The 64,394-nt window shown below is 46.7% G+C and overlaps 1 protein-coding gene across 1 annotated transcript; it reads left to right on the forward strand.

Moving 5' to 3' along the window:
* The first annotated feature begins 31,623 nt into the window (after positions 1-31,623).
* On the forward strand, positions 31,624-40,484 carry S100A11 (S100 calcium binding protein A11). Its single transcript, XM_028710226.2, has 3 exons — positions 31,624-31,781; positions 38,133-38,291; positions 40,144-40,484. The coding sequence occupies exons 1-3, from the start codon at positions 31,779-31,781 to the stop codon at positions 40,309-40,311; spliced, it is 330 nt and encodes a 109-aa protein (XP_028566059.1). The 5' UTR covers positions 31,624-31,778; the 3' UTR covers positions 40,312-40,484.
* The last annotated feature ends 23,910 nt before the right edge of the window (positions 40,485-64,394 follow it).

The following is a 64,394-nucleotide window of genomic DNA, read 5'->3' on the forward strand; positions in this document are numbered from 1 at the left end:
TTAGAGAAGCCGTCCCAGTTTCTGATTTGATCCCGGAATGTTCCACTTTTCCTTAGGACGTCCCTATTTCCCTTGGAGAAATATTGGAGGGTTTGGAGTTTCCCATCCCCCAAGCTGTCTGAAGGCAATCCTGCATAGGGAAGGCTTTAAAAAAATGTTTAATATTTCATTATGTTTTTATATATATTGGGAGCCTCCCAGTGTGGCTGGGGCAACCCAGTAAGACATGGGGTAGGCAAACTAAGGCCCGGGGGCCGGATCTGGCCCAATCGCCTTCTAAATCTGGCTTGCGGACAGTTCAGGAGTCAGTGTGTTTTTACACGAGCAGAATGTGTCCTTTTATTTAAAATGCATCTCTGGGTTATTTGTGGGGCATAGGAATTCGTTCATTATTTTCCCCCAAATATAGTCTGGCCCCCCACAAGGTCTGAGGGACAGTGGACCGGCCCTCTGCTGAAAAAGTTTGCTGACCCCTGCAGTAAGATGCGTGGGGTATACATATTAAAATTATCATTATGGAATGGGGTGTCTCTATTTTCATGTTGGAGGGCATGTAGTTTGCTAAGAAAACGGAGATTTGTTAGGAGACGTCTCCTTCCTCTCTCAGAGCTACAATTCCCAGAGTTTCTTGGAAAGAGGGATTGACAGACAAACCACCATGGGAATCCTAGTTCTTGTGAGGGCAATAGGGTGTCTCCTAACAAGTCTCAGCCCCCGTCACAAACTACAGCTCCCAGAATTCTTTGGGGGGAAACCTTCCCCCCCCCCAACTTTTTTTTATTAAATTTTCCACAATTATAACAAATATAACATAGAAAAAAGAAAATATTCCTCTTCTTTCTGGTCGCAGATCAGAAAGACCTTCCAGTCAGGTCTGCCAACTCCAAAAAGTCCAACATCTTCACGTGCCATTCTTCCACCGTTGGGAATTCTTGAGATTTCCAATTTTTAGCTAACAGCAGTCTTGCCACTGTAGTGGCATACAAAAATAATTTAACATCTTTTGGGGGCAATTTCATTCCTATTATTCCAAGTAGAAAGGCCTCTGGTTTCTTAATAAATGTTTTTTTCAACATTTTTTTCCAATTCATTATATATTTTCCCCCAGAAGTCTTTCACCTTGGGACACGTCCACCACATGTGAAAAAAGTACCTTCTTTCCCTCTACATTTTCAACATGTTATCATTCATGTGGTAGATCTTTGCCAATTTTACTGGGGTTAAGTACCATCGAGACATCATTTTCAGGATGTTTTCTTTTAATACCGTACATGCAGTAAACTTAACCCCTTTCTTCCATAACCTTTCCCAATCTTCCAACATTATATTATGTCCAACATCTCTTGCCCAGGGAAGCTTTGACTGCTTAGAGTGGTACAGGGGAACTTCAAATGTATGGGGCTTCAGTCTTGATGTTGCCTCATGGCTTCCGAAGGAACAAACGATGATTGCCTCAGGTGTTGCAATACTCAAACTGGATCCCTCCAGGTGCCTTGGATTGGCTGAGGACAAAGCGCTGTTACTAATATCCCTTCTTTTGTTTTGAATCAAATCTTGCCTTGGAGATAAATGATCCTATGTGCAAATTACACCCCACGCCCCTAGACTAATGATACCTCTCCTGGGGCAGTAATTTCATGTTAGGGACAAAAGACGTCCGATAGTGGCGGCTTCTGGGGTGGGGGGGTGGGGAACTCTGGAAAAACCTCTTCTGTGGCGGGGCAAAGACGCCATCTGTGGAGCCGCCCTACACAGCCCTGTGGTTAGGAATATAGGCAAGCTCCTTTTAAAAAAAATAAAATAAAAATTTATTAAGTACAAATTAGAAAACATACATATTCACAACAAAAGAGGATACAAAAGAAAAAGAAAATACATCTAACCAAGGGGAAAAAATTAGAGGATGTTTTGTCTCTTTTCATATTTACAGTTATTTATACCTCTATAAAATGCTATTCACAATAAAGCAGTGAAATGAAAGATAAGATATCAGAAAAAAAGAAAAATAGAGCATATCCCAAATCATGCTCCCATTTTAAAATGCTCTCCCCTTTCGTCTCTTGTTCTAAGGTGGTTTTCATTAATAATCTATACATTTTTGCAAGTATTTTTTGATCGCTTTGCAATATTTCCTTTTCTAATTTTGAAGTTTTATTTTCAAATCCCCCCCCTTTTTATGTCTTTTTCATATGTTGCTTTTAATTGATAATATTGCAACCAATTTATTCCATTTATTATTGAGGGACGCGGGTGGCGCTGTGCGTAAAACCTCAGCCCCTAGGACTTGCCGATCGCATGGTCGGCGGTTCGAATCCCCACGGCGGGGTGCGCTCCCGTCGTTCGGTCCCAGCGCCTGCCAACCTAGCAGTTCAAAAGCACCTTTGGGTGCAAGTAGATAAATAGGGACCGCTTACTAGCGGGAAGGTAAACGGCGTTTCCGTGTGCTGCGCTGGCTCGCCAGATGCAGCTTGTCATGCTGGCCACGTGACCCGGAAGTGTCTCCGGACAGCGCTGGCTCCCGGCCTCTAGAGTGAGATGAGCGCACAACCCTAGAGTCTGTCAAGACTGGCCCGTACGGGCAGGGGTACCTTTACCTTTACCTTTTTAATTTATTCCAAATGTTTGTAATTGTTCGTAAGTTTTTAATATAGGAATATAGCAAGGCTCCTTATGTAGAGTCAGGCGGACGGGAAACGGCTGCGTACTTGGCTAGACCCTGGGTCCATCTAGTTCAGCATTGCGTGCACTGACTGGCAGCAGCTGATCTCTGCCAATCCTACCTGGAGATCCAGGCTTTACCCCTGAGTCACCGGATTCTGCACAAGTGCCGCTTCTGAGCCACAATGTTTCCTGTTGACTCTGCTCTGAACAAGCAGATTCCATTCCAGCTACGCTTGCCTTGACTCGGTGCCCAGCCTCACCGCTCTAAATGGCTGATTTGCCCATGGAGGTGCACCCTCTCCAGCATTTTTGGTGAGGATCCTGGGTGTATTAGCGCTAGATTCCTTGTTGGCACTGTAGGTTAAACCACAGAGCCTAGGACTTGCCGATCAGAAGGTCGGCGGTTCGAATCCACACGACGGGGTGAGCTCCCGTTGCTCGGTCCCTGCTCCTGCCAACTCCTGCCAGTAAAGCGAGATGAGAGCCGCAACCCTAGAGTCGGCCATGACTGGACCTAATGGTCAGGGGTCCCTTTACCTTTAATGTGTCCTATATGGTGGATGGAGAACATTCAGTGGAGAAGTGCAATTTTCACAGTTTTCGGCGTGACTTAGCGATCTCTCCCTGTTCACAGGCAGCACCAGATTTAGGGCGGTGCAAGCAGTTCATATGCTTCTAGACTACAGTCCCATCTGCCTGGCAATATCTGACTGTGGATGATGGGAGTTGGAGTCTAACAGTGTCCATATGGCCACAGGTTCCCCATCCCGGTTCTAGGGAACAGATTCTTTGCAAAATGTTTGAAATCTGTGTTTCAGTCTTGGTGTTGCTTTTATTTTTTCGCTCAGTGCTGGGTCTTTCCCATTGATGTTTGGCATTGGACAGTCCTTGCTACTTGACATGCAATGGTTTTATTCTGTCACCAAGAACTAACATGCAGTGGTGCTGAGCATCTGACACCTACGTCTCCTGGGATTTCATGTAAGTCTATGGAATTTGGCATTCAACGCACATCTGAATTTTCAAATTAAGACATCTGAATAATTAAACTGGAAATCTGGGCAGATGTGACTCGTTTGCAAATTTCAACTTGACTTTTTTTGTTCCTTTGGTTTTCTATGTCACCCTTGCAGAAAGGCCACACACAGTTAAAAGCCAATGGCCTGATGAAACAGGATTGTTTTTCCCTGGTGTCTGAAGGTATGTAATTATGGCATTAGGGGAGACTCCCAGGCAGAACATCCCACAAATGGGGAGCCTCCACCGAAAAGGCCCTGTTCTTGTGTTGCTGTCCCACAGACCTCCCATGGAGGGGGCACACAGAAGAGACCCTCTGATGGAAGGACTTAAATCTTACCTACTATTGAAGAATGGTTATAGACATTGATGGATCTGGCTGTTCTGGCCAAGCTGACATGTTTAATTAGAGAAAAATCTCCTTAATGATTGCAAATCCCTTATGGACTTTTTGCGCCTAAAGGAAAATGAACTTGTGATATCTGGGTTTGAAGAATGGGAAAATGTTGATTTATGGATAGAAGAGTTGGTTGCTATTCTGGAGTAAGGGTTTTGCATAAGTCTATGCAGCAGATGGAGAATCAGAAGTCGTCTTCTTTTTCCTTTATTTTCTCTCTTTTAGTTTTCATGTTAAAAATGCCTGGTATTTGATGTTAACTTTTATATATATATATATATATATATATATATATATATATATATATATGCAGGTTTTGGTGTCCTCGGGTATCTTCCCGTGTAAAAGTTGGGGTGTCTAGGCGACGTTTCGACGAGGTCTCACTCATCATCTTCAGGCTGGTGCTTTCGGCTTCTTGTTGCTGGAACAGAGCAGGATCTCAGTGTTTGAGTTCCTATAAATACTGTTGAGGAGGTGTGGCCTCCAATGTTCTAGGCAGAGAGGAAGTTCCCAGGCTAGTGTGCCTTTTCTTCTTTTGTTCCTTAATTGCTTGAGGGATATCTTGAGTGATTTCTTGAGTGATATCCTGAGTACCACTTAGGTGGGTCATTAGGTGTGGATTAGTTACTAAAGCCTTTGTGTCTTGACCTCTTGAACTTTGTGAAGAGTTTTTCTGAGAAGATGGGTGTACTACATTTAGTTGTGCTCTGGCTTGGCTTCGTGTATAGGGGCGAGCTGTGGTTTTGTGGCCTGTGCCAGCCAGATCTGTGTAGGGATTGCAGGGGGGTGCAGCATCCGGAGGTGCCACCATGGTTTGGCTACTGGATGGTGTCTGTAATTTATCTGTGGAGAGGGTCTGGGTTTGGGTCTGGTGTGGTTGATTGGTGATGGCGTTCTGTGTGCCTCTGGATCTGGTGTCAGTTTTTGTGGGGAGGGCTAATTTCCAGATGTCTGGCAAGCGGGATGTGTCGTCACGCTTGTTCATGTTGTGAGGGTGTTTCTCTATCTCGATGGCTTCCATGATTATTCTCTTGTGGTGATGTTCCATGTTAGAGAGCAATTTGGAATCTGCAAAATTAATTTCGTGTCCTGTTTCTTTCATGTGTTGGAAGAGAGAGGAAGTTTTTTCTTCTTTTTTGACGGCATTCTTGTGTTCTGCGATACGTGCATTTATTCGTCTGTTTGTTTGTCCAATGTACGTGGCTGGGCAGACTTTGCAGGGTATTTCATAGACCCCTTGGTTTTCCAACTGGATTTTATCCTTGGGGTTTCTGAGGATATTGGCTATTTTTTGGTTGGCGCAAAAGGCTGTTTTGATATTGTGTTTATGGAGGATTTTGCTAATTTTATCTGTAGTGCCCTTGATATAAGGAAGGAGGGCCATGCCATTGTTTTCTTCTGTGTCTTGGTTTTTGGGGGGTGTTTCTTTTTGGATTAGCTTCGTAACCCTGTTTTGCTGGTATCCATTGGCAATTAACACATTTGAGAGATTCTGTAACTCAGTTGTCAAGTGGTCTTTGTCAGCCAGGCGTTTGGTTCTGGAGATGAGAGTCTTGGCTACGGAGTTTATTTGTGCAGGGTGGTGGTGTGATTGTGCATGTAAGTAGCGGTTGGTGTGTGTTTTTTTCCGGTAGATAGTGTGTCCTAGGGAGCCATCAGGTTTTTTGTAGATTAGGACGTCAAGAAAGGGAAGTTGGTTGTTGGCTTCTATTTCCATAGTGAATTGTATTTTGGGGTGTAGGCTGTTGAGATGTGTGAGGAAGCTGTCCAGTTTTTCCTTCCCGTGTGGCCAAATTACAAAGGTGTCGTCAACATATCTGAGCCAAAGTTTGGGTTTGTGTTCTGACTTGTCTAAAGCATTGGTTTCAAAGTGTTCCATGTACAGGTTTGCGATGACCGGTGAGAGGGGTGATCCCATAGGTGCTCCTTCTATCTGTTTGTATCTTTGTCCATTGTGGATGAAGTACGTGTTGGTTAGGCAGTGGTTGGTCAGGTCCAAGATGTATTCGGGGGGATTGTATTTGTTTTGAATGGCTGTCAAGGCTTCATTAATGGGCACTTGTGTGAAGAGAGATACAACATCGAAGCTCACAAGTAGGTCATTGGGATGTAGGTTTTGCTTCTTAATTGTTTCTATGAACTGGAAGGAGTTTGGAACGTGTGAAGAGATGGATTCTGCATAGGGCTGGAGTTGCTTGGCGAGAAATTTAGCGAGATTTTGTAGAGGTGAGCCTATGGAGCTGACTATTGGTCTGAGGGGTGTTCCTTCTTTGTGTATCTTGGGGAGGCCGTAGAGTTTGGGGCATCTGGATGATTTTTCTCTGGGGATGATTCTTAGCTGGATTTCTTCACTGATAGGAGAGGCTTTTATTTTGGATTTGGTGGTTTTTTCCAGGTAGGTGGTGGGATCTGTTTTTATAGGTTGGTAGGTAGGGTCTTGGAGTAGATTTGATAGTTTTGCTTGGTAGTCCGATGTGTTCATCACAACAGTGGCATTACCTTTGTCTGCTGGGAGAATGATTATGTTGTTGTCTTTCCTCAGGTTGGTGAGTGCTTTCTGTTCTTCTTTGTGTAAATTGCTTCTGGGTGGTTTGCTGGAGCAGAGGATGTTGGTGACTTCAAGTCTGATTTTATTGGCTTCATCTGGGTTGATTTTGGTTAGGCTATCTACCGGAAAAAAAACACACACCAACCGCTACTTACATGCACAATCACACCACCACCCTGCACAAATAAACTCCGTAGCCAAGACTCTCATCTCCAGAACCAAACGCCTGGCTGACAAAGACCACTTGACAACTGAGTTACAGAATCTCTCAAATGTGTTAATTGCCAATGGATACCAGCAAAACAGGGTTACGAAGCTAATCCAAAAAAGAAACACCCCCCAAAAACCAAGACACAGAAGAAAACAATGGCATGGCCCTCCTTCCTTATATCAAGGGCACTACAGATAAAATTAGCAAAATCCTCCATAAACACAATATCAAAACAGCCTTTTGCGCCAACCAAAAAAATAGCCAATATCCTCAGAAACCCCAAGGATAAAATCCAGTTGGAAAACCAAGGGGTCTATGAAATACCCTGCAAAGTCTGCCCAGCCACGTACATTGGACAAACAAACAGACGAATAAATGCACGTATCGCAGAACACAAGAATGCCGTCAAAAAAGAAGAAAAAAACTTCCTCTCTCTTCCAACACATGAAAGAAACAGGACACGAAATTAATTTTGCAGATTCCAAATTGCTCTCTAACATGGAACATCACCACAAGAGAATAATCATGGAAGCCATCGAGATAGAGAAACACCCTCACAACATGAACAAGCGTGACGACACATCCCGCTTGCCAGACATCTGGAAATTAGCCCTCCCCACAAAAACTGACACCAGATCCAGAGGCACACAGAACGCCATCACCAATCAACCACACCAGACCCAAACCCAGACCCTCTCCACAGATAAATTACAGACACCATCCAGTAGCCAAACCATGGTGGCACCTCCGGATGCTGCACCCCCCTGCAATCCCTACACAGATCTGGCTGGCACAGGCCACAAAACCACAGCTCGCCCCTATACACGAAGCCAAGCCAGAGCACAACTAAATGTAGTACACCCATCTTCTCAGAAAAACTCTTCACAAAGTTCAAGAGGTCAAGACACAAAGGCTTTAGTAACTAATCCACACCTAATGACCCACCTAAGTGGTACTCAGGATATCACTCAAGAAATCACTCAAGATATCCCTCAAGCAATTAAGGAACAAAAGAAGAAAAGGCACACTAGCCTGGGAACTTCCTCTCTGCCTAGAACATTGGAGGCCACACCTCCTCAACAGTATTTATAGGAACTCAAACACTGAGATCCTGCTCTGTTCCAGCAACAAGAAGCCGAAAGCACCAGCCTGAAGATGATGAGTGAGACCTCGTCGAAACGTCGCCTAGACACCCCAACTTTTACACGGGAAGATACCCGAGGACACCAAAACCTGCATTCCTGTACCCGTGAAAATCTACGAAAGCATATATATATATATATATATATATATATATATATATATATATATATATCTTTCTTTTTTAAAAAGCTTAAATAAATAAACAAACAAACAAATAAATAAGAGCCTCAGAGGACAGTTGCAGGATCCGAGTCGGTTCATGTGGGGAGAGGCGGTCCTTGTGATGTTGGGGTCCTGAGCCGCATAAGACTTTATAGGTCAAATCCAGCGCTTTGAATTGGGCCTGGATTATTAATGCATGTTGACAGACGCACAGAGAGAGAGAGAACTCTGAGGGAGACTGGAACCCACCACCGGGAACTAGGCATGTCAGAGAATTCCAACCAAAACAGGGGCAGAAATCACTGGTGTTTGATTAGTCGTCTCGCGTCCGGAATGGAAATTAATTCAGCAAATACATTCAGTATCCACTGCTGGTGGTCCTTTGTGTCTGCAAGTGATACGGGGAACGGCCATCGTTCAGTGGTAGAGCATCTTCTTTGCGTGCAGAAGGGCCCAGGTTCAATCTTTGGTGGCATCTCAAGGTAGGACTGGGAGTGAGTTGTGGCTGAAACTCTGGAGAAGCCACTGCTAGGCGGTGTTGAAAATGCTGAGCGGGACTTCATGTAGAATCACAGAACTGTAGGGTTGGTAGGGATCCTGAGCATCATTGTGTTTCACACACACACGCACACACACACACACACACACACACACTGCAATGTTTGCTTCATGATACATTTTTTCAGGTTGCGTCCTGTTGCGACCCAGAAGTACCGGAAAGGGTTACTTCCGGGTTTCGCCGCTCTTCACAGCTCGCGCAGTCACAGGTGCGCAAATTGACATTGCGCACATGCGCAGAAGCAGCAAATCACAACCCACGCGTGCACAGACGTGCTGCTGCAGGTTGCATTCTCCTCATGTTGCGAACGGGCCTCCGGAATGGATCCCGTTCGCAACCAGAGGTACCACTGTATGCAGTTGTCTCATATGGGGATCAAATCTGTGACCTTGATCTTATCAGCACCATGCTCTAACCAACTGAGCTATCCATGTAAGGCAACTTCCTTACATGTTCCTGCGTTAAGTGGTGGCGATTCCACACACACCCCCATTTGCATTGTGTTTCTGTTGCACCGAAATGAATGTGGTGGAATAAGATATGACAATGTAACATACAGGATTTCTGTAACTCATCACACAAAAGTTACGAAATTTCATTTTTGTGGAAGACGAACTGCAGCAGAGCAGAAACTGTGTTGTGTGCGATGCACACAGGACAGAGGGGAAAACGATGCATTTTTACTCTGAACCGATCACAGTGGTTGAAGTTTAACATGGTTTTGTCTTGTAAAATCTGGGCTCTTAAGAGAGAAGATTTGCTGCGGTTCCTTCAACACGGCCCCAAATAGCAACTGCTGATCTGCAACAGCCATGACAAGCGTATGAAAGACCCACCTTGATTGGTTTGTTACGGAGCTCAATTTGGCATAGTATCCCCTCCCCGTGATGGAAACAAAATGCATATCAAAGTAGACAGACTCGATCAGCAAGACTTGGGAAAAACATATCCAAACCTGGCTACAGCAATCCTGGGGAGGATAGAGAAATTACAGGGCAAGATTCTGCCCCCAATTGTTAGGGAGGGGAGAATGCAGAGCCTCAGAACTTCAGAAGAGCCTTCTGGATCTGACCCAAAGACCCATATAGTCCAGCACCCTGTTTTCACAGTGGCCAACCAGAGTCCTTCAGGAAACCCCCAGGTAGGGGATGAAGGCAAGAAGCCCTCCCTCTGTGTACCTAATAACTTATATGGGTAAAAGTAAAGGGACCCTTGACCATTAGGTCCAGTCATGACTGACTCTGGGGTTGCGGTGCTCATCTCGCTTTATTGGCCGAGGGAGCTGGCGTACAGCTTCCGGGTCATGTGGCCAGCATGACTAAGCCGCTTCTGGTGAACCAGAGCAGTGCACGGAAACACCATTTACCTTCCCGCCAGAGCGGTACCTATTTATCTACTTGCACTTTCGAACTGCTAGGTTGGCAGGAGCAGGGACTGAGCAATGGGAGCTCACCCCATCGCGGGGATTCGAACCACCGACCTTCTGATCAGCAAGTCCTAGGCTCTGTGGTTTAACCCACAGCGCCACCCGCATCCCAACATATATGGGTACCTAAGACCAAAGGCCCCTCAAGTCCAGCATCCTGTTCTCATGGAAGCCAACTAGATGCCCCAGTGGGAAACCTGAAAGCATGAATTCTAGAACTTCCTTATCATGAAACAGCAGTGTTGTCACTGTCTAGTTTTCATGGCTTTCAATGCCGATTGGACCAAATTGATGGAAGAGGATGGAGCTATCAGTGGTTCTTATTATGACTACAACTCTGTGTTCAGAGGAACTATTCCTTCATGTTATGCTGGAACCTCAAGAGGTATCTCCAGATGGTTGCAATTGGAGATGGGATGGCAACCCAGATTGACGTTTGGTCTGATTTGTAAGGTCACTTCCTAGCTTAGATGGTTTCTCTGGAAGATAAGTTTATCAATGGCTACAAGTCATGACGTTCTCCTTCTACTGAGGTAGTATATCTCTAGTTGCCGGTTGCTCAGATTCTGCTTGTGGTCGTACCACAGGCAATTGGTCGTCCAGGATGCTGGACTTTGGCCTGATCCAACAGACATAATGTTTTTATGTTCCACCCCATCCTTCTTCACCCAAACCTACGCTGTGAAGGTGAGTGGGGGTATGTCAAGTCCAATAGCTCACTGAGGAAGGTGGGTGTCCATTGCTCCCTGGTTGTTGCCACAGAACAGATGATGCTATTTTAGGTTTTTTTAATATATATATATATATATATATATATATATATATGACGGATTGGTTTTAGAAGAGCCAGAAAACATAGAAATATATATAAAGCTAAACAACCCGTTTGGAGGCGACAAAGGTGTAACTGGCTGGGCTGGGCTGGGCTGGAGATGAATCAGACCGTCATCCCAGGAGGGTGTCGCCACCCTTCTGCCGGCACAATTAAGAACCGTATAAAAAGGGACCTGCTCCACAGGGCAACGAAAGCGACTTCCCCAAAGCCTCTGAACCATTCGATTTTACAGAGCCAGGTGAGTAGCCTTGTCGTAGCCTGAAGGGTGGAGGGGGAAATCAGTGGACAGCAGGGACATTGGAGAGAACTTTCCGCTGCATGGAACGTAGGAAGGTGCCTTCTACTGTGTTGCGCTGTTGGTCCATCTAACTCAGTGTTGTCTACACTGACTGCTAGTGGCTCTTGGGGCGGGGTGGGGGTGTTAAGGAAGCAGTGACATTCCCAAGCCCAGCTGGAGATGCATTCTTTCTCTCACTTGGAGGTTGTTGTTGCTTAGTCGTTTAGTCATGTCCGACTCTTTGTGACCCCCTGGACCAGAGCACGCCAGGCCCTCCTGTCTTCCACTGCCTCCCGCAGTTTGGTCAAACTCATGCTGGTAGCTTCGAGAACACTGTCCAACCATCTCGTCCTCTGTCATCCCCTTCTCCTTGTGCCCTCCATCTTTCCCAACATCAGGGTCTTTTCCAGGGAGTCTTCTCTTCTCATGAGGTGGCCAAATTCTTGGAGCCTCAGCTTCAGGATCTGTCCTTCCAGTGAGCCCTCAGGGCTGATTTCCTTCAGAATGGATGCGTTCGATCTTCTTGCAGTCCATGGGACTCTCAAGAGTCTCCTCCAGCACCAAAATTCAAAAGCATCCATTCTTCGGCGATCAGCCTTCTTTATGGTCCAGCTCTCACTTCCACACATCACTACTGGGAAAACTACCCCTCCTATTCCCCTGTGTGAACTACAACTCCCAGAGCTCCCTGTGAAGAGGGGTTGGTTGTTAGACCACTCTGGGAACTGTAGCCCAGAGAGGGAAGTGCAGGGGGTCTTCCAGCAACTCCTAGCACCCTTAACAGATGACAGCTCCCTGGGTTTTTTGGGGGAAGCCGTGACTGTTTACAGTGGTGTCATAACAATTTAAATGTATGGTGCAAATGTGGCCTTTGTTGGATATTACTCAGTGTTTTCTAATTCTATGCAACTGTTTCTAAACAATTTTTAATAATAATAATAATAATAATAATAATAGGCACTCCATTTCAGAAAAGGTTTTAGAATGTTAGGAATTCAGGAAGCTGCATTATACTGACCACTTGTCCGTCTTGCTCAGTACAGTGGTACCTCGGAAGTCAAACGGAATCCGTTCCAGAAGTCCATTCAACTTCCAAAACATTTGCTAACCAAGGCACGGCTTCCGATTGGCTGCAGGAAGTTCCTGCATCCAATCGGAAGCTGCAGAAGTCACGTCAGACGTTCGGGTTCCAAAGAATGTGTGCAAACCGGAACACTCACTTTCGGGTTTGCGGCGTTCAGGAGCCAAAGCGTTCAACACGCAAAGCATTCAAGAGCCAAGGTACGACTGTACTGTCAACACTGGCTGGCAGCATCTCTCTGGCAGGGTCCTAGGGTGGTAGCCAACAAAGATCTACTCCGTGTAGCCCTATTGAACACGATGGACCTAAATCAGCCGTGTGCATTCATTCTGATACATCTGCTCTGAGTAGAACTTAAGCTGGCTACAACCTTTAATTAGTGTTATTAAACGTATGTTTATCCTGCTTAGTAACAGAACAGCCTCTCAGCTTGATTCATCTGCCGTTGCTGGGTGACAAACTGGGCAGGATGCAAAAGGTCCTCTGCCTCACAGGAGCGGAAGCAGCCCATTCACTCCTATTGCATGCGTGGATTAGCCTAAATTCATCTCATCTAAGTTCATCCCAGTTCATTGGGAAATGCTTAAATCTTTCACAAACAAATCTGACCTGATCAAGAACCAATGCTCTATTTATTTTCTTATGTTTGGATGTTTTTGTGGGTAATGATGTTGATAGTGAGACATCCATAGTTGCTGTGTATGTGGGGGGGGGGGTTCGGGGGGAGGGGTTGTTCAGAGCCTTTATTTTTGCCTCCCATGCCTATTCATGCAGATTTAATGTGCTAATGAACTGTTTTGAAGCAGGGGAACTAATACAATTCAGATTGCATGCACTTGGTGGGGTAACACTCCCTCTGAAGGAGTGTGTATGTATCTTGGGAGTACAGTAGTACCTTGTTTTGTTTGTTTGCTTTTATATAAATTTTTATTAGTTTTTTAACATATCATTTTCAACAGTAAACAAACGTACTTTTACATCTTATTCAAATTCTTTGACTTCCATCAGTCCTGTCTGAAAATTTTCCAATCTAATCTCTTAGTATGCATTTCGTATTTTCCCTATTACATTTCAAACTCATAACCAATATCTCTATCTTTTTCTACTTTGTAACACTTCATATATTTCTCCTTACAAAACTTCTTGTAGTCCTACTAGCGTAATTTGTTGATTACAGTTGCTCTTCAAATAATTCATATACTTCTTCCAATCTTCTGTAAATCTCTGGTCCCACAGGTTTCGAAGCCTTCCTGTCATTTTGTCCAATTTCTGCATAGTCCATTAATTTCGTCTGCCATTCTTCTTTCATCAGAATTTCTTCTTGCTCCCATTTCTGGGCTAACAATACTCTTGCTGCTGTTGTTGCATATAAGAACAGTTTGACATCTTGTCTATTAATGTCTTGGCCTATAATACCAAGTAAAAATGCTTCCGGTTTTTTTAAGAATGTCTATTTCAACATCTTTTTCATCTTGTTATATATCATTTCCTAGAAGTTCTTTACTTTCTTACATTCCCACCACATGTGATAAAATGTTCCTTCTTTTTCTTTACATTTCCAACATTTATTATTTGTCTTATACATTTTAGCTAATTTCACTGGTGTAATATACCATCTGTACATCAATGGTACTTTGTTTTGAGTCCAGGATCCGTTCTGGAGACCTGGACGCTCAACAAAGCGCCTCTCTGTGCACGCACGTGGAGCAGTTTGCGCTCATGCGCATGCGCGAGCGGCAAACCCGGAAGTAACCTGTTCCGGTACTTCTGTACTGTCCCACCATCTCGTCCTCTGTGATCCCCTTCTCCTTGTGCCCTCCATCTTTCCCAACATCAGGGTCTTTTCCAGGGAGTCTTCTCTTCCCATGAGGTGGCCAAAGTCTTGGAGCCTCAGCTTCAGGATCTGTCCTTCCAGTGAGCACTCAGGGCTGATTTCCTTCAGAATGGAGAGGTTGGATCTTCTTGCAGTCCATGGGACTCTCAAGAGTCTCCTGCAGCAGGCAGACTTGAAGGACCACAATTGCCTGACCACACACAACCCCCACATGCTTGTTCTAACCCTTTTCTGAATTGGGGAGGAATGGGATGGGATTCCTAGTAAATTAGCCAGACATATCTCCCATGCCAACCAAAAGTTGAAGTTTTACAACAATAAGAAAAGAAAAGAAACTTACAGAGGAAAATAAGAATGAGAAGGGGGGTTGGGTGATGCCAGAAGAATATCACTAAGTAGCATCAATGCAGACATGGAACATGAAGGCAGCATATATTTTATTTTATTTTATTTTATTTTATTTCATTATTTTATTTTATTTTATAAGCAAGAATGTTATACAAATAAGTATACCAAGTTTTCTCATGTCATTTGTATATCACAAAAATAGCATAATAAATGTTGAAAAATATCTACAACGTATGTTTCATTATTAGTGGTCAAATATTCTTGTGATTTAACAAGTATTTGGGAAAGAAAACGCAGAGGCCTTTACCGATATGTTGAACACATGGTGGATCAAACAAAAATGTTTGTCCTAATTCTCTTGCCTTCTTATTATGTGTACACCATCTAGACAGAGATATGGTAAGAATGAACTATGATAAAATAAGATAAAATAAAATAATAGTGCATGAGTGTATTGTATCTTATCGATTGCCTTTTCATGTAGCCCATTCTATAGCATAAACTGAACTAACCCTCGGTCCGTATGCATAAATGATATTAAAGCAAAGCAAACTCCTAGTGGTGCAGCAATAAAACTGCTAGCACATTTGCAAAGCTAAGTAGTATGCTTTCATTGTGCCTAAAACCTGTCATTTGCACTGGACCGAACAGAGATTTTCAGTTTATGGAATATTTTTCCCCAATACAGTAAGTCTATCTCAGTAAAAAGGTTTTCCGTTTTTATTTTTTATTAAATTTTCTGTTTTACATTTTAGAATATTCATTTAAACAACCTTAGAATATCAATGACTTCCCTTCCTCTCTTTCCATGGTTCATACCCCCTCCTTTGGCAATCCTCACAGAACTCTAGCCCAATGGTTGCCATTAATCTGATTTGAACTGATTTTATAATGAAATGATTTTAGAATGTTGTATTATTTTACTCTTGTTAGCTGCTCTGAGCCCGGCTTTGGCTGGGGAGGGCGTGATATAAATAAAAGGTTTATTATTATTATTATTATTATTATTATTATTATTATTATTATTTTGCATAACATGTCCCTGCATATTTTACATAAACTAAATGATTCAGTATTCCGTGATTACATCCACCAAAACTCATTTGCACTGTTGAAATTATTTATTTAATTCTATAAAAAAGGTTGTTGTTTTTTAATTAAGCCATCTGTTTCAGCCCTCAGGGGCGCTGGGGGGGGGGAGTATCCTGTGCTAATGGTGACGCTTTCTCTGACTAGTCCCAGCAGAACTGTCGTGAAGATGCCTTACCTCTTGGGCAGCATTTGCACTATCATTGGGGTCTTCTACAAGTATGCAAAGCGGCATGGCGACTGCTCCACCCTGAACAGGAGGGAGATGAAGCGACTCATCTTGAAGGAGTTTGGTGAGGTCATCAAGGTGAGCTGGAGTTCTGATGGAGAAAGAAGCACCAATTGGCGGGGGGGGGGAGTATTGGCCAGTCTGCCAGGGACAAGGATAGAGCAATCAGGACTGTTCCTCTTATTTAAAAAACGAATAAACCTTTATTGCACTCTGTTGAAGGTGCAAATTCCAAATTAACCTGGTTTTAGTCTATAGTTATTTCATTTTTCTGGAAAAACTTAAATGGCTATTGCCGTATTTTTCACTCTACAAGACGCACCAGACCACAAGACGCACCTAGTTTTTGGAGGAGGAAAACAAGAAAATAAATATTCCGAATCACAGAAGCCAGAACAGCAAGAGGGATCGCTGCGCAGTGAAAGCAGCAACCTCTCTTGCTGTTGTGGCTTCTGGGATAGCTGCGCAGCCTGCATTCACTCCATAAGACGCACACACATTTCCCCTTACTTTTAAGGAGGGAAAAAGTGAGGTTTATAGAGCAAAAAATTCGGTAATTCTTCTTATTGATGAATCTATTGTTTTACCTTTTTTGTGACCTGCTTTGAGGGTCTGGGGGGTTACAGTCAAGCTGTGTGTAATTTTATTGAAAAAATAAATAAATTAAACAAACGAAACAGATGGAACGGGCTCAAGGCAGTTCAATATGCACGGATCATCGTAATACTTTCCATCATGTGTATATTTTCTTTATGGAGTTTCGAGGTGCAGAAGGTAACTCAGAAGGTCCCTGGAGGAATTAACCTTTTAACTTGTATAGTCAATAAGCCCTTTCCATACTTTCTCAAATGGGTCCTTTATCTGTTGTCCGCTTTTGTGTTGCTTGATCTAAAAGAGCATTTTGCCTAGCGAGAGAAGACCAGAAAATATTCCTCTATGCCACAGGAGCGGCAAGGATCCTAACTGCTAAAAACTGGAAAAAAGAAATTGTGCCAACAAAAAAGGAACGGCAAGGCAAAACTGTTAGAGTATACAGTGGTGCCCCGCAAGACGAACGCCTCGCAAGACGGAAAACCCGCTAGACGAAAGGGTTTTCCGTTTCTGAGTTGCTTCGCAAGACGATTTTCCCTATGGGCTTGCTTCGCAAGACGAAACGTCTTGCTAGTCTTGCGATTTTTTTTTCGCTCCCCCCCCCCTTTTTTCTAAGCCGCTAAGCCGCTAATAGCCTTTTAGCAGCTTAGCCGCTAATCCTTTAATAGCCGCTAAGCCGCTAAACCGCTAATAGCGCTAAGCCGCTAAGCCGCTAATAGGGTTGCTTCGCAAGACGAAAAATCCGCTAGACGAAGAGAATCGCGGAACGGATTCTTTTCGTCTTGCGAGGCACCACTGTATCGAACTGGCTAGATTAACAGAGGCAGTTAGAGATCACACTAGACAAGAGTTTCAAAAAGCATGGGGGAAATGCGGAGAATACTTCACAAAACAGTGCCCTAAAATACACACCTGGACTTCTTTCGATTAATGTCTGCAGGAGACTTTGTGGATATTTAAGTTATAATTAGAAAAATCTTAATTATTATTCATAAAGGAAACAGCTTATAAGAAGTAAATAAGGAGGCCAGATACAGGATAAAGGAAGTCTTTTATTTGGTTGCTTGTATTGTTGTATGTTATGCTTATTGTAGGTTATGTTCACGTTTAATGAGGGTGGATTTCTGTATTGGGGGGTAGGGGTTTATGTTATGTTGTAAATAAAATTTCCAATAAAAATAAAAAAGATAAAAGAGCATTTTGCCAACGTTTTCCATGCCACTGCTCAGGATGCAAATTCTGCAAGGTATCCCAGTTCTAAGCTACTACGGCTCAACAGCTGTTTAAGTTTTGAGATCTACCATATTTTTCGCTCTATAACACGCACCCGACCATAACACGCACATAGTTTTTAGAGGTGGAAAACAAGAAAAAAAATATTCTAAACGAAATAGTGGATATATGATTTTTGTGGTTCATGCTGTGGCCACAGACATGTGAGCTGACAGTGAGTTTGGAGTAGCCCAATGCAAAAATCCTGAGGATCCATGTGGATCCATGCTTTGTAACCACGGAGGAGGGAAGGAAGGGGAACCATGGATCCTCTGCTCACGACTGCAGCAGATCCCCCCGCCACCCGCAGGCATTCGCTCCATAACACGCACAGACATTTCCCCTTACTTTCTAGGAGGAAAAAAGTGAGTGTTATGGTGCAAAAAATACGGTAATTCTCCAAAAACATATCTAACACAACCAAGGTTAGGGATATCAGGACTTTTGCTGAGGAACAGGATTTCAACAGAGCTAAAGGGTAACGCCCTCTGCCTTCTCCATCTTTCAGAACCCTTCTGATCCTGAGACGGTTGAGATGACCTTCCAGCTGCTGGACATCAATGGGGACGGCTTGGTGGACTTCAACGAGTACCTGCTGCTCATCTTCAGAGTGGCCAAGGCCTGCTACAGCCACCTGCAGCCCAGAGAATGCCTCCTTCAGCAGGGAGAAGCCCGTAGAGCCTTACGTGAAAGGGAAGCTCGAGGGGAAGGACGAGACGATCGCCATCTAAGGGAGGATGAAAGGGAAGGAAGCTATGATCGCGAGAGGCGGGACTCTGACCGCACACGACTTCGTCAGCTGGAAGCTGTCGCTAGAGACGAGGGGAGAAGAGATTCCTTTCCACGGGAGGCTGTTGCCCGAGGAGTTGAGAGGAGCCGTCATGCTCGTGATCAGGAGTTGAGGGATGATCGTGGGAGGGACCATCCATCCCGTGAGCCTCAGGATTCAGAAAATGAGCATGAGGACTGGCCACGTAAGTCCGAAGAGCAGGCAGATGTGGGGACTCGTCAGCAGCCTCTTGGAGATGAGCCACGTAGGAGTGACGCTGGCCGTCGTCAACTAAGACGTAGAGAACCAGAGATGGAAGAGGACCATCGGCGCCAATCGCGGGAGCGTGTCCAGAGAGAAGATGGTGAAAGACGTCCTCTGCTACGTGATCCTCGGCTACGGGAAGGGGGTGAAAGTGAGCGATATTCCCAAGAGGCCACACAAAGAGACGAAGATGAGAGGCGACATCAAGCACGAGAGACTGAGCGTCAACTGGAGGAGGAAGAGGACCTGAGAAGGCCACATGTGTCTGGACCACGGATAGATGAAGAAAGCCACAACCGTCGACGTGCAGTACAGGAAATCAGATCTGACTATGGAAGAACTCGCCCATCCCGTGAACCCCGCGAACGGGAAGATGCAAGGAGGGACGATTACGTACGTGAAGCTGAGCGGAGGTCTAACAGACGTGACCAGCGTGTATCTGATGCGCGCAGGGATCAAAGATCTGACCGTGAACCAGTAGACTATGATGATGAACGCCACTCATTTCCTAGAGAGGGTGAGAGGAGATCTTGGTCCCGTGATGCAGAACAAGAGCAGAGAAGGTCTCAGATGCCTGAGGAAGAATACAGAGAGAGACCCAGGTCTAGTGATCCTGACTACAGAGTGGATGAGCAGAGAAGACGATACACAGCTCAGTCTAGAGAGGCTGAGCTCCATGAGCCTGATGTAAGAGAATCTGAATGGAGGAGGCGCCAGCCTGTGGATCAAGACGAGTGGAACAGACCTTATCCACGGGAGTCAACCACAAGAGAAGAGCTTGAAGACCAGCGAGGGTCTCGTGATCCAGAACGCAGAGAGCGTCAGTGGAGTGGGCTCCATCCTTACGAACGTAAACCTACAGATGGTGAGAGGAGAAGGCCCCAATCTCGTGAGTCAGAGCTCAGAGAGGGTGACCGGAGGAGGTCCCAAAGACGTGCACAAACCCCAGAAGATGGCAGGAGACGGGAGCAGTACCATCAGGATGACGCCCAAGAGGAGGAGAATCTGAGGAGGAGGAGACCCCTGTCTGGTGACCTTGAACCTCGTGACTATGAATCCTGCAGGCCTCAAAGACGTGAACGAGAACCAAGAAGTGATGGTCAGAGGCGGCAGCAGTATTATGACCCTGAGCCTTTGGACAGAGATGTTGAGAGGAGGATGCCAGAAGCCCCAGAATCTGCTCTACGAGAGGGTAGCCGAGGAAGGCAGCAGTATTCTGACCCTGATACCCAAGAAAGAGGGAGCAGGAGAAGGCCACAGTCACGTTATTCTGAGTCCCGGGAAGATGAGAGAAGGAGACCTGAGGAGGCTGACTTCAGTGATGATGAGAGGGAAAGGCCCCAGGCAAGACAGTCTCTTTCTAGACCAAGAGAAGACAACAGGTGTTATCCATCAGTAGGCAGCCGAAGGGAGTGTGATCGGGGCAGGCGACAGGAATACAGTGGCCAGAGGCGCAATGTTGACCAAAATGGCGATGAACAGGAGAGGCGGGCCCCATTGCGTGACACTGATGCTGCAGATGATGAACAATGGCGATCCCAGTCACGTGATATTGAGCCAAGAGATGGTAAGCAGCAGAGGAGAACCCAGTCACGTGACACTGATGGCCAGAGGCGCAGCCAGAGGTGCAATATTGACCAAAGTGACGACGAACAGGAGAGGAGAACTCCACTGCGTGACACTGATGCTGAAGATGCTGAGCAAAGGCGATCCCAGTCACGTGATACTGAGCCAAGAGACAATGAGCAGCAGAGGAGGACCCAATCACGTGACACTGATGGCCAGAGGCGCAGCCAGAGGCGCACTGTTGACCAAAGTGATGATGAACAGGAGAGGCGGGCCCCATTGCGTGACACTGATGCTGCAGATGATGAACAACGGCGATCCCAGTCACGTGATATTGATACAAGAGACAATCAGCAGCGGAGGAGGACCCAGTCACGTGACACTGATGGCCAGAGGCGCACTGTTGACCAAAGTCGGGATGAACAGGAGAGGCGGGCCCCATTGAGAGACATTGATGCTGAAGATTCTGAGCAAAGGCGATCCCAGTCACATGATATTGAGCCAAGAGACAGTGAGCAGCGGAGAAGAACCCAGTCACGTGACACTGATGGCCAGAGGCGAAGCCAGAGGCGCACTGTTGACCAAAGTGATGATGAACAGGAGAGGAGAACTCCACTGCGTGACATTGATACTGAAGATGCTGAACAAAGGCGACCCCAGTCACGTGATACTGAGCCAAGAGACAGTGAGCAGCGGAGGAGAACCCAGTCACGTGACACTGATGGCCAGAGGCGCAATGTTGACCAAAGTCGGGATGAACAGGAGAGGCGGACCCCATTGAGAGACATTGATGCTGAAGATACTGAGCAAAGGCGATCCCAGTCACGTGATATTGAGCCAAGAGACAGTGAGCAGCAGAGGAGAACCCAGTCACGTGACACTGATGGCCAGAGGCGCAGCCAGAGGCGCACTGTTGACCAAAGTCGTGATGAACAGGAGAGGCGGGCCCCATTGAGAGACATTGATGCTGAAGATGCTGAGCAAAGGCGATCCCAGTCACGTGATATTGAGCCAAGAGACAGTGAGCAGCAGAGGAGAACCCAGTCACGTGACACTGATGGCCAGAGGCGCAGCCAGAGGCGCACTGTTGACCAAAGTCGTGATGAACAGGAGAGGCGGGCCCCATTGAGAGACATTGATGCTGAAGATGCTGAGCAAAGACGATCCCAGTCACGTGATACTGAGCCAAGAGACAGTGAGCAGCGGAGGAGAACCCAGTCACGTGACACTGATGGCCAGAGGCGAAGCCAGAGGCGCACTGTTGACCAAAGTGATGATGAACAGGAGAGGAGAACTCCACTGCGTGACATTGATACTGAAGATGCTGAACAAAGGCGACCCCAGTCACGTGATACTGAGCCAAGAGACAGTGAGCAGCGGAGGAGAACCCAGTCACGTGACACTGATGGCCAGAGGCGCAATGTTGACCAAAGTCGGGATGAACAGGAGAGGCGGACCCCATTGCGTGACATTGATGCTGAAGATACTGAGCAAAGGCGATCCCAGTCACGTGATATTGAGCCAAGAGACAGTGAGCAGCAGAGGAGAACCCAGTCACGTGACACTGATGGCCAGAGGCGCAGCCAGAGGCGCACTGTTGACCAAAGTCGTGATGAACAGGAGAGGCGGGTCCCATTGAGAGACATTGATGCTGAAGATGCTGAGCAAAGGCGATCCCAGTCACGTGATACTGAGCCAAGAGACAGTGAGCAGCGGAGAAGCACCCAGTCACGTGACACTGAACAAAGAGACAGCCAGCAAAGGAGAACCCAGTCACAGTACAGTGATACAACAGATGGTGAGCAGAGAAGAACCCAATCAGGGGACCCAAGGTTTGATGGACAGCAAAGAAGAGCACCGTCACAGGACACCGATGCTACAGACGTTGACCGGCGGCAAACCCAGGCCCGTGGCAGTGACCCGAGAGAAGGCGAACAGCAAAGGAGACCCCAATCGCGTGGCGCTGAACCAGCAGATGTTGACCAGAAGCAGACACCGACACATGATGCTGACCCCAGAAATGATGAGCAGCAGCGTCGAGTCGTGTCACGGGACACTGAACAAAGCGATGGAGAGCAAAGGCAGACTCAGTTGCACAGTGTGGATGCCAGGATTGCTGCCGCAAGAGATGGCAGGCAGCAAAGGAGAACTCAGACCCGTGATGTTGACTCGAGAGATGCTCAACAGCAGAGGAGAATGCAGTCGAGTGACACTGAACCAACAGACGGTGACCAGAGGCAAACCCAGACCAGTGAGGCTGCCCCAAGAGAGAGAGGGCAGCAAAGAGAAACCGAGTCACGTTACACTGAGCAGGGGGCATCCCGAGAAGAACCCCGTTATTCCGAACCCAAGGACAACGTTCAAAGGAGGCAAGTTGTGCCAGAAACCCAAGTGGCTCAGCCAAGTAGTGTCCAACAAGCTGAGCCTCTAGCGCAAGACGTTGAGGGGAGCAGAGCTCCTCCACGTGAGGTTGCACCCAGTGCTGACACGGCCAGGAGGCCACGACCACGAGAGCAGGAACCTGCAGAGAGGGTGGTGGGAAGGCAGGGGCCGGCTGAGTCTGGAGAAACTCAACAAAGACCAAGTGAAAGGGAGAGAGCCCAGTCACGTGAGCCTCAGCGGAGCGATGGGGAGCAGGGCAGAGCACGCCCAGGTGGGCCCGATCCAAGACAGTCCACAAGAAGCCTGTGTGGACCAGAACGGAGCAGGGCTGAGAGAAGCCAGCCACGTCAACCGGAGCCCCAAGAAGGAGACTCAAGGAGGCAACCGACTCAAGACCCTGGATCCACTGATGGCAAAACCTCCCAGCCTCGTGAGCCACAGGCTGCGGACCGCCAGCGAGGAAGACCCAACACAGAACCCAGAGCTGAGGGCAAATCTGAAGGGAGAGAAGGGGCTCGGGAACAACAGTCTAGGGCAGCCGAACAACGGCAAAACCCGGTTCAGGGTGTGTCCTGCAAAGAAGAAAGTGGCTGCCCTGGGTCGATGGAACGGCAGTCCGAGGACGGTGACCGAAGCAGCCCACAGGCCCGAGAAGCCCAACCGCCATTGGAGGAGGTTGGCGAGCCTGGCGCAGAAAGACCACCAGGAGGCGCCGCGAGCGAGACCAACACTGAACCCAGCTCCCAGGAGAAGCCGGGTTTTCTGTGTGGCGACAAAGTGCCGCTGGTTTGCAACCCGCTCTATCAATATCTCCTAGCCCAGAAGAAGCAAGAGCAGCCATAGGCAACCCGGGAAAGATTCAGGCTGAGGCCACCACCTCCTCTGCCACCTCTCCATCCACGGTGTGCAATCGAAATCAGGGGTGGATGACATTTGTGGCCCTCCAGATGTTGTTGGACTCTATCAGCCCCAGCTGGCATGGTCAATGTTCAGTCTGGTGGGAGTCGGGGTCCAGCAAGATCTGAAGGGCCACAGGTGTCCCCCCAAGCCTGCTTTGGGTTGTCTATGACCTTCCTGGGTTATCATCCCCTCTTCTAATCAGTTGTCAGTGGTCCCAACCAACCAGGGAGAGCACACCATTGATGTGTCCCTGGCCTCTTAGATGACGGCCATTATTTTAGATCGCCTGTTTCCCTCAGTGGGTTTTCTTCTAATCAGCTCTAAATCAGCCCTTTGCTTCATGTAATTGGTATTTATGCTAGCACGCTACCATATATATGTACGCTGAGCATCCCTACTCGAAAAGCATGGCGGTTCACGGCTTACACTTCTGTCTCACAGCACAATCTTACTCGTGTTTACTCTGACGTAAGCCCTACTACATTCAACAGAGCCAACTCAGATTATGTATGCTTTGAAAGATCAGGATGGACTGGGTTCTGGCATAAACAAATGTTCTAAATTAAGGACCTAGACTACCTATAATTGGGACTGCGCTGAGTTTTTGCCCGCAAAAACCTGAGGACAAAAAGAGGGGTTTTCTAGGGACGGGGGGAAAGGAAGACACACAAACACCCTTTCTTTATCTTTGTTTGTGAGATCTTTGTCCTAGGTTACATCTGCTTCTGTTGATAATCTGCTGCCTCGGTGCCATTTAAGTTTTTAAAAATGGCGTTCCTCCTGAGGTGATCCCAGTCAGCCAGGCACCCACACACATCATTCATGTGGTCAAACAAGGGCCACGTCAGTACCCCACATGCATCATTCCCAAAGTTGTCCCGGCCAATCAGGGACCACGTAGGCACCCACACGCATCATTCTTAAGGCGATCCTAGCCAATCAAGGATCATGTAAGCACAACGGAATTTTGCTTTTCTCCTTCAGAGATAACACTTGTACTCCTCAATAATCGCTCAATAATCACTACTAAAACATATATGATTAATCTGCTAATGTTGATTGAATCGGGGGACAGCTCGATTCTTTTCCTGCTTCTGCCAAGGGGATAATGATTGTGGTTTCAGAGGGATTGTGATTAAATGGCTCTGCCTCTTAAGATTCTGCCCCCTTCAGATGCAACACCTCTCCAATGGCAGCTGGTTGAACAACAGAACCCTTGTCTCTGACCTCCTTTGCAAGGGGGTTGAGTTGGATTGCTATAGGGGCATGAAGGCAAGGCCCTCCAGTGCTTGCAGCTATAGATCTTCTGTATTATGTCATGGTACTCAATAAATGGCTCTAGAATGAAAGCATTGGCTCCTGTTTCACCCTCTTTTTTTCAACTTAAATGATCAAGGGGGTGCAGCAATTCCTCTTTGTGCTGGGCCCGGGGGTAACCTGAGTAACGCGGTCCAGGTCCGGTCCCAAATCCAAGGGTTCCACAAGGAGTCAGTCCAACAGGACCAAGGCAGGAAACCAGGCAAGGACAGGCACAGGATCTCAGACAGGTTCTAGCATACAGCAATGTTGCTCCCGCAACCTGGGGCAAGGTCTGACAGCCTTTTATCTTTGTCAGGGTAGCGGCTAGTCCTGATCCCCCGGCGACTCACCTCCCTGTCTCGCCTGAAGGCCACTCCTCCTGCAAGTACTCAGGTCTCTCCTTCTCTCAGACCTCAGTCTCTGCAGCTCGGGAGACGTCGGTGGGTTACTGGACCCAGAGGCCGCCTCAGCCTCTCCTGACCCAACTGGTAGTGGAGCGGCTGGAAGCGATGGCCCAGCTGGAAGCAACGAGATCATCCCCACATCTGGAGCCAGGGCAGGATCAGGCCCCTGACTTGGCCCAGCTGGTGTTTGTCGCGGGGGAACCTGTACAGACTGGGACTCTTCAGGGTCAGGCCCCAGACTAGGTTCAGATGGTGCCTGAGGCAAAGGATCCGGTGCAGACTGAGACTCCTCTGGTTCTGAGTCTGAGCCCGAATCCCAGGCCATCACACTCTTTGAGGAAATGTTGCAACACTTCAGACTTTTTAGTTCAGAGAAAAGGCAAGTGAGAGGACATATCGCAGAAGATTTTTGTAAAATAAAAACGATGCACCGCATGGAGAACGTGGACAGAGAAATGTTTTTCTGCTGCTAGAACTTGTGGGAATCCAGTGAAGCTGAGTGTTGGGAGATCCAGGACAGATCAAAGAATGTCCTTCTTTGTGTTAAACGAAGGAACAAACTGCTTCAGGAAGCTGTGAATGCCACCAATCTGGCTGGCTTTAGAAGAGGCCGTCTTGCCCAAGGCAAGGTGCTTCTTTTAAAATGAGATTCAGAAGCGATACAGAAGACACAAGTGAGCGAGAAGATTAAATATTTTATTCTAAAACAGCAAGCAATGTAGAGTGGTACCTTGGTTTTTGAACATCTCCGTTTACGAACATTTCGGTTTTCAAATGCCGTAAACCCAGAAGTGAATAAATAATAATAATAATAATAATAATAATAATAATAATAATAATAATAATTTATTTATACCCTGCCCATCTGGCTGAATTTTCCCAGCCACTCTGGGCGGCTCCCATTCAAGTGTTAAAAACAATACAGCATTAAATACTAAAAACTTCCCTAAACAGGGCTGCCTTCAGATGTCTTTTAAAAATAAGATCGCTGCTTATTTCCTTGACAGCTGATGGGAGGGCGTTCCACAGGGCGGGCGCCACCACCGAGAAGGTCCTTCGGTTTTCGAACACACCTTGGAAGTCGAACAGCTGTATATGTTATTTTTCTCAATTTTCTCTATTAAATTTGCAGACCGCTCTTTGGGGCTCAGTTTTCAAACATTTCGGAACTCAAAAGATCTTATGGAATGGACTATGTTCAAAAACCCAAGGTACCGCTGTATACATATACAAGCAAGCACTTCAATCTGCCACTTGGAAGCCCTCAAGAAGCAGTAGTCTCAGTTTGAACAGCCCTGCGGCCAATCAGTCCATGCACAAACTTCTCTAGAACTCTGCCAAAGCGTCCAATTTTATAGATAGCCTGTGTGGCTTGCATGACTGGCTTCCCCATTAGCCAGCCCCTCCCAATGCCTCACTTTCTCAAAACCATGTCCAACATCAAAGAAGTGTTATAAGAAAAAACAATTGCTCCTTTATGGGGTATCCAAGAGCCCGTATAGAGTCCTTATGTAGGTTCTCTATCAGTAGGAGAAAATAACAGAGGCCAACCAGAGAATATAGAGAAGCAAAGCAGCTAAGAAGCCTGATCTTTATTAAACTGTTGCAACAGGAACCCAGAACCATGGTGTGCAAGTTCTTATATAGACTTTTGAAATTGCAACTGGCACTGCGGTCTAAACCACAGAGCCGCTTGGGCTTGCCGATCAGAAGGTCGGTGGTTCGAATCCCCACGACGGGGTGAGCTCCCGTTGCTCAGTCCCTGCTCCTGCCAACCTAGCAGTTCGAAAGCACATCAAAGTGCAAGCAGATAAATAGGTACCGCTCTGGCAGGAAGGTAAACAGCGTTTCCATGCGCTGCTCTGGTTCGCCAGAAGTGGCTTAGTCATGCTGGACACATGACCCGGAAGCTGTACGCTGGCTCCCTCGGCCAATAAAGAGAGATGAGCGCCACAAGCCCAGAGTCGGTCACGACTGGGCCTAATGGTCAGGGGTATCTTTACCTTTACCCCAAAAAACATCATACATACATCACAGAAAAAGGTGGTTCCCAACAGAAATTTGAGTGTGTTGCTTCTCTCCTGTCTGCCAGGATACCTGATAATGCCTTATCTGATTGCCTTTTATGCGTAGCCGGTCATTCCTTTGAGATGGTAAATAGTTCCTGAATCTCTTACCCATATTGATAGTGTGCTCAGCTTAACAGATACTTGCCAGACTGTATTCGGAAAGGGAGGTGTAAGCCCCTACAGTCAAAAGACAAGCTTTTTCCATTTCCTTCCTCCTTGCAGAGAAATATTTGAAAGGATAATTGGGGGAACGGAGGTTTTCAAATTGGTGCCAGAGAGCCAGTAGAGATGGCTCTTCTTTGCCACCAGGTGGAGTCAGAGAGTCAACAATCTGACAGCTGCTAAATTGCCTCTGGGAAGGCGATGATTAATCGCATGAGTCACTGGAAAGTTTGTACAGGGATTTTGTGAAGTTTATTGATTTCTCCCCCTTCTTTCTTGTTGGAACTTGCCCCCATGGAACGGAGAATTTAAAAAAAACCAACCCACAAGAGAACAGCCTAGCACACACACAATTGCACACTCCTGGGTGTGTAGCTTGACTTCTTCTTCCACCAACTCACTGGCGTTGATCTGAAACCAAGCCATTGTTTCCTCCCCGTCGCCAGGCACTCCCTCATTTTCCCCCACAATATTTTTGGAATCTGCCCAGGTATCCCAGGTGCAGAGACTTGTTTTCCTTTTGTTTTGTTTTCCTGTAGGAACACAGGATGCTGAATTACTGGTCCATTGCAGCCTAAGCTGCCCAGACTCTGACTGGCAGCTCCCCAGGGTTTCAGGCAGAGCCTCGCCCAACTCTGCCAGAGGACCTCTTTAAGGGTTGAGTCTGGGACCTTCTACATGCAAAGCACGGGCTCTCGGGCTGAACTGCAGCCCTTCCCTTGAAAATAAATCAAGTTTCCAGTTCTCATTGTTCTTAAGAAGGCCTGGTTTAAAGGAGAAGTGGCTTTACACTGGTTCGATTTAATATTTGTGTTCTGCTTTTCCTACAGGACATGTTGAGCTCAAAGTGGCTCACGATAATCATAATAGCATTTTTTTTTAAAGTTGCAATCACTATCATACATATCGCACATAAATAAAGCGAACAACAAACTCATCAGAATAATCAATATTCAAAAAAGGCGGACAATTGGCCCACCTAGTTCAATACTGTCTACACTGACAGGCAGTGGCCCTCTGGGATCTCAGACAGGGCATCCCCAGCCCTACCTCGAAGGTTGAGCTAAAAGAAAAATCTCTGAAATTTTGCCAGGGCAGTGAGAATTTTCCACTCAACTCTTTTTTAAAAAAATATATATATTTTATAAAATTTTGCATGACTTTATCATCACAATGTCATATCACATAACAGAAAAATACAATTCCCATGTCCCACCCCCCTTGTGACTTCCCTCAATTTCTTCTTCTGGTTTTTTACATATTGATTTCTCCTGCTTGCTTTGTTATTCTTACTTTTAAAGCCTTTAAAATAACTCTTATTATCCTCTTGATATTTTAACAACGTTGTTATATTTTCTATATTTATTTTGGTAGTTGTGTTTAATCAAAACCTGCTGGTGGGTCCATTTCATTACATTGTTTCTGTAAGTATAACATAGAGGTTCTCTGTTTAGGGAACATTACGGGGCTTTAGAATTTCACCAGGGCCTCTTTCATCATTTCTTCTGAACTTTGCAAGACTCTTGCCCTGGAAGGGCGTCACAACCACAAGATCTTCTGTCTGGGCACATTGCAGGGTAAGAAATCTTAGCAGGACCTCTGCAAAGTGACCAAGTCCGAAAAGTCACAGGGAGGGCACAGACTTCCTGCTAGCTGCCGCCTACCAGATATCGACTCTTGGTTGTTCTTTTCTAAGGTCTTCCTTACAAACAGCCTGTAAAAGCAGAATATATTAGACCCCATTCTGCTTGTTTTAAAAAGGGCTATCTAAGATATCTAAGGACACGGGTGGCGCTGTGGGTTAAACCACAGAGCCTAGGACTTGCCGATCAGAAGGTCGGTGGTTCGAATCCCTGCGACGGGGTGAGCTCCCGTTGATTGGTCCCTGCTCTTGCCAACCTAGCAGTTCAAAAGCACGTCAAAGTACAAGTAGATAAATAGGTACTGCTCTGGCGGGAAGGTAAACGGCGTTTCCGTGCGCTGCTCTGATTCGCCAGAAGCGGCTTAGTCCTGCTGGCCACATGACCCGGAAGCTGTACGCCGGCTCTCTCGGCCGATAAAGCAAGATGAGCGCCGCAACCCCAGAGTCATTCGCGACTGGACCTAATGGTCAGGGGTCCCTTAACCTTTACCTAAGGTATCTAACTGTTGGAGACGCAATAGGGATAATGCTTCTCTAAAGCGTGTGTTTTTTCATTGTGCTATACAGTGGTACCTCTGGTTGTGAATGGAATCCGTTCTGGAGCCCCGTTCGCAACATGAAAGGAATGCAACCCGCATCTGTGCGTCTTTGCATTCCATCATACTGAGAACACTCACAGATGGGCCATTGCACAGAGCTTTACAATGATAAGGAATGGAATCTCTCGTGTGTGTGTGTGTGTGTGTGTGTGTGTGTGTGTGTGTGTGTTGTTGTTGTTGTTGTTGTTGTTGTTGTTGTTGTTGTTGTTGTTTAGTCGTGTCCGACTCTTCGTGACCTCCTGGACCAGAGCACGCCAGGCACTCCTGTCTTCCACTGCCTCCCGCAGTTTGGTCAAACTCATGTTCGTAGCTTTGCAAACACTGTCCCACCATCTCATCCTCCGTCGTCCCCTTCTCCTTTGTGCCCTCCATCTTTCCCAACATCGGGGTCTTTTCCAGGAAGTCTTCTCTTCTCATGAGGTGGCCAAAGTCTTGGAGCCTCAGCTTCAGGATCTGTCCTTCCAGTGAGCACTCAGGGCTGATTTCCTTCAGAATGGAGAGGTTTGATCTTCTTGCAGTCCATGGGACTCTCCAGAGTCTCCTCCAACACCAGAATTCAAAAGCATCCATTCTTCGGCGATCAGGCTTCTTTAAGGTCCAGCTCTCACTTCCATACATCACTACTGGGAAAAACAGTGTGTGTGTATATATACCGTATATATATATATATATATATATATGCAGCAGCAGCAGTTATTTCCAGGAAGCTGGCTTTGCATCCCAGTGCACATTCCCAGCTTTCTCACCCCCTGTCACTCCCACCCCACAGAATAGGGCTCCCCACAGACCCTTTCACAGAATTGGGCTCAGAAGATACAGCCCTTTTCATGTGGGGTAGGAAATATCTTTATGCCCGAGGGCTGCATTGCCGCATGGAACCTTCTGGGGGATGCATGTCTGGCAGAGCAAAAAATGTGAACCATCTCCACCACTCTCAGGCCTCACTCCACACACACACACACAGCCACACAACCAGTGATGCTCAGTAGACCCTGAATGTCGGGTATCTGATTGAAAAGGGGGGAAATGGGGAGAGGGAAACAGGAGAGGGGAGAGAGGGGAAAGCCTTGCTTGGAAGGAATGGCTGTCTGGAAGCCTTCAGCACTTCTGATAGGCAAGAGGTTATACTGCAACTTTTTGTTGCAGCACACATTTTTTGGGGGGGTAACATAATAAGGAACTAGCTATTGCAGAATGCATGAACACAACAGAGGCAACAAAGAGCCTTTTGCAATGGGTAACACAAGTGGCGATGAGGAAACTCTTCTTGGTCTGGTGACAGGAGGAGTCCAGTTACTCAAGAGGAATGTCCTCTTTCCCCTGCAAAATATTGAAGCCCTGTCTCCTTAGATCCTCTCCAGCCCTTAGCTAGAAATGGAATTTGAGGGCTGATGAGAGATTGGGAAGGTGTCTCAATGTCACTTTGACATTGCCTCTAAACTGCTGGGCTGGCCAGCCACCTATTCAGCCTGTAGATTTGTGAATTGGGGTCCTTTAGTCTGATCCAGCTGCTAGATATCTTTGAATATCTAAAGGGTTGTCACCTGGAAGATATTTTGATCAAGCTGAATGGAAGCTTTAGCTGAGAAGCTGCATCTCAAGAGTTCCCCCGACTCTTGAGAAAAGGGGAGCCTCGCCTGTTGGATTCCTGCCTGCCTGCACAGCGCCGCAACCAGAAAATTTATATATGCAGAAAGAGGGAAGGGGGGGTGTGGAGAGATAACAGGGAAGCCAAGAGAAACAAACTTTCCTGCCTCCCCCTCCATCTCACATTCCTGAGCGAATAAGGAAGGTGGGGCTTGTATGCTCTCCAAACAGGCAAGTCTGGCTTTGTCATTTCAAAGCAATTGCTCAAGCGAGGAGGGAAAGGGGGAGGCCGTCTTTTTAACACGGGGGGGGGGGGCAGGGCGTTGGCCGGGAGGGGAGGAGCCACAGAGCCACCCGTTGCACATCAAATCCCTTGCTCAGAGCTAGCTTTCCAACTCAGCAGCCGGCCAGCCAAGTCTCTGCGTCCTATCGACTGACACGCTTTCTCCAGCACTATGGTAAGTTGACGCCCCGGCGCTTGGCACTCCTTGCAAGAGGGCAGAGGGATTTATGTGCCGTGATGCGCAGGAACAGGGGAAGGGAGAACTCTCGTCCAGTTTTTCTAACGAGACAGCAGGCCCAGAAAGTTTGTTTCCGTTTGGTGGGGAGGCAAAGCGGGGAGTGGAAAGGGCTTTGGCAGGGAGCTCATCCTCTCCAATCGAGGCTCCTGGAAGAGACGCATGGCGCATAGCTGAGCCCTGCGGGCCCCAATTCTAGTTTTCCTCATCCGTTCGTGTTTGTCGCATGGAAGACGCCGCACTTTCCCTGCAGCAAACATTTCAGTTGGGGAGGGAAGGCGCATGGTGGCGCGTGGTGGCACGTGGTGGCGCATAGCTATGCGCCAGAGAGCCACGCATGGCCATGGTGTTTGCTGGTGCTGTTTTTCTAGGAAAAATGAGCTGCCTAGATCTCACCATGAACACCTCCCTCATTCTCTTATAATGGCAATGAGAGGTGCCGGAACAGAGTTCTGGTGAGCTGGGGGAAAATGCTCTGATGTTTGGAGAGAGGTGCGCCTCCCTTTGAAACATGACAGGCACGCCCGACGTCTGAGATACATGTCTTCCCACAAAGGGCTGCAGGCCACAGACAGGGGGCCTGGCTGGATCCCACCAGAACCACTCAGAGCAAGGGTCAAAAATTGGCATTATTATCATAATAAAACCTCTGGAATCATTCCTGGCTAGTTTCAGTTGTGCTCAAGGGAGACCTAGGTAAGGGCGTGGCTGCATTTGCCACCTTGAGACATGCACACACACCCATGCGCTGTAGAGGACGATGAGCATTTTGAGGCCAGCAAAATGTCACAGATCCCAGGGCAGGGAGGCATCAGCATGTAACAGGATTCCCACTCTGGCAGCCATTCAACAGGTGAAGCTTTCCTTTCTTGCATGCGTGCATAGCAAGGCCTGTTGGGTTTCTGCCTGCCATGTGGCATGGGCACCTTTACCACGAAGGAGAAGATGACAACCCACCATTTAATCTGTGCAAGGAGAGGTATTCAACAGGTACATCCTGCCCCGGTGCTGTTTCGCCTTGCTGTTAAAAGCTTCACCTGTTGAGCGTCTCCCAAGGCGGATCTCCCACAATAACACACTCCGTCTCTTGCTTTGGGTGCACATGTGCCAGGAAGGTGCCATATTTCAGTTTTCTACCTCGAACAAGTTGCTACTGAAAGTGCAGAGAAGGCCAAGCCTCCTTTCGGTGGTCTGCTGTTGCTGTAGTGTTTCCCCACAGAAAAGAAAAGTCAAATAAATAAAATTGCCCAATTGAGTTGAGCAAGCAGAAGAGCTGTTGCGTTGGGCACGGTAATGCCATGGATCTATTCTGGACTCCTTCTGGGCCCCGAACAAGAGCATGTTCCTAACCCTAATCTGCAGGTTGCCATCCGATTGGATTTTATTCTGATCCTGATCTGATTTTAGGGTGTATTTCAATTGATTGCCCAATTTAATGTTAATGTGTTGCACACTTGATGTTAGCTGCTCTGAGCCCGATTTTGGCCAGGGAGGGCGGGGTATAAATAAAAATGTATTATTATTATTATTATTATTATTATTATTATTATTATTATTTCATATAATTTTTATTGAGTTTTCATATTTAATTACATCTCATTACACAAATCTATAACATAAAACATTGCTCATACTCAGTGGCGTAGCGTGGGTTGTCAGCACCCGGGGCAAGGCAAGTAATTTGCGCTCCCCCAGATGTTGCGCCCGGTGCGGCCGGGCCCCCCCCCCGCACCCCCCCACGCTACGCCACTGCTCATACTGAGCATTGACTTCCTTCCCCCTTCTTTCTGACTTCCAAACATTTTTTGCTAAATTCTCGCATTTCTATAATCATTTTTTTACCTTAAAGCTTCTTCTTTCTTATGATAATTACCTCTTTATATGTAAATCCTTATTTTCACATTACAAAACATTTCAGTTTAAGCCTACAAACCTTTTCAAATGTTTACAATTATTATTATTATTAGGCCTAAGGGGGTGGCGATTTTGCACCGAACTGAAATCATGTTCTCTCCACCTTCAGAGTCAGGAAGCCTCTCAATACCAGTTGCTGCGACTCGCAAGTAGGGAGGGTTGCTGTGATTCAGGCTTCCTGCTGGGGTGTCTGGTTGGCCACTGCAAGGACAAGATGCTGGACTAGGTGGGTCTCCTTGGACCTGATCTGGCAGCTGGGCTTTTCTGACGTTCTTATGGAACCTCCAGGTCCACAGGCAGTCTATCTGGATTCCTATAGGGTATCTGGCCACTTCCAGAATCAGGGTGCTGGACCAAATGGGCCCCCTCGGGACCTGATCCAAATTCAGGGCTCTTCTTGTGATCTTAGCCTGCTGTTCTCTTGAGCCACCAGGATATTGGATTACGGAAGCGCTGAGAAGAGTTGGCAGCTTTCCTCTTTCAGCCGAAAAAGGCCGTGTTATTTTAGCTCCGTGCATTTCCGGGGAATGGGGGTTAGGAGACAATAGCGGCTAGAAGAATGAGGAAGAAATGCTTATTCGTCATACTTCCCTTTCAGACATGATCTCCCCCCCCCCCCCCACAATGATGCCAATTGTTCCTCCCCTCTGTGTGGCTCATCCAAGGGTTGCCAACTTCCTCGCAGCGTAACTGCACTTCCAGCAGGCAGAAACCCAACAGGCTAGAGAGAGCTCCTCACCTGGCGGGGAACCTTGAGCTCTGAATCCACGAGGAACTGCCCTTTCCCCTATTCGATTGCCCCTGTTTAAAGAATCGCAGAATTTTAGAGTTCGAAGGGAAGGAACCGCAACTGAAGAGTCCCTATTCAATTCCTCACGACACCCCAAGTCATAAATTAGTAACTGCAGAAATTCCACAGCTCCAATAGAGCCTCTCTCTTGCATGCAAGAGGACCCAAGTAGGGCGGGGAATCTCCCCTGCCTGGAACCCTGGAATGATGCTGCCAGCCCGTGTAGACAGTATCAAGCTAAATGGGCCAGTGGCCTGGCTCAGCAGAAGGCAGCTTCTTACATCCCCTGCAAAAATAAAAACGTGGGCATCTTTAATGCCCCTCCTTCAAAACCCTTTTACCTGGAACCATGAGGACTGGAATCTTACTTTAATTTGGGGGGAAGAAGAGGCATATCTAAGCAGCTGCCAGTCAGTGCCAAGCAGACTGAGCTAGGCAGATCCTGACTCCGTAGAAGGCCGGTTCCGATGTTCTGCCTTCCAGGTTTTCGTCACACAAGGGCAAAAAAAATGGCTAGGCTGGAAAGGAGGCCCAAGGGATCATCTGCCTCCTTCTCCTCCTCTCCAACCCTCCCCCCCCCCCCAAAACACAACCCGCAAATTTCATCCAGACCCACCCAAGTTTCCCATCCGCCCACCCGGTCCGCTCATTCCTTTGCTCTGAGCAAACAGGCCGTTTCACACAGGCTTTCTTGGCAGGGCAGAGTCAGCGCGGGAGCAGCACCCAAAAATGACTCATCACCCATGACCCCCCCCCACTCCACCCCACCCCATCGCTGCCCCAGGGCTCTCCTCCCCCCCCCCTCTCTCTCTCTCTCTCTCTCTCTCTCTCGCACTCAGAGGCTGCAAGGACACTAGAGTGCGCAATGAGGACAGTTTATATTTATTTGGATTTGGTCTAAATTTATTCCACCTTTTTCCTCCCAGGAGCTCAAGGGGGGGGGACATGCACAATTCTTCCCCCTCCCCATTTCATCCTCACAACAAGCTGGTGAGGTAGGCTAGGCTGAGAGGTGGAGATGGGCCTCAGGGTCAACAGCCAAACGAAAATCTGAACCCGGCTCTGCCAAAAGTCCTATTTGATAGCAGGAAGGCTTCCCGGATGCTGGGAATATCAGGTGCGAAGAGGGCTCAGCTGGATTAGATGCCCCCCCCCCTTTAGACTGATCTAGCCAGGGTCTTCCAGTGTTCTGCTGGGAGAGATCATCAGGGGGTTTGGGCTGGGTGTCCATCAATATGCGGATAATACCCAGCTCTACCTCTCTTTTAAATCAGAACCAGTGAAGGTGGTGAAGGTCCTGCGTGAGTGCCTGGAGGTGGTTGGAAGATGGATGGCACCTAACAGATTGAGGTGGAATCCTGACAAGACAGAAGTACTGTTTTGGGGGGACAGTGGGCAGGCAGGTGTGGGGGACTCCCTGGTCCTGAATTGGGCAACTGTGCCCCTGAAGGACCAGGTGTGCAGCCTGGGAGTCATTTTGGACTCACAGCTGTCCATGGAGGCACAGGTCTAATCTGTGTCCAGGGCAACTGTCTACCAGCTCCATTTGGTACGCAGGATGAGACCCTGCCTGCCTGCAGACTGTCTGGCCAGAGTGGTGCATGCTCTGGTTATCTCCCGCTTGGACTACTGCAATGCGCTCTACATGGGGCTACCTTTGAAGGTGACCCGGAAACTGAAACTAATCCAGAATGCGGCAGCTAGGCTGGTGACCGGGAGAGGCCGCCGAGACCACACATTTGCTCCCAGTACGTTTCCGAGCACAATTCAAAGTGTTGGTGCTGACCTTGAAAGCCCTAAATGGCCTCGGTCCAGTATACCTGAAGGAGCGTCTCCACCCCCATCGTTCAGCCCAGACACTGAGGTCCAGCTCTGAGGGCCTTCTGGCAGTTCCCTCACTGTGAGAAGCCAAGTTACAGGGCACCAGGCAGAGGGCCTTCTCGGTGGTGGTGCTTGCCCTGTGGAACGCCCTCCCTTAAGATGTGAAGGAAATAAGCAGCTATCCTCTATTTAAAAGACATCTGAAGGCAGCCCTGTTTAGGGAAGTTTTTAATATTAATGCTGTATTGTTTTTAACACTCGATTGGGAGCCGCCCAGAGTGGCTGGGTATAAATAATTGACCTTCCTCTTGACCGTTTCCTCGCTCTCCGATGGAGGCGTGGCCAATCCTGACTCCTCTCCTCCCGCTGGCGGTGAGCCGCCTGATCCCGATACCTGGGACTCCTCCCCCCTACTGCGCTCTGGTGGGGAAGCTGGTCCTGATTTCCAACTGCTGCTCTCTGAGTCCCCTCTGGCCCCTTCTTCCTGGGGTGTCCCCCTAGGCACCCCCCTTGCTCTGACCAGGGGAGCCCCTTTCTGTGAATCTTCCGATTCGCTGGAAAGACTCAGAGACCTCGGGCCGCTGTCATCGCTAACATTTCCTTCGGATTCCTCCCCCTCGCTCTCTATTTCCTCCCTTTCCTGTGCCTCTGCTCCTGAGCCCCTGACAATAATAAATAATTATCATTATTACTATTATTATTATCATTATTATTATTATTATATTGAAGAATATCTAATAAAGCATAATAAACTCTATTGTTGCATCAGTGGCAGAATACACACAGAGAGAGAAAAACTAGCCACCAGTCTACAGGAGCTCTGACGGTAGAGGATGCTCCCATTAGGTCAAATAGGGAACTGCCCCACAGCAGCCCCATCTGCCTGCCTTCTTACGCACAACCAGCTCAGGGAGCGGCCCTGCCTGTCTGTTTCCTCCTCCTTATCCTTGATGTTGCTCTCGTCAAACTCATCAGAAAGGAGAAGCAAGAGGACAAAACTAAAATTAGCGGTCACCGCCTGCCATTGGCTCTCTGGCGCCCCCTACTGCCAGGCTCCCTGCCTTCCACCCTACCAGTTTCAACAGTCACCAGACAACCAAATTGCAGGGGGAAACCCCAATTAAAAGCTTACTGTACTTGCAAAAAGGTTACGGGTTGCTCTGGATGGAGCATTAAGTAATTGCAGCCACTGGGATAACGGCAACCGTGGAAGAAAGACTGTTAACTACCAAACTTTCAGAAGACATCTGAAGGCAGCCCTGTTTAGGGAAGCTTTTAATGTTTAATAGGTTATTGTATTTTAGTGTTTGCTTGGAAGCCGCCCAGAGTGGCTGGGGGGACCCAGCCAGATGGGCAGGGAATAAATAATAAATTATTATTATTATTATATTATTGTTTTGTTTTGTTTTGTGGGGTTTTTTTGTTTTCCCTTCTTTCTTTTTTCCTTTCCCTCCCCTTTTTCTTCTTCCTTTCCTCTTTTCTTTTATTGTGCCTCCTTTCTTGGGTCTTTCTCTTTTTGATTGTTAAGAAGGAGATAAAGAGATAAAAAGTGTAATACGAAAACTTCAGTAAGTCAAAAGTGACGTTGTGCAATTTTTCTATTACTATTTACAGTATATATTATTAAAATCGGTGAATTGTAATGAACTGATGTCACAATTACTGTGTTTCTCCCCCCCCCCCCCTTTGTTGTTGTGGAATTCTAAATAAAGTATTATTCTTCTCTTAAAAAAACAAAAAACCAAATCACTCTCTCGTTCCTCCAGTCGTCCAAGTACCCCGTCGGTCCCACGGAAACAGAGCGCTGCATCGAATCGCTCCTCGCCGTCTTCCAGCGCTACGCTGGCCGGGATGGCAACGCCTGTACCCTGTCCAAAAGGGAGTTCCTGACCTTCATGAACACCGAGCTGGCGAGTTTCAGCAAGGTATGGTTTCCAAAGGTTCTGGAGCAGTGAAGGTGGGTCTCTTTGGGCGAATGGGGCATTGCCCCACCAACCTCTGCCTGCCTTCTGACTTCTGAACAGCCCAGAGGATGGGGCTGTCTATCAGTTTCCTCCTCCTCAGTCTCGGCGTTGACCCCTTCTAGGACTCAACAGGGAGGAGGGTGGGAACAAAACTAGAATGTGTCTGCCATTGGCACTCTGGCGCCACCTACTGCTGGACTCCCTTCCTTCCAGCCTACCAGCATCCATGGTCTGGGAAGGTGTCAAAACTATAAACCGATGGACCTCCAGATGTTTCTTCAACTTTCCCACAGTAAGAAAGTAGAAATAGAACAGAGACAAGGAGCCAGAGAGGGAGGGAAGGTCAAGAAGCAATCTAAGAAATCAGGGAACACGCACCAAAGATAACCGAGGATGAATGAATGGATTTTATCATTTCGGTCACAGACCAGTTCTAGCCCACATACAATATCAAGGAAGTCATAAAACATGATAGGGATACATTTGAATTTGCAATTAGGTATAACAGAGACAATACAGGTATAGCAACAGTTTTTAAATATATAAATTTAAACTTAGACCGAGGATGCAGGAACACTCTGGAACTCAGACTGTATCGCTCAAGAAAGGCACAGAACACAGAGGGCATTTCTACTCCCAGACTATGAAATTCCCAGAGTGGTTAAACCAGGCATGTCCAAAGTCCGTTTCGGGGGCCTTATCTGGCCCACCGGTCAGTATAATCTGGCCCTTGTGGCAATTTATTTCCTGGAGTAAAACCCTAAAAAAAACCCTCAATCTTAAAGAAAGGTCAACAACTTTGGTTGGCCCTTTGGCTGGCCCTCACGGCCCTCCACTTCATCAAATCCGGCCCTCTTTGAAAAAAAGTTTGGACACCACTGCAGAAGTGAAGAAGGGCAGATTTTGTTCACAACATGGGGAAGGAGGTTCAGTGAGAAGAGTCCTGGCAGAAGGTCCCAGGTTCAGTCCAGGCGTGGCTTGGAAGGCTGCCACCTGAAATCTTGGAAAGCATAGACCATGGGTAGGCAACCTAAGGCCCGGGGGCCAGATGCGGCCCAATCGCCTTCTAAACCTTGGTTGGCCTTTTGGCTGGCTCTCACGGCCATTCACCATCAAAAGTTTGGACACCACTGGGTTAAACAATCAGTCCCTCTTCACGGGGGAACTCTGGGAATTGTAGCTCCGGGAGGGGAATTGGAGTCTCCTGACAACTCTCAGCACCCATAACAAACTACAACTCCCAGGATTCTTTGGGGGAAGCCATGATTGTTTATCGTGGCACCGCGGTGCTTTCAATATATGGTGTGTGCGTGTGTGTGTGCGTGCGTGTGTGCGTGTGTGTGTGTGTTATGAGGAACGGCTAAGGGAGCTGGGCATGTTTAGCCTGGAGAAGAGGAGGTTAAGGGGTGATATGATAGCCATGTTCAAATATATAAAAGGATGCCATATAGAGGAGGGAGAAAGGTTGTTTTCTGCTGCTCCAGAGAAGCGGACATGGAGCAATGGATCCAAACTACAAGAAAGAAGATTCCACCTAAACATTAGGAAGAACTTCCTGACAGTAAGAGCTGTTTGACAGTGGAATTTGCTGCCAAGGAGTGTGGTGGAGTCTCCTTCTTTGGAGGTCTTTAAGCAGAGGCTTGACAACCATATGTCAGGAGTGCTCTGATGGTGTTTCCTGCTTGGCAGGGGGTTGGACTCGAAGGCCCTTGTGGTCTATTCTAACTCTATGATTCTATGATTCTATGTGTATGTGTGTTGCATAGCCTTACGCAGAGTGAATCCTCGTCTAAAACTCCTCCCTGCCTTTCAGAATCAGAAAGACCCGGGCGTCCTCGATCGCATGATGAAGAAGCTGGACATGAACAATGATGGACAGCTGGACTTTGGCGAGTTCTTGAACCTCATTGGGGGCTTGGCCCAGGCCTGCCACAGCCAGGTGCTGGCATCCCCCACAGCTGGTGTCCCCCCAAAACCATGAAACACCCCAATTTCTTGGCCCTTCCGAGCCAAGACCAATGTCTTCCCAAACATTCCAAAATCTAGCACTTCTGTGAGTCACCAAAACACAAGCCACATCCGACACGGAAAAGCGAGAGACCCTCTCTTCATATATTATTTTTTTCTCAATAAAACGGATGGGTTAAACACAAAGGTCTCGTCGTTTTCTGTACAAAGCAGCCGGATGGAAGCATTTGACTGCACTCTTGCCAGAGGACTTAGCCATGTGAGGCCCCTGCCCCCAAATTCTGAACTTTCCCTTTTTTAACAATTTAAAAATAAGTCTCTAATGCATAAAGAACGGGTGAAACTCTTCCCCTCAGGAAAACACCAGATTGGATACCATACATGGCTCCAGATTCAAAGACAGTACAGTCGTACCTCAGAAGTTGAACAGAATCCGTTCCGGGAGTCCATTCGACTTCCAAATCATTCGGAAACCAAATCGCGGCTTCTGATTGGCTGCAGGAACCTCCCATAGCCAATCAGAAGCCCCGTCGGATGTTCGGGTTCCTAAAGAATGTTTGCAGACCAGAACAGTCACTTCCAGGTTTGTGGCGTTCAGGAGCCAAAACGTCTGAGTTCCTGGGCGTTCAGGATCCAAGATACAACTGTATGGTAAAGGTAAAGGGACCCCCTGACCATTAGGTCCAGTCGTGGCCAACTCTGGGGTTGCGGCGCTCATCTTGCTTTATTGGCCGAGGGAGCCGGCGTACAGCTTCCGGGTCATGTGGCCAGCGAACCAGAGCAGCGCACAGAAACGCTGTTTACCTTCCCGCCGGAGCGGTACCTATTTATCTACTTGCACTTTGACATGCTTTCAGACTGCTATTAGGTCCGTAAATTGCCATATAGCATATATTCAACACAAAAAACAGCAACAATTTGTTGTTGACAAAGGACAGCTGGACATAGAAAGGGTCCCATTACCTTCAGGAGCTCAGGGCCTCATCAGACCTAAATCTGGCCCTGTTTCTGCTCTAACAGTTGCAGGGCCATCTTAAGCATATCCGGCGCCATGGTGCAAAGATCCCTCCAACGCGCACCCCCCGGCAACTCCAAAACAAGAGGGGGGAGGGGGGAAATGTCCTCTGCCTCCCCCACCGTCCCGATGCCCGGTGTGCTGGTCCCGAGGGTTAACTGTGCAGCAAGGTCCAAGTCCAGTCCGAGGTCAAGGGTGCGGTATGGAGGCTGTTCGTCAAAGCTGAATGTGATGGCCTGGGAATCCGATTCAGAGGATGAACCGGAGGAATCCCAGCCTGCACAGGAGTCCCCGCCTCCAGGGCCGGCTGAACTGGGGCAGGGCCTTGATTCTGAGGCGCCTGCACCTGTGCCGGATCCTCAGGAGCAGGCACCAGGTGAACCCATTCTGGCTCCAGAGGTAGTTGAGGACTCAGTGCCTACAGGTGAGTCTCCCCCTGGGCCCAGTAACCCTTCAGCCTCTCCTGAACTGCAGAGGCGAAGGGCAGAGAGGCGAAGGGAACTGGTTTCTCCCAGGAGGAGTGCTCGCCTTAAGGCCAGGAGAGGCGGGTCTCCTGGGGGCCGGGACCACCCCTGGCCTCAGAGAAGATAAAGGCCAGTCAGCCCGGTCCCAGGTTGCGGGAGCAATGTTGTCGTTGAGTACCTGCTCCTGTCCGGACCCAGACCTGACCCTCCAGTGTTCCTGTCCCCGCTCGGCTTCCTGCTTCGGACCTCGCCCCCCTCCTTGCGAACTGTTTTCAGGCCAGTGACCCAGGACCGGACTTCGACTACGTCAACGGTAACCTTCCCCCCGGGACCAGCACACTGAAGCTGGGTCCAAGGCAGGGAGTCGGGTGAGATCAGGAACTCTGGCAGAAGAGCAGGACAGGGTGCAGGCAGGAACAGGCTACCAACAATGTTGCTCCTACAACCTGGGACTGGGGGCTGGCTGGCTTTTATCTGCCCCGAGGCATAGGGCGGCCCCAGTCCACAGGTGACTCGCCTCTCCTGGCCTGGAGGTGAGCACTCCTCCTGCGGGAACTTAGTTCCCTCCGCCTCTCTGCCCTGAGCCTCTTCAGCTCAGGAAAGGCTGGAGGGCTACCGGACCCAGAGGCAACCTCACCTTCCCCTGACGGGGCTGAGAGTGGAGCACCTGCAGGCAATGGGACCTCCATCTCCTCAGGAGCCAGAGCAGACTCAGCTGGTGCCAGCACCTGAGGATCCAGCACAGGTGAGGACCCTTCAGGCTCAGGCCCCAGCCCCGGCTCAGCTGGTTCTGGAGGCGGGGACTCCTGTGCAGGCTGGGATTCCTCAGCTTCAGCATCCGAGTCCGAATCCCAGGTCATCACACCCAGTGTGGTGGCAGCGATCAAGCAGGAAAACGTGCTGGTGGATATGCTCTCCAGTGTCAGGGCAGCCGAGAAGGCAGCCCAGGAAGGTTGCACATCGCCTTTTGCCAGGAAGCAGGAGCACGACGACGACCGCGATCAGGGCCATCTTTAGCAGATGCAGAGGCTTGGGAGGGAAGCTGCGTGCCCGCCAGCCATATAGTTGGCGCGGTGCAGCAGGCAGGCGTTCAGGGAAAGGGGAGGCTGCCGGCAAAGCCGCACAGCTCCCCCACTCACTGGGGCGCCCCTGAGAGGCCAGCGCCCTGGCGCAACGCACCACTAACACCAATGGGAAAGACGGCTCTGACCAGTTGCAATGGGCACCAGCCAACACTGTAGAGTTTTGTGCACTGGGAGGCCCGCCCTGAGCTCCCTAAAAGCTGGCATGCTGACCTCCTGTGAGGTGGTGGAAACTGCCCCACTGGCACTGTCCAAGAGATAACCGCCAAGCCAGTTGGTTTCTGGGTGCTGAATGGGGAGTGGGAGGCCACAAACCACCTTCTCCTTTGCAGAAGCAGCAAAGCATTCCTGGCAGGGGAGATCCTTCGAAAACAAAGGTGATAAAAAGTCCCAAACGCTGAAATCTTTCCTCCTAGGGGAGTTCCTCTGCCAGGCATGTCCAAAGTCTGTTTCAGGGGCCTAATCCAGCCTGCCGGTTGGTTTAATCTCATCTTCATCATCAAACCTTTTACAGTGGTACCTCGGGTTAAGTACTTAATTGGTTCCGGAGGTCCGTTCTTAACTGAAACTGTTCTTAACCTGAAGCACCACTTTAGCTAATGGGGCCTCCTGCTGCTGCCATGCCGCCGGAGCACGATTTCTGTTCTCATCCTGAAGCAAAGTTCTTAACCTGAAGCACTATTTCTGGGTTAGCGGAGTCTGTAACTTGAAGCGTATGTTACCTGATGTACCACTGTATTGGCATCACATACAAACATCCAAAACAAATCAATACAGATTTGCCACTTCTCCAGTGGCACAAAACATTTGCTAAAAGAAAGGAGGCAGAGCTGTCTTTTGTCATAACTCTTGGGTCTCCAGGGAGATCAGACGTCTGCAGTGCATTTCAACAACAAAAAAACCAAATAGAGATATTTAGCCACTAACTTGGTGAGCTCCTGATCATTCCCCAGTAATAGAAAATGTATGACCTCCGACTCTGGTTTCCATTTGGGGATACAGAGTTGATCTAGAAATTGCTGGCGGAGATCAGCATATAGTTTACAACTGAGAACCATATGTGTGAGGGTTTCCACCAGGTGGTCTTCACGTGAGCAAGTTCTTTCTCCTTCCACCCTGCCTAAGAACCTTCCCCAAAGGAGGTTTGATGGATTTGAATTAAACCTGGCCAGCGAAAATGCCCTTCTTTCTTGAGGGTTAAGCAGAGGTTCAAGGTAATTGTGGTTAGTTTCATGTGCCCCTGTGGCAGTTTATTTCCTGGGGTAAAATCCTAAAATAACCTCAACAACTTCAATCCTAAAAAAAGGTAAACAACACCCCTTTTCCAACTCTCCAATATCCTTTCTGAGCTGACAAGAACCACACACGGTATTCCAAACGCAGTGGCATCACAGATTTGCATAACAGCATTATGATACAGGCCGTTTTATTTCCAATTCCTTTCCAAACGATGGCCAGCGTGGGATTCGCCATTTTCATGGCTGGGTTGGACTTTTCCTTGACCTGTTCATGACGACACCAAGGTCTCATTCCTGATGAGCTGCCACCAATTTCAGAACTCCTGAGTGCATTTGTGAAATTAATATTTCCTTGCCCACTTCACACTTCTTTGCACTAAATTGCACTTGCCATTTTACTGCCCTTTTACTCAATTTAGAGGTCCTTCTGGAGCTCTTTGTATTTAAAAGACCCTGAGCAATTTAATCTCGTTAGCAAACACAGCCACCTCACTGCTCACCCCTATTTCTGGATCGCAGCCAAGGTCCTGGCGGATGGAAGTGATTTCATCCTCAAAATGCTTTGCAAACATGTACATAGTGACACGCAAGTCCTAATACTGATCCATGGGGGACCTCCATCTTTGGACGCAGGTGGCACTGTGGGTTAAACCACAGAGCCTAGGACTTGCCAATCAGAAGGTCGGTGGTTCAAATCCCCAGGACGGTGTGAGCTCCTGTTGCTCGGTCCCAGCTCCTGCCAACCTAGCAGTTCAAAAGCACACCAGTGCAAGTAGATAAATAGGTACCACTCCGGCGGGAAGGTAAACGGCGTTTCCATGCGCTGCTCTGGTTCGCCAGAAGCGGCTTAGTCATGCTGGCCACGTGACCCGGAAGCTGTATGCTGGCTCCCTCGGCCAATAAAGCGAGATGAGCGCCGCAACCCCAGAGTCGGCCATGACTCTGGACCTAATGGTCAGGGGTCCCTTTACCTTACATACAGAGAACTGTGCACTTATTTTACTCCTCTCTGCTTCCTGCTGCCTAACCAATTCCTGATTCACAAGAGGCCCTCTCCTCTTATTCCCAGCTTACTCGGGAATCTTTGGTGAGGTACTTTGTCCAACGCCTTTTCAAAGACCAAGTGCTTTTACCCTTTCGTACCACAGTGGTACCTCGGTTTTCGAACGTCTCGGAAGTCGGACCTTTCAGTTTTCGAACACCAAAACCCCAGAAGTAACTCGTTCGGTTTTCAAATGCTTTTCGGAAGTCAAACGTACCACGCGGCTTCTGTACTGAGTTTTCCAGAAGTAAATGCTTCTGGAAGTAAATGCTTCGGTTTTCGAACATTTCAGAAATTGAATGGTCTTCCAGAACGGATTATGTTCGAAAACCGAAGTACCACTGTACCAGTTAGGAAAAAAGCTGGTTTCAGTTCCAGAACATCTTCTATGTGGTCAGTTTAGAGCAGCCTTTCTCAACCTGTGGGTCCCCAGATGTTGTTGAACTACAACTCCCATCACCCCTAGCTAGCAAGGCCAGAGCTCAGGGATGATGGGAGTTGTAGTCCAACAACATCTGGGGACCCACAGGTTGAGAACCGCTGGTTTAGAGGGAACATTCTGCAGTCCCTTTCGGCAAAAAATAGGCGCAGGCAAAATTTGAAGCAAGATTTCAGGCGCTGCAAAGAAGGCTTGTTCCAACCGTATCTGCCACCCTGAAAGCGATTGGTGCGCAGGTGTATATATATATATATATATATATATATATATATATATATATATAATTGGGATGTGGGTGGCGCTGTGGGTTAAACCACAGAGCCTAGGACTCGCCGATCAGAAGGTCGGCGGTTCGAATCCCCGTGTCGGGGTGAGCTCCCGTTGCTCGATCCCTGCTCCTGCCAACCTAGCAGTTCGAAAGCACGTCAAAGTGCAAGTAGATAAATAGGAACCGCTCAGGCGGGAAGGTAAACGGCATTTCCGTGCGCTGCTCTGGTTTGCCAGAAGCGGCTTAGTCATGCTGGCCACATGACCCGGAAGCTGTATGCCGGCTCCCTCGGCCAGTAAAGTGAGATGAGCGCCGCAACCCCAGAGTCGGCCATGACTGGACCTAACGGTCAGGGGTCCCTTTACCCTTTTTTTATATATAATTAGATTTTCCACAATGATAACAAAAATTACAAAGCAGAGTGATACACAAAAACAGAAAAAGAAAGATAAAAAGAAAAGAAAAGAAAAAGAATAAACAGATAAACAATAACAACAAACTTAATTCTTCAGAAATCCAACCTTTGAAGCATCTTGGCTGACTTCCTCAAGTCCCTCCCTTCCGAGTTTCCTGGTAGTTAAAAGTAACAGCTTTCCAATATCATTATTAAACTAAAACAATTTCCAATTATAGTCCATCTTATTCACTTTTCTTAACATTCTAAATCCCATTTATTTAATTATAACTTAATTTAATCCTAGGCCTATTTGTCTTCTTTCAAGTAATTTCTAATTTTTTATGTTGCAATATTTATTCAAATAGTCCTTAAATTTCCTCCAGTCCTCTTGGAACTCCTCTTCTTTCTGGTCGTGGATTCTTCCAGTCAGGTCAGCTAGCTCCGAAAAGTCCATCATCGGGATTGGTGCGCAGGTTAGCCACTGGGGGGCGCTGCCGTGCCTACGAATCAGCCAGCCAAAGCTCTCCGTGGCAGAAAGCCAAATTCTTAAGTGCCATTTGCATTCCTGCCTAATCTGATCTTACACACACAGTCCGGCTGACTCTCCTCTACCCAGCCTCCGGGGATTTAGGGAGATTGCGGCCCGGCCCGATGGGACTGACCCATTCATAGGGAATGCTGGGCTCCTTTGCAAAAGGACAACTCTCAAGATACGCTGAGAGAATCCATGGCACTCTGCTGAGTTTTAGAGACGCAGGGCGTGAGCTGCGTTTCAGGTGAAATAAAAAATTAAGGTCTTATATATATAATAAATGTTCATAAATGTACCAAGCAAACACGTACATAAAGATATAAACCGCATGTCTGAAGCAGCACAGGGAACAGCCCTGGAACCATTTTAACTCCCAAACTGACCAAATGTTTTCTCTGCAAGGTCAAGGAAAATGGAAAAGCCTCCCCATTGGTTCAAGCTATGGTTTTCCCAGTAGTGATGTATGGAAGTGAGAGCTGGACCATCAAGAAGGCTGATCACCAAAGAATTGATGCTTTTGAATTCTGGTGCTGGAGGAGACTCTTGAGTCCCATGGACTGCAAGAAGATCAAACCTCTCCGTTCTGAAGGAAATCAGCCCTGAGTGCTCATTGGAAGGACAGATCCTGAAGCTGAGGCTCCAAGACTTTGGCCACCTCATGAGAAGAGAAGACTCCCTGGAAAAGACCCTGATGTTGGGAAAGATGGAGGGCACAAGAAGAAGGGGACGACAGAGGACGAGATGGTGGGACAGTGTTCTCGAAGATACCAGCATGAATTTGACCAAACTGCGGGAGGCAGCGGAAGACAGGAGTGCCTGGCGTGCTCTGGCCCATGGGGTCACGAAGAGGCGGACATGACCAAACGACTAAACAACAGCAGCAGCAGCTGGAAGAATCAGCCTCCTTTATTCCAAGGGCCTGGCAAATCTTCCCTCCAGCAGATACCCACCTCTGCCAAGCCAGGATGCAGGAACCACCAAGTGAGGTCCACATGGTTGCAACCCATCCAGAATATCATCTCCCGCTGGAAGTAGAGGCTGCAAAAGCCGGACGCAGAAAAATATCTAGCCCCGACCGTTTGGGTGCCTTTGTTTAGTTTTAGTAGGTATTTGTTTAAAGTCCAGGTTTAGTGTATTTATTTAAAGCACACTTAAAGCAGCCGTAAACGGAAGCGGTTCTTAATCAAACAGGGGAAAAAAGAGGCAGCAAATTCTCTGTGCAAACAAGATAGGGTTTGATCTGGCTGGAGGAAAGTCATGAAAACCAAGCCAAGAGTGTGGCTGGCCCAAAGTTTTAATGTCGTATTTTAATCTTGTTTTTAAGTTGTATTTCAATCAATTGCTTTTATACCTGGTGTCAGCCGCCCTGAGCCTGGTCTTGGCTGGGGAGGGCGGGGCATAAATAAAATTATTAATATATACCCTGAAAGTGCTAGGATACCTCTTTAAATAGTCATGGCTTCCCCCAAAGGATCCTGGGAGTTGTGGTTTGTTAAGGGTGCCGAGAGTTGCTAGCCAGCAGTTCTCAACCTGTGGACTACAACTCCCATCATCCCTGAGCTCTGGCTTTGCTAGCTAGGGGTGATGGGAGTTGTAGTTCAACAACATCTGGGGACCCACAGGTTGAGAAAGGCTGTGCTAGGCAAACCCCTATTCCAGGCATCCCTAAACTCGACCCTCCAGATGTTTTGGGACTACAACTCCCATCATCCCTAGCTCACAGGACCAGTGGTGATGTTGAGCTTCAGACCATATTTTGTACTCTCCTCTTTCACCCTCATTAAAAGATTCTTTTAATTCCTCCTCACTTTCTGCCATCAAGGTCACGTCATCTGCATATCCAAGAGAGCTTTTTACAAATTATCTAAAAAGACAACAAAATGAACTAGACTCCTTGGCAGGGTTTGAATTAACATACACAAATTTATTGGTTGATAACATGACAGATAGTTAACGTAAGGATATGTACAATTTTATAACATGCAGAGAATAACATGTGCTGAAAAATCAGAGAGAGGAACTGAGGGAAGTCTTTGGGGGGGAGGGTTTGAAGGGGGAAAGGGGGGAAATAACGAATGTGATAGGTTTTGATAGTTTGTATGTTGAAATTATTAATATATATATTTTTTAAAGTATGGGGCGAATGTGGCCCTATAAACTTGACCGCGCTGCTTAGATCAACTCAATCTACTCAGATCTTACTTAGGATGCAGGTAAATCCGTCAACCCTTTCCCCCCCCCACAAAAAAAACCCCACATGATCTCAACTGATCTTGTTTATAAGGAAGGAAACTTTTCTGAGGCAACGACCCTCTGTTGATACACACCGTGTGTCGCCAACATCCTCCCGTCAGGGAACACGCAAAAACCCACAAAATTGTGCAACCAGTTTGAAGGTTGGCAATGGAAAGTTCCTTGTTTTCTCAGAAATGTCGGTGGGGGCAGGAAGGTGGAGAAGTTTTTGAAAGCGTACATGCAACTCAAATAAAGGAACTGCTCCTCAACAGGGAGGAGATCCGGGGCCATGTTCCCCAGGCAGCATCTCCAACGAAGGACACAGCTATGCAGCTGCAAATATAACGTTTTAAGTGTGTTTTAAGTGCATTATACAAAGGGGGCACCGGGTGGTGCTGGTGAGCTAATGGCAAATTCCATCTATATTTTAAAACCTTTATAAAAAAAACTCACAGAGGTTTCTTAAAATATATGTGTGGACTCTGCCTTAGAGAAATTAGGCACAGTCTGACCCCCTCCTTTGGTAATCCTCACAGAACTCTAGCCCAATGGCTATTAATGGCTATTAATGGCCAATGCCATTAATTTGATTTTGAATTGATTTTAAAACGAATTGATTTTAGAATGCTGTGTTACCTTTATTGTTGTTAGCCGCTCTGAGCCCGGCTTCGGCTGGGGAGGGCGGGATATAAATAAAAAAATATTATTATTATTATTATTATTATTATTATTATTATTATTATTAGCCACAATGGCTATACTTTGCCCTCCATAGCCAGACGCAACGATACCAGTTGCTGAAAACCACAGCTGCAATCCTGTTTGCTGGTTTCCCGCAGGAACCTGGGTATCGCCTGCAATCGCAAGCAGGAGCTCTCCAGCGTTTTATAGAATCATAGAATTGTAGGCGGGACCCTGAGGATCATCTAGACCAACCCCCTGAAATTTCAGGCAGGGGGCATTGCCAGAGCTCCCAGCACATGCTGGGGATCGAACCCGGGACATTTTGCATGCAAAGTGGGCGCATGAGCCACGGCCCTCCCCCTAACAATGAAGTACACTTCTACTCCTCATGGTTCTGAAGGGCTGGTTCAAAAAGGATCAGGGGGAGCCGCCTCACAGCAACTCACGCCCTTGTCCAAGAAGCTCAGTACTGTATGCACTGACTGGCAGCAGCCCAGTAGACCTGAAGGAGCGTCTCCACCCCATCGTTCTACCCGGACAATGAGGTCCAGCGCCGAGGGCCTTCTGGCAGTTCCCTCATTGTGAGAAGTGAAGTTACGGGGAACCAGGCAGAGGGCCTTCTTGGTGGTGGCACCCGCCCTGTGGAACGTCTTCCAACCAGATGTCAAGGAAATAAACAACTATCTGACGTTTAGAAGACATCAGAAAGCAGCCGTGTTTAGGGAAGTTTTAGATGACTGATGTTTTAATGTATTTTAAATCTTTTGTTGGAAGCCGCCCAGAGTGGCTTGGGAAACCCAGCCAGATGGGCGGGGTAGAAGTAATAAATTATTATTATTTCTGAGCTTTCAGCCAAAGGGATGTCTCTCCGTCGGTGCTACCTGGAGAGGCTAAGGACCTGGGACTTGCTACGTGTACCGCAGTCGGTCCAGAGTCTTGGCAAAACACACAGCTTCTTGCTCCAAAGCTAACTGTCCGGCAAAGTCCACCCTTCACTTTTGCTGGTCTCCTTTCCCATTGCGTGGCTGCTCCAGCCCCTCTTCCAGGTGGACTCCAATGGGCTGTCGTCAATAAAGGCCCATTAGCCGCTATCGCCCCAGCCATCACTTCCTATTTCCTGGTCGCTTGGCAGCTTCCCAGAGAATGCTGAACTTTCTCAGCCTGTTGGAAACTCAGAGAACAACTTAATCACATCTTCTCTTTCTCTCTCTTTCAATCTCTCTCACTGCATCGCCTAATCTCAGCCTGGCAAGGTGTCCTGCTTTGAAGGGTCATCGCCGGTTGGTCTCTTTGGGCGAATGGGGCCTTGCCCCACCAACCTCTGCCTGCCTTCTGACTTCTGACCAGCCCAGAGAATGGAGCTGTCTATCAGCTTCCTCCTCCTCAGTCTCAGCGTTGACCCCTTCTAGGACTGAACAGGGAGGAGGGTGGGAACAAAACTAGAATTGTTCTGCCGTCAGCACTCTGGCGCCACCTACTGCTGGGCTCCCTTCCTTCCAGCCTACCAGCATCCATGGTCTGGGAAGGTGTTAAAACTATAAACCGATGGACCTCCAGATCTTTCTTCGACTTTCCCACAGCGAGAAAGCAGAAACAGACCAGAGACAAGGAGCCAGCGAGGGGGGGGGGGGGAGTTCGAGAAGCAATTGAAGAAATCAAGGGACAGACACCAAAGATAACCGAGGATAAAACCCTAAAAAAAAACCTCAACAATTCCAACCCTAAAAAAGCTCAACAAACTCAATCCTAAAAAAGGGGGGGGAAAGGTCAACAACTTTGTCCGGCCCCTTCACGGCCCTCCACTTCGTCAAATCCGGCCCTCTCTGAAAAAAGTCTGTATACCACAGACAATCTTGGGCGAGACAGACCAATAGCCTGACTTGCTACAGGGCACCGCCCCATCTTCCTATTTAAATCAGCCAGAACCATGAGGGTTTGCCCTGGAGGAATTGCTGCCAGTCCGTGGGAGAATACTGGGCTCAATGGACACCCACCTCCCCAGCCTGACTGAGGGTAAAGCCACTTCCTGCGTCATCCGATCTAGGGAAGATCTAGCCAAACAAGCTGGGGCGGTTCCGCCAGTGTTCGGTAGGTGGGCTACCCAAGACGGCTCTCCCATTTTATTCTGCTTTTTCAGACAGGAATGGGATTAACAGGTGAGGCGTGGAAAGCTCCGCAGCCTAACCACAGAAGCAAAGCCGCAAAGGAAACATCGGCAGCAGCTGCGCTACGCCCTTCGGGAGAACAATGGGGCTCACTTTTGGGAGGGGGAAAAACACCACCGATCACATTCTTCCCAAAGCAATTTTGAGCCATAAATCAACACTCAAGAATGCAAGGCGGCAGATATCAAGTTTGAAAGGCACTCCTCGACATTTCGGGGAGGAAAGGGATACTGAGAGCTACCAGCAAGATGGCTCGGCTCTGCTTCCATAGTCATTCTATTTTTATATATTTTCTGTTTTGCCATTTAAAGTACTCATTTTTACATCCTTAAAATACCAAATGACTTCCCTTCTTCTCTTTCCGTGGTTCATTTTACATATCATAAATCCCTGCATATTTTACAGAAACGACACCATTCAGTATTCCATTATTCCATCCATCAAAACTTGTTTACACTGCTGAATTTACCTCAATGATCCCTAGCTAGCAGGACCAGTGGTCAGGGATGATGGGAACTGTAGTCCAAAACATCTGGAGGGCTGAAGGTTGCCTGAACTATGCCTGAACTAAACCATTCAGTATTCCATTATTGCATCCGTCAAAACTTATTTACACTGTTGAATGTATCTCGATGCGGCTGGCATTTCCAGCTGTACACCATTATTTCCCATATATTCAATAAACGTTTTCCAATCTTCTCTAAACGTATGTTCTTCTTGTTCTCTTATTCTATATGTTAAGGCTGCAAGCTGCACATATTCCATCAGCTTCAATTGCCATTCTTCTTTGACTGGGAATCTCGCTCATTTTCCATCTGGGAGCTAACGAAACACGGGCCGCAGTAGCAGCATACATAAATAACCTTTTTTGACACCTGGGGATTTCATTTTTTTTTTTTTTTTTGCGTTTTAAAAACAATTTATTGATGTTCCATCTATATACATTATATCCATATATCGTACATCTCATATTTTTGGACTTCCTTCAACGTCCTTGACATTCATTCGCGTTTGCATCTTTATCGCGCAATCCACTCTTTCATATTGCCATTAATACCCCCTTTCGTACATTATTTCCCATAAGCAATACTTATTAGTGCTTTACAGTGCCTCTTTGAAACCTACTAGCGTTATATTTACTGAACATTTGTTCTCCAGGTAATCCGCAAACTTTCCCCAGTCATCTATAAATTTTTGATCCTTAATATATCTGATTTTCCCTGTTAATCTGTCTAACTCCGCATATTCCGTCAGTTTTAACCTCCACTCTGCAGACGTTGGGCCTTCTTCCTGCTTCCATTTCTGCGCTACCACAATTCTGGCTGCTGTTACCGCATACTGGAAGATTTTACAATCCTTTCTTTTGATATCTTTTCCCACCATACCTAATAAAAAGGCTTCGGGCTTCTTTACAAAGGTGTAGCATAATATCTTTTTGATTTCATTATAAACTTCCTCCCAGAAGCTTTTAACTTTCTCGCATTCCCACCATAGGTGATAAAACGTCCCTTCTTTCTGTCTACATTTCCAACATTTGTTGTCTGTTTTATACATCTTGGCTAGTTTTGCGGGTGTTATGTACCATCTATATAACATTTTTAACATATTCTCCCTCAATAACACACATGCTGTAAATTTTATATTCACTCTCCACAGTTTTTCCCAATTTTCTAGTTGTATGTCATAGCCGAAGTCTTTTGTCCACTGAGTCATCACCGTTTTAACTTTCTCATCTTTCATGTTCCATTCTAACAATATTTTATACATATTTGACAGATTTTTCCGATCATTATCTATAATCTCTCTCTGAAATTTCGATGCCTTTTCTTCATAGCCCCTCTCTTTCACCTCCTTTTTAAATATTTCATTTATCTGAAAGTAGCTCAACCAATCATATGTATATGTTTTTACCTGCTCATATGGTTTAACTTTCCACTTCCCTCCTTCCTTCGATACCATTTCTTCATACCTACCCCATTTTTTCCCCATATTTACTTTCTTTACACTTATCAACTCCACCGGGGCTAACCAGTGTGGGGTTTTTGGTTCTAGTATGTTCTTATATCTATTCCAAACTTCTATCAGAGGTCCTTTAAAGATATGGCTACAAAATCCCTTATGTACTCTTGTCTTATCCCTCCACAAGTACGCATGCCATCCAAATTTGTTCGTATACCCTTCCAGATCTAACAGTTCTGTATCTTCCAACTTTATCCACTCTTTTATCCAGCTGAGGCATGCGGCCTCGTAGTACAATCTCATGTCTGGTAGGGCGAAGCCCCCTCTTTCAGTAATATCTGTTAATACCTTAAACTTAATTCTGGGCTTCTTTCCTTCCCAGACATATCTAGAGATCGCCCTTTGCCATTCTTTAAAATTTTTTGTGCCTTTTATTATGGGGATCGTTTGAAATAAAAATAACATTTTAGGGAGTATCATCATTTTGACCATGGATATTCTTCCCCATAATGATAATTTCATCCTGGCCCAAACCTCCAAATTTTTCTTAATTCCATTCCACACCGGGGTGTAGTTATTTTGGTATAGGTCGATATTTTTGTTGGTGAGCCAGAGTCCTAAATATTTTACTTTTTTGACTACTTCAATTCCTGTTTGTTGCTGTAATAATTCTATCTTGTCATGATCCAGGTTTTTAACTATCATTTTTGTCTTACTCTTATTCAGTTTGAATCCTGCTAACTTTCCAAATTCCTCCATCTCCTCCAAAATTCCCTTTATACTGTCTATGGGTTCTTCCACCGTTAAGACCACGTCATCAGCATATGCTTTAACTTTATATTCATTTGAGCCTAACGATACTCCCTTAATTTGTTTATTATTCCTTATTGCATTTAGTAGTACCTCCAGAACAGCTATGAATAGCAGCGGCGAAAGCGGACAACCCTGCCTTGTCCCTTTGGATATTTTTATATCTTCTGTTATAACGTTGTTTATTATCAGCTTCGCCTTCTGTTCTGTGTAAATTGCCTTTATACCATTCCAGAATTCTTGACCCACTTCCATGATTTCCAAGTTTCTTAACATAAAATCCCAGGCCACGTTATCGAAAGCCTTCTCCGCATCTACAAAGATTAGGCTAGCCGGTTTATCATATCTATCCGATAGATATTCTATTATATTAATTATACTTCTTGTGTTGTTTTTTATTTGCCTTCCCGGTAGGAAGCCCGCTTGGTCCTCATGAATTATCTTTACTAATATCTTTTTAAACCTTTTTGCTAGGATACCGGCAAATATCTTATAATCTGTATTTAATAAAGAAATGGGTCTATAATTTTTTACTTGAGTTGGATCAGCATCTTGTTTAGGAATTATTGTGATAAAAGCCTCCTTCCAGGTACTTGGGATCTCTTTTTCCTTTAGGGTATTATTCATCACCTCAACTAAAGGGCCCGTCAATATATCTTTCATTTCTTTATAATAACTCGAAGTAAACCCGTCTGGGCCCGGGGCTTTCCCTCTTTTTAGTTCCCTTATCACTTCTTGCACCTCTTCTCTGGAGATGGGGGCATTTAACCTTTCTCTCTGCTCTGTCGAAATCTTCCTCACCGTTTTCTCTTTTAAATATCTTTCTATTTTCCTATTGTTGTTCCTATCCTTACTCCTATATAGTTGCTCATAAAAATCCACAAATCCTCTTCTAATTCCTTTTGGTTCAGTGATCTCTTCTCCATTTACTTGTATTTTATTAATTGTATTTTGTTCCTTTCTTCTTTTGACTTGCCATGCTAGCCATTTTCCTGACTTATTCGCGAATTCGAAGCTTTTCTGCCTTAGTCTTTTAATATTCCACTCAACCTCCTTGTTTATTAACATGGCAAATTGAGTTTGGAGGGACTTTATTTCCTGGAGTATCGTCTCATTATTTGGGTTTTTAATTAATTTTTTTTCATAATCCATAATCTGTCTCAAAATCTCCTTAGTTCTTTTTTCTTTGTTATTTCTTTTCCATACGTTTTGTTGAATAAGCAGGCCCCTCATGACGGCCTTACTCGCATCCCATACCACATTTATTTTTACCCCTTTGTCTAAATTATCTGTAAAGTATTCAAATAATTTCGTCCGAATCTTTTCCACAAATTTTTGATCGTCCCATAGGTTATCATTTAGTCTCCATCTAAAAGATCGTCCTTCTCCTCCCTTCATTTCCATTATTATGGGATTATGGTCGGAGATAACTTTAGCCTGTATTTCAATTTTTGTAATTCTAATTGTTAATTCGTTTGATATCCAAATTTGATCTAGCCTAGACATCGATTGGTTCGGTTCAGAATGGAATGTAAATTGTTTCTCCAAGGGGTGTCTCAACCTCCATATATCTACCAAGTTCAAGTTCTTGACCATTTCAAAAAATGTCTTGGGTAATTTCCCTCCCTCTGACTTAGTTTTCCTTAGTCTGTCTATCTCCGTTGAGACCACCCCATTCATATCCCCCATTATTATAATTTTTTGATCCACATAATCAAATAATCTCTCTTCCAATAGTCTGAAAAATTCTGTTTTATTTCCGTTTGGAGCATAGACTCCCACTATTATCAACGTTTCGCCTTGCCATTTAATACGAACTGCAATTATTCTCCCTTCCTCATCCTTAAATAATTGGTGTGATTCAATGTTGTTTTTAATATATAGTACCACTCCTCTTTTTTTCTTTTTATCCGAAGAGATAAACTCATTCCCTAACCTCTTATTAATCAGAATTTTCTTGTGTTTGCTAGCCACGTGGGTTTCTTGGAGGCATATGATGTCTAGGTTTTTCTTTTTTAAGACACGTTCAATTCCATTACGTTTTTTCTTATCATTCATTCCGTTAACATTCCAGTTCCATAATTTTAAAGACATGTTATTTTAAGTGTTTCTCTAAATTAAGTGTTGCTCTATAGTTTTTCTATCTCTTCTCTTTCTTCCTCCTCTTCGTCTTCTTCTATTTCTCCTCTACTCTGGTCTTCCTCTTCGCCCAATTCTGATTCTAATTCTTCCCTCAATTTAATTCCCCCTTCTGCACCTTTCGACTCTTCCTCCCCCGACTGAAGCTCTTTATATCTTCTTGTGAACTTTCCTATTTCCTCAGGGCTAGTCAGTCTTCTTTTAACTCCTTTATAAAAGAAAGAGACCCCTTCGGGAAATTCCCATCGGAAGTCTATCCTGTTTTTTTTAAGTAATTGCACTAGTGGTTTATAGGATTCTCTCCGCTTTAGCAGCCTTATGGGAATGTCTTTAAATATGATTATGTAATGTCCGTCAATATACAATCTTTTTTCCCTGTTTCTTTGCAGGACCAGGTTCCTCATCTCCCTGTCTTTAAAAGTAACTAAACAGTCCCCTGGAAATTTCCTGGCTTTATTTGTTTTTATTTTCATTCTGTACGCATTTATAATTGTCCTTGCCACGTCTTCTTCTTCCACTTCCATCCACTGTGCTATTTCCTTTACTAATCTTTCTTTTATATTCTCATTTTGGACTTCTGGGATTTGCCTCAGTCTTAAGTTAGTCTCTCTCTGTTTTAGATCATTCATTGCGATGGAATCTTTAATTTCTTCCTGTATTTTATTTAACTCTACTATCTCATTCCTCATTCTTTCTTCTTCTCGCTTCATTTCTTTCATTTCCTGTTTTGTCTTTTTTAATCCCTCATCTACTCTTTTTGAAACCTCTTTAATCTGTCCTTTTAGTTCCTTTACTGTCTCTTCCATCTTTCTATCCATTTTTCCAATTTTATTGTCTACCTGTTCCAGTTTTGTTTCCAGGTTTTTTTCGCTTTGTCTTATTTCTGCAAACATCTTTAATATTTCTGTTTTAAATTCTGATTCTTGCTTTGAAGCTCTTCTGTCAGTTGGGGTACCTCCCTCCGCCCCTTTCTTTTGAGTATGTGACATTGTCTTTAAGCTTCAGAAGGTCCCTTATACCGTTAAGTATATTCCTTATAGTTAGACTATTCCCCTTTCAGTTGACCCCCAATGGGTGTTAACCTCCCGGGATATCATACAGCTTCTTATATATTAACAGTCTATGATGACAAATATCACTTTACCCAAAAATAAAAGAAGACCACCATACCCCACTTCTTTACAATTCTCACAATACTTGATCTTATACAGTATACTTCAATGTTTTCCCCTCCTATCAGAGGTAATTAAGTGAATTAGTTGGGTTCCCTTCAAAATGATATCCTAATTACCCTCTTCTTACCACCATTCGACTCTTTAACAACCACTTAACCTATGAAAGTCTGGGTTCAGAATAGTCTTTTCCAAAATTAAGGTGCACTAGTTAATTCAGTCCACCGGGAGGAGTCAGTCCTTTCGCTTTGCCAAACAGAGTTCTTAGGTAATTGGTAAATTGGTAAGTTAGTCACTCCTAATTACCTAGATTGCCGTTGTTCTTCCCCCGCTCCTACCTCTTGCCTTGGCCCCAATGTTATATCCAGAAAGGAAAAATAAATGACTTAACGAACGTCACAGGTAAAGGGTGCTCCGAAACGGCGATACCATAATTCAGAATGTCCGGAGAGTGTCCAGAGTATCCAGCGTGTGGTTTTCTTCCCTTTCCCCCGGAGTTTTTCTTAATAGCCACTAAGTCTATCGTCTCTCAAAAGTCTTAGTAGGAATCCCCTTAACAGAATTCTCCTGTGTCCTCTTTATAGTCTAATTTCTATAGCTCACTGTCTCCGTTGCAATAACGACTGGGTTTCTTCCTTATGCCGCACTTCTCTGCCCTCCCTCGATTGTATCCCCTTCCCCTTTGTAATCGGGGAGAGGTTTTGGTTTCTGAATGAAACAATGTAGGGGACGGACACTGTAACCGCTAGCAGCAACTTACTTTCTCCTTCGGCTCTGCAAATCCCTTTGCGTTTTATCCCGCTGAAGACAAACTGACGTTGAATTCGATTGTTTTTCTTTCTGCTCAGATACTTCCTTATCTCTCCCCTCCGTTGTTTCCAGCACTCCTTCTCCGTATCTGAGTTTCTTTGTATCGAAAGCAAGGCGCTTAGCCTGCAGGCTCGGGGCTTCGCTAATTCGCCGCTGTAATGGCTGCCCAATTAACCGCCGCCCGTTCCGTCGCTCTCTTCGCCTTTATACAAAGGCTACCTGACGACCAGACGAACGGCACCTCGGCGCTGCTGGGCACCTAGACCTCTGGATACCCTCCAGGGGGTTATCGGGAATTTTGTCGCCCTCAAAAATTCCCAAAATCGGTCGAAAAGCTAGAGCTCTCTCCGGAGAGACAAACCCTCGCCTGCATCCGGATCCGCGCCCTGCCGGAAGTGACACCTGGGGATTTCAGCCTGAATTATCCCCAACAGAAAGGTCTCTGGGTTTTTTGGAAAGGTACAGTCATACCTCATGTTACGTTTGCTTCAGGTTGAGCGTTTTCAGGTTGTGTCCCGCGGCGACCTGGAAGGACCGGAAAGGGTTACTTCTGGGTTTCGCCACTCACACATGTGCAGACGCGAAAAATGATGTCACGCGCAGAAGCGCCGAATAACGACCCGCGCACGATCAGACACGGGTTGCATTCTGCTCATGTTGCGAACACGCCTCCGGAACGGATCCCGTTCGCAACCAGAGGTACCACTGTACTTTTAAGCATTTTTTTTCAATTCGTTACAGATCATTTCCCAATACTCCTTTACCCTTTTACAAGTCCACCACATAGGAAAGAACGTTCCGTCACCCTAGGCAGCAATGCTTCTAAATAGCAGCTACTGGAAATCACAGGAGGGGAGAAGATTCTCGCGCCCGGGTCCTGCTTCCAGGTTTCCCATGGAGGAATCTGGTTGGCCACTGTGGGAACAGGATGCTGGACTAGATCAGCCACTGGCCTGATCCAGCACACTCTTCTTAAGTTCTTATATTTGGACCTAGGGGCACAACTGCATACCTGCCAAGCGTCCTGGGGGAAAACGGAACATCCCATTTTTTAGCATGAGATCACGGTGCACATTTTTTGTGCTGTGCTATCGTGCCATGCTTGTAAACACAAACACACACCCACAAAGTGTATTTTTGGGCACCACACAAGATTGCACCTCGAAAAAGCTCTTTTCCAGGGTGCGATCATGGCATGAGTCACGTGACTTGTGTCCCAGAAGCTGAGCATCCAGGTTTATTTACCTGAGGGGGCTGGACGGTATGCAGCTGTTGTGGGCACTCTGAAACCACCCATTTCACAGAAGGAAATACCCGAGGACAGGGCTCTCAAAAAACAAGCAACAGCCCCAAAAGCAAATACAGTCATACCTCAGGTTACAGACTCTTCAGGTTGCACGTTTTCAGGTTATGGATGCGCCAAAACCCGGGCGTACCAGAACAGGTTACTTCCGGGTTTTGGCGCTCGCGCATGCACACACTCACTAAGTCGTGCTTTGCGCATGCGCAGAAGCATTGAATTGGAACCTGCGCGTGCGCAGACACGGTGCCACGGGTTGCGAACGTGCCTCCCGCACGGATCACATTCGCAACCCGAGCGTCCACTGTATATACTAAATAAAGAGGGGGAACGTAACACACACACAAACAAGAGAGCAGGTCCACACACAAAAATCTTCTTAAAAATAAGAAATCCAGGACAAGAGGCTTCGGCAGGCACTCAAAGAAGCATCTGAGGGCCCTGTGAGGAGGCAGACTTAACGATTTAAAGAATTTCACCCCAATAAGGCCAATTCAAAGCATAAATTTAAAGTGAAATGATATAACTTCAAACAATCAAAGATTGTTCCCCCCAAAGAATCCTGGGAGCTGTAGTCTGTTAAGGGTGTTGAGAATTGATAGGAAACCCCACCCCATTCCCCTCACAGAACTACAATTCCCATAAATGTTTAACAGTCAATCTCTCTTCCCAGGGAACTCTGGGAATTGTAGGTCCAATGGGGTCTCCTAAGAGCACTCAGCACCCTTAAGAAACCACAGCTCCCATAATTCTTTGCGGGAAGCCCTGGCTGTTTAAAGTGGCATGACGCCACTTCAAATGTATGACGATATGCTTGTGGCCTGAATTTTAGGGGGGGTGGAGCCTAGATTTAAGACATCTCAAGTCATTGCATCCCATCCCATAATACCCAGCAAGGTCATGATTCAACACACAACTAGGCCTGCAGTCCCATTGTAGTGAGCGGGGCAATCTACCCCCACCCCTTCGACATTTACCGGGTTTGCCCAGCCCTGAGTCACTTTACCGTGACACAGACAGAAATTCAACAGGTAGGTGTCCAAATGGTGAGGCACCAGTTTAGCTTCCCCGAGCAAAAGCACAGAGTATAAAAGACAAAAAGTCCTTTCCCAAGTTTATTGAACAAGCCACTCAAAAAGTTGCACGTTTCTTAGAGGGTTACAAACAAAAAATAAAAACATTGTAAAATTTAACTAGCTAAAACCATACTCACACAGCAACAATAGAGTAATCATGAGGCCTTTCACTGGTCAAACACCCCCAGGCGAAGGACCAGGGCAAGATGTTCTGTTGCCCTTTCCATCTGAATTCCCAAATCCTTTATCCTTGAAAAGCCAGGTGGAGGACAGGTTAAAAAGGTAGAGACCCCTGACCATCAGGTCCAGTCGTGGCCGACTCTGGGGTTGCGGTGTTCATCTCGCTTTATTGGCCGAGGGAGCCAGCGTACAGCTTCTGGGTCATGTGGCCAGCATGACTAAGCCACTTCTGGCGAACCAGAGCAGCGCACAGAAACGCTGTTTATTTCCCCGCCTGAGCGGTACCTATTTATCTACTTGCACTTTGACGTGCTTTCGAACTGCTAGGTTGGCAGGAGCAGGGACCGAGCAACGGGCGCTCACCCCGTTGCGGGGATTCGAACCATGGACCTTCTGATCGGCAAGTCCTAGGCTCTGTGGGTTAACCCACAGCGCCACCCACCTCCCTCTTAGAAGGTTACAAACAAAAAATAAAAACATTGCAAAATATAACTAGCTAAAACCATACTTAATTGGTTAATTACCAATTTACCAATGGCTGTATGACTATCTCTCCTGATTCTCAGGAGACCAGCACTGCTGAACTTTGTTTAGACTCAGAGACCTTAAGATCAAAAGCCTCTTCCTTCGTTCCCAGGCACCAGGCTCCTAAATTGTAAATTACTTGATAGCCTCCTGTACCTTTTTGCAACCCAATCCATACTCAGGCCCCCAGCTGTGCCAGGGTCTGCAAATCAGATAACATCTCATCCTGCCTAAAGCCAAGTAACTGACTCACACTTCTAGAGACAGGGAGTTTTACGTTTAAAGAGACCAAACACCCATTCCCCAGAAGGCCACAATTTTATCTCTCCCACAATGCCTCACTCCTGCATGAACCAACGTTTGGCATACCAAGATTTCCCAACTTCGCTATACCCATCCATTGAGGAAGACCCCTCCCCACCACTGCAAAAACAAAAAGAAGGGGGAAAACCCAACCATGTTTGAGTGGAGGCGTTTGCAACATGGGGAGGACAGCCAAGAACAACATGCAAGCCTTGTGCTGACGCTCTGCCAGTGGAAATTTAAGAGCACAGGGGAGGGGAAAGGATGGGGGGGTAGAGGGAGATGGCCCGGGTTATCTATCATGATGGAAAAAGAAACATCAGTGCAGCAGGGTGGGCCGACAGCTCAGTGGGTGGGGTCCTTGCTGTGGACCCAGATGATCCTGGGTGGAGCCACCCTTTCCCTTTTCGCATACTTTGTCACATATTCTCTCTTTCTCTTTTTAATAATAATAATAATTTTAATCAAATTTTCTGTTTCACAATTTAAAACCCTCATTTGAACATCCTTCAACAACCAATGACTTCCCTTCTGCTCTTTCCATGGTTCGTTTTGCAAGTCATAAATCCCTGCCGCTTTTACGAAAACTAAACCAGGCATAAAGAAGGTTGATCGCCGAAGAATGGATGCTTTTGAATTCTGGTGCTGGAGGAGACTCTTGAGAGTCCCATGGACTGCAAGAAGATCCAACCTCTCCATTCGGAAGGAAATCAGCCCTGAGTGCTCACTGGAAGGACAGATCCTGAAGCTGAGGCTCCAAGACTTTGGCCACCTCATGAGAAGAGAAGACTCCCTGGAAAAGACCCTGATGTTGGGAAAGATGGAGGGCACAAGGAGAAGGGGACGACAGAGGACGAGATGGTGGGACAGTGTTCTCGAAGCGACCAGCATGAGTCTGACCAAACTGCGGGAGGCAGTGGAAGACAGGAGTGCCTGGCATGCTCTGGTCCAGGGGGTCACAAAGAGGCGGACACGACTAAACGACTAAACAACAAAAACAAACGAGGCATAGGCAACCTTCGGCCCTCCAGATGTTTTGGCCTACAACTCCCATGATGCCTAGCTAGCAGGACCAGTGGTCAGGGATGATGGGAATTGTAGTCCCAAAACATTTGGAGGGCCGAAGATTGCCTATGCCTGAACTAAACCATTCAGTGCTCCATTATTGCATCCGTCAAAACTTATTTACACTTATTTACAAAACTTATTTACACTATCTTAATGCTGCCAGCGTTTTCAGCTGTGCACAGTTATTTCCCATATATTCAATCAACGTTTTCCAATCTTCTCTAAACGTATGTTCTTCTTGTTCTCTTATTCTATATGTTAAGTCTGCAAGCTGCACATATTTTGTCAGCTTAAGTTGCCATTCTTCTTTAGCTGGGAATCTCACCCATTTTCCATTTTGGGGCTAACGAAACATGGGCGGCAATAGTGGATAAGATAGATAATATTTATTATGGCCATAGGCCCATACAGGTAAAAACAACACATAAGTGACAGCTTGTGCCGTGGGGAAAAGAAAAAACAGTCGCTAAAACACCACTATAACAATAAATACTATAAGATGGAAAGGCATGCTACGCCTTAATTAGCTTGTAGCGCTCCTTGGCGTCGCTTTTGGGAGAGGACAGCGACCAGGAACCTAGCCACTTTCAGGGTCGTGTGGGAATCCTTATCCTGCAAGATTTGGGCAAGGTGGAATTTTGGTGGGGTACCCTCTAGTTTCTGTATGATTGATCCCAACAAATTTGCCCGTGGCACATTGAACAAGGGGCAAGTGAACATAATGTGCTGGAGCGACTCCGGCGTCACCTTATCACATTCGCACGTGGCGGGGACTTGGCCCTTTGAGAATCTATGTCTCAGGACATTGGAGGGGAAAACGTTGAACCTCGCTTTGGTGAAGGCCAGTCTATGGGCAACAGTCGAAAGGGAGGAGAGGTATGATGGAACGCAATAAGTTAAAGTGATACCAATGTTCTGGGAGGCGGCAATAGTGGCAACATAAATAACCCTTCTCTGTCATCCTTCTCTCTCTCTCTCTCTCTCTCTCTCTCTCATTCTCATTCCTTCTATCTCTCTCTCTCTCTCTCTCGCTCTCTGCCACTCCAACATCTCTTTCACACTCATTCTCCTCTTTCTCTCTTCCTCTTCCTATCTCTAGTCAAATCTACGCTGAACAGTTAAAGAACATAGCTTCCCTCAAAGAATCCCGGGAACCGTAGTTCCACCCCTCGCAGAACTACAATTCCCAGAAC

Source organism: Podarcis muralis, chromosome 16 (assembly GCF_964188315.1).
Source record: "Podarcis muralis chromosome 16, rPodMur119.hap1.1, whole genome shotgun sequence".
NCBI lineage: Eukaryota > Metazoa > Chordata > Lepidosauria > Squamata > Lacertidae > Podarcis > Podarcis muralis.

Excerpts from the sequence above, each read along its gene's own strand:
- S100A11 (XM_028710226.2), top strand. Across the intron at positions 38,292-40,143 it reads AGCTGGCGAGTTTCAGCAAG|AATCAGAAAGACCCGGGCGT; the intron begins GTATGGTTTCCA and ends CCTGCCTTTCAG.